The 72,089-nt window shown below is 42.1% G+C and overlaps 1 protein-coding gene across 1 annotated transcript; it reads left to right on the top strand.

The window, feature by feature from the left end:
* The first annotated feature begins 35,485 nt into the window (after positions 1–35,485).
* LOC107042530 lies at positions 35,486–37,896 on the top strand. Its single transcript, XM_015263599.1, has 2 exons — positions 35,486–35,937; positions 37,713–37,896. The coding sequence occupies exons 1-2, from the start codon at positions 35,486–35,488 to the stop codon at positions 37,894–37,896; spliced, it is 636 nt and encodes a 211-aa protein (XP_015119085.1).
* Positions 37,897–72,089: the final 34,193 nt, after the last annotated feature.

The raw sequence follows: 72,089 nt of genomic DNA, 5'->3' as shown, positions 1-72,089 counted from the left end.
TTTATACTCTGAGACAGTTAGGCTCATCTCCGTGAATTAAAGAGTTCATTCGCGTTGTGATTTACCTAGAGTGTAAATATCTTGTTTTGAATAATTAAATATTGTTACAATTATTATCCTGTATTCATTCAATTTCTCCCTATCCGGTAACCTTTGGAAAAATAGTTTCATTCATAATTAACTTCCCGATCTAGGGAAGTTATAGTAATTACCCCGAAAATTAATAATCGATTTTTTATCAAATGTTGACATTTGAAAATGTCCACATTCATTTTCACCCATTTTTAACACGATGTCTGTATGTGTGTGTGTGTGTATATGCGTCGACGCGTGTGTCCTCAGAAATTTGGCTCACGATTTCTCACGAAGGAATGATGCGTTTGTGGTGAAAATGGATGGAATCGAAGCGTTTTGATGTAGCTTAGTGCTGATTAGATTGTAGATGAAATTGGTAAAGTGTTTTTTGAGTTTTTTAAGAAAAACCATTGAAAAAAATTTTATTTGAAAATTTCAATAAATGATTTCTTACGAACAAATGATGCGATCAAGGTCAGTGACGTCGCAATCGCATCAATAACAAAACGGTCACCATAAAACCGGATTTCAATCCGTCTCTCACCCTGATTTACTCAATATAACCCCACCAAACAGCCGACAATCTCCTCATCACACAAACTTTCACAACAAAATAATCACCCCCAATTCCCCAAATTTTCTCGTTTTACAAAAAAAAATAATTCTCAAAAAATTTTAAGAGTAATTTTTCTTTAAAGGGAGTGCAAACATAAGGACATTTTAGCTAAAGTAGAAAAAAGCGATCCATTTTGCCCCAGTAGTTTTCAAGATCCAGTTGGAAAATTCTTCGCGTGATGAAATGAATATATTGTATAGCAAAATCAAAGATTATTCATTTTTTGTAGCGAAGCTACTTATTTATCGTTCGAATTATTTCACTATATTGTATTCGCACCGGCTTAGCAGCCGAATACCTGACTACGTCACCTCGTGACGATTCGTCATATTTCGGGCACCCTCGATCGGATGATCTAATTGCCTATATCGTCGCGAGAGAGGAGATTCGTCATAGCTCTCAAGGTGTAAACATCGACACATTCGCTGTGAATAAATTCCATTCGATTTCTACTGTTATAACGCGTGTTATAATTTCATCAACCCGTCCAACATTCCCGAGTATCCCACAAGTGGTGACCCCGACGTGATCCTTTTAACGTGATCAATAAAATTATCGTTTTAACGTGTTCAGAGTGAAATAGTTGCCGTTAAAATTAAAGTAATTTTCGATCGCGTGGTTTTCGTGGATCATTCGAGAAGCGTTGGATTTTTCGACACGTGCTCGGTAGCGTTATATCGTTCCACGCGCTTGAGTTACGGCGTGTGATATTTTGTGCATCGTGGTGCATCGCTGAGCACCCAGAGACGTTGTGCTGCACCGTGAAAATTATCACGAACAATTTCGCCGTGATTAGTGCACTTTTAGACGATTTTAGTGATTTTTCAGCAAAATGCCTGACGAGCCCGACACAACACAGGCATTGAGACGCCTTGTGGTTCGACCGGTACCATTTTCTGCCGAACCCCCGGAGCTTTGGTTTGCTCAACTCGAAGGGCAATTTCACCTCGCAGGTATCGAAAATGAACTCGACAAATTCCACATGGCTGCCGTCCACCTCGACACGCATGCCGCAGCTGAGGTTCAGGACATCATACTGCATCCACCTGCTCAAACTCCATATAAGGCATTAAGAGAAGCCCTCGTGGAGAGACTCACGGCTTCACAGGAGGCAAGACTACACCAACTCCTGGACAAAGAGGTTCTCGGTGATCGTAAGCCCTCACAATTTTTAAGACATTTAAAATCTCTTGTCGACAATATTCCAGAAAATATTCTGAAAACAAAATGGCTGTCACGCTTGCCAGCAAATACTCAATCAATTTTAGCGACGCAAGCAGATTCCACACTGGACAAAATGGCGACATTGGCCGACAAATTAATGGAAATATCGTCTCCACCAATTATTAACGCCATTTCTCCAGGCGCTGATCCAGCCGTTGCCGCCCTGGAACAGAGGTTTTCGCGTCTCGAACTTTGCATTTCTGAACTAGCGAACGCAATAAAAAACGAACGCTCCCGCTCTCACTCACGTTCCAAGTCTCGTTCAAGGCCTCGTTCAAGGTCATGCAGTCAAAGATACGAAAAATGCTGGTATCATTTCAAATTTGGTGATCAAGCCACTCGATGCAGGCCTCCTTGTTCAATGTCGACGGGAAACGAACCGTCGGATCGTTAGCGGCGGTAAACGATCCAATCTTCCGCTCACACCGCCTATTCGTGTCGGAAATTAATACCAAAGTCAAATATTTAATCGATACCGGCGCGGATTTGTGCGTATATCCACGAACGCTTTTCCCTGGCAAAAATAAGGCAACGGAGTACATGTTTTACGCAGCAAATGGCACACGGATACACACATACGGCTGTACTGTCCTCTCGCTCAATTTCGGCCTCAGTAGGGATTTTTCCTGGCGTTTCACTATTGCGGATGTCGAAAAGCCAATTATCGGTGCAGATTTTCTCGCGCATTTTGGACTTATACCTGATTTAAAGAACAATTGTCTATTAGATTCAGCAACCGGTTTATCGACGCGATGTATAGTGTCATTATCGAATATCGTTTCAACAATTAAAGTTTACCGGCCGACCGAATCGTCTTGGACAGATCTACTTGCCGAATTTCCGTCAATAACTAAACCGGATGGAAATTTTCAATTGACAAAACACACAACGGTCCATCATATCGCAACAACGCCCGGACCTCCTGTATCGAGTAAAGCTCGTCGTCTCGCCCCAGACAAATTAACGATCGCACAACAGGAATTTCAGAAAATGATGAAGCTAGGTATCGCTCGTCGTTCAAAGAGCCCCTGGTCTTCACCGCTACACCTGGTGCCCAAGAAATCTGGCGATTGGCGACCCTGTGGAGATTATCGCGGACTTAACGCTCGTACGATACCGGATCGATATCCAGTTCGCGTACTAGAAGATTTTACCGCCAATCTCGCAGACAAAAAGATATTTTCGACCGTCGATCTCGTTCGTGCTTTCAATGAGATTCCTGTCGCATCGGATGACATCTGCAAAACAGCAATAATTACGCCTTTCGGTTTATTCGAATTTCCATTCATGACGTTGGGACTTCGAAATGCTGCGCAGACATTTCAGCGATTTATCGATGAAGTAACACGAGACCTAGATTTCGTTTTTCCGTATATCGACGACATCTTAGTTGCCTCTAAAGACCCCGAAGAACATAAAAAACACCTTCGTCTCCTATTTCAACGCTTGGCAGAGTATGGAGTTGTCATCAATACCGCCAAATGCCATTTCGGAGAACCAGAAGTCGACTTTCTCGGTTATCGTGTAACGGCGGAAGGAATTCGTCCGCTTCCCGAAAAAGTTGAAGCTATCGTCAACTTTCCTCGACCAGAGAAAATTAAGAAGTTACGTGAATTTCTCGGCATGATTAACTTTCATCGGAAATTTGTTAAAGATGCTGCAACAACACAGGCACCCCTTCACGAATTTCTTCAAGGTTCTAACGTAAAAGGGTCTCATCCAGTTCCAGTTGGACTACAGAAGGAGAAGCCGCCTTCAATGCCTCTAAGAAACAACTGCAAGACGCAACGCTGTTAGTGTACCCAGATACGTCACTACCGTGGGCTGTTTTTACCGACGCATCCGAATTTGCTATCGGCGCCGTTCTTCAACAGCGCAGAGGTACCGTCTCGGAGCCGCTCGCCTTCTTCAGTAAGAAGCTTCAACCTTCCCTGACGAAGCGATGCCCATACGACAGAGAGCTCCACACAATTTATGAAGCAGTTCGTAAGTTCAGGCACATTTTTGAAGGTCGTCACGTGACCATTTATACTGATCGTAAACCGCTGCTGCATGCTTTCAAACAGAATCCTGATAAAGCAAATCCTTGGCAGTTCCATCGCCTTGATTTTATCGGTCAGTTTTCAACAGATATTCAGCATGTCGCAGGTAAAGATAACGTTGTTGCCGACGCCTTATCGAGAATCGAAGCCATATCCACAGCAATCTCGACGGCCGAACTAGCACAGGCACAAGAAGCAGATGCCGAACTCCAATAACGTCTGCAAGACTCGAATGGCGTCCTTCAACTACGACCTATTAACATGCCAGAGAGTCGAACTCCAATTTACTGTGACGTCAACGATCAGCTGATTCGTCCCTATGTACCACTACCGCTACATAGAGTTTTTGACACTCTGCATAGCGTCAGTCATCCAGAGTTGTATTGTACATAGCTAACTCCCTCTTTTTTTTCCGACATAGAAGGGGAGTATTGTAGCGAAGCTACTTATTTATCGTTCGAATTATTTCACTATATTGTATTCGCATCCAGGGGCTAACGCATCAACTCAGCTGGTTGCTCAACGTTTCGTCTGGCCGAGTTTAAAGAAAGACTGTCGTCTTTGGACTCGTGCATGTCTCGCATGCCAGAAGAATAAAATTTGACGACACGTGGCATCGCCTATTCAAGACTTTCCCGGGGGAAGAACAAGACGCTTCGAACACATTCATGTCGACATCATCGGACCATATGTACCGTCCAGAGGTTACAGAGGAACAATGGCCTACCGATAGTAACGATTGCCGACGGACTCAGAAACCACTTCGCTGAGCTCGCTCCAGTTCCCGGCACACGACACGGCCAACGTAAGGTATTCGTATTTAAAGAACTCGCCTCATGTTCGCACGTTTTTGTTCGTTTAGATGCTGCTCATCATGCATTTACGCCACCGTACGAAGGACCACATCGTGTCATATCGCGACACGAGAAGCATTTCGTCGTCTGGATCAATGGTCAAGAAACTGTCGTATCCATTGACCGTCTGAAGCCAGTATTTTCCATTGCCGAAGACGAAGCAGCCGACGCTGACTTACCGGATGACGACAACGATTCAGACGACACTCTATTACCGTCGTCAGAACAATCGACCCCTGGTACGACACCAGATGCCTCACCGCAACCTGGACCGTCTAGACGCAGATCATCATCTTGGGCTCCACCGAGTGACGCAAGATCATCTTTGGACTCAACTCCTCGACCAGTACGAAAACGCGTCAGGTTCAGTCAATAAACTCACTCAATATTCAATTTTTTTTTTAAAATCACGTATACCGTTTTTAGTGCCATTTTAACGCGTATACATTGCCTATATTGTATATATTGTATATATTGTACATAGCTAACTCCCTCTTTTTTTTCCGACATAGAAGGGGAGTATTGTAGCGAAGCTACTTATTTATCGTTCGAATTATTTCACTATATTGTATTCGCAACGGCTTAGCAGCCGAATACCTGACTACGTCACCTCGTGACGATTCGTCATATTTCGGGCACCCTCGATTGGATGATCTAATTGCCTATATCGTCGCGAGAGAGGAGATTCGTCATAGCTCTCAAGGTGTAAACATCGACACATTCGCTGTGAATAAATTCCATTCGATTTCTACTGTTATAACGCGTGTTATAATTTCATCAACCCGTCCAACATTCCTGAGTATCCCACATTTTTTTCTATTAAATATTTTTTTTATATTTTTTCGTACTCTTGGTAAAAAATGCCCTTGTAATGTTCAAAATTTTGTATTAGAAACTTTAAGGCTAGAATAATTTCATGTAAAATCATTAAGAACCGAACCAACAATTGTAAATTAAATTGAGTGCATTTCATGACTTGAATTCGATTAGAAATTCCAAAGACATTGGAATCGAGTTCAAAAGTGATGAAATGGCCCACTCAGCATGCCTCAATTACCCAATACTAAGATTTGCGCACGAAGGAACGAATAAAAACCGATGAAGTGAAACCCCAAAAACCGAACGAACTACTTCCCCATAAAAATCAAAAGAGTGGGAAAAGTCATACGACATTTTTCACCAATTGAAAATGGACTCGTTGGAGCCCATGCGACAAGTGACCCCAAAATTCATATAAAAATGTCAGAAAAATCAAAATAAAACAGTCTCGAAGCACCAACGGAGCAGTAACTATTCTAGTGGGAATAGTTCTTTAATCAGTCCGGTTTTTCAATCTTTCCTTCGATTACGCGGGATAGTATTGGATTAATAGTAAGTTATGAACAATTGAAATTATCCGGGAATCAAATTTCTTTAATCGAGAGTGGTGACTTTTCTTATAAATAAGGAATTCGTTTATTGTGACGCGTTGTGGACAGTCTCAAACAAACCCTTAAACTCTTAAAATTCAACTGTCAAAAATTTAGTAAAATATCAATGAGTAGAAGAAAGTGTTTCCGTGAAAGCATCCATAATAGCCTTTAGCACGACTAATTGATGGTGAAGAAATTATGGATTTACCCAGGGATCTACAAACACATCGATTAATTTATAAAAAACAGACCGAATTGTGAGTAACAAAATTTGTAAACCCAAATTTGAATCCTTCAGATCATTCCAGGGGTAGAAATTTTAACTACATAGATTTCTGCAAAATCACGCTTATTTTTGTAAACCGAACAGTTATTCAAAATATATTTAATTTAGAATTTGATTCCCATTACAACTCAAAATTTCTTGATTAGTAATTAGTCTCAACTCAAGCCCTGTCCCTAAATCAAACCCTTTTTCTTTATATTTTAGAAAAAGATAGAGTATAAAACTTTGTGTCGTCCAATAATTATAAAATCTTGTAATTTGAGCTTTGATTTTAATGACAATTAAAACATGTCCTTTCGACGCTAAAATCTTTCTCCAGATATACCAGCTAAAATTTCATGGCGGAGTCGGTAGGGCACCCCTAAGTTTCCAATACTCTTATGTTTTAAATCTTCTAAAATTTTCGAAACCCATTCTAGTCAATTCAATTCAATTAAATGAAAACTTTAGCTTTGGGAAACCCTTCTTAAAATTCAAATACTAGACTTCTTCTTACAAAATTCGAATGTTCTTTGAAATAATTATAAGCGAAATTTTGCTTTCTTTTCCCAATTTTATTGGAAAAATCATATAGAATCTTAATCCAAATTAACTTAATCCCAAACTTAGAAATTATTAACTAATTAAATTATTTTCACAAAATGGCGAATCCGTTCTTCGTTAATATCAGTTATTCTGGAGACTCGGGTGAAGCTGATCAGACCGTTTCCAGCTACGGAGAATATGTCAAAGCTCGAGACATTGCAAACAGCATTCCCATATTCTCCGGTACAAATGAGCACTGCTCTCTGGACGAATTTAAGTACGCTTTGAGATCATCTCTTGCCTCCATTCCTAAAGCAGACGGAAAGAAAGAAGAATACATTAGACAAATACTCAAACGCCTTTTACCTCCTACAAAATTCGTAGTAGCAAACAAACCTCTCTTTTCTCTAGAAACTATCCTTACTCACCTAATCAAGAGATTTAAAGGTCAATACGACTTAACGTATTATGTGAATAGAATACGCGGGATGTTGAAAATTAAAAATGAACGGCTGGAATCGTTCTTGGAGCGATGGGCAGCACTGGTGCAGTTCGGTCTGGGTATGATTCTTGGGGAAAATGAAGCTGAGAAACAAGTCCTCGAAAAACACCTCCAGACAGAGGCGATTAAACGGTTTAAAGAATACGCCCCTACAAGCGTGAAGGAAAGTATTAGGTGCAAGAACCTAAGTAAAATCTCAGACATCCTTACACAACTGGAGATGGACGAATTCCGGTAATCAGTCAAAGTACCAGCGTTGGAGATTGCTGATAACGAGCACTACAGGTACATCACAGAGTATCCCTCGATTCCAGTACATCCAGGGGGCTCTCTACCGCCTGAACTGTATGGGAAACAAATACCACCTCAGCCGAGATACCAATAGCAACAAAATCAGTCGTACAGCCATATAATCAGTCAAATACTCCGACCCCATCGTCAAGCCAAGGTCATCGAAACTATTCAGGACAGAGGAGAAATCAGGACCCTCCACGAGACCTAGTCACCGCTCTCCTAAGTGAATATCTGCCATCCAACCGGAACAGGCAAGGCAACGAGTACAGACAAACACCACCTTGACCACCGGGGCTACCTCCATCTATACCTGGACACCGAGCGCATCCTGATGACCCTCCTGCGCGCAGCTTCAACTCCGTCATCGCCTACGATCAAACTCCAAACGACGAGGTTGAATCTGACTATGAGGAATCAATGGAAGCTGCGGAAAATCCTACCACAGATCAGATTCTAGCTCTCGCTAACATCTTAGCAGCCAACCAACGTCCTCATCCAGCCCCAACTAAACCTGAACAAAACCCTTCTGATATGGACGAGATCAAAAGTATGCTGCAGCAGACCACAACCTCACTCCAACAGCATGCGATGAGTTTGAATAACCTGCAAGCTCAGAATCGTCCATCGTCAGACACTAAACCTCTCTCTAAGTCTCCCTCAAGGGAACGAGAAGGGAGAAACATCCTGCGGAGTCCTATGGGAACTCAGCAGAACAGAGCCAGCCCATCCACAGATAGAACCATTGCAAAAGAGACTTTCAACGAGATTCTTGCTCTCCAACTGAGTGCGATGATGAGCGGCCAAAACCAGTACTCACTCCACGTAATGTCGAGCATGAATCCCAGGCAGTAAAATCCATACTGTGTAGAGTTACCGGGGGTCCTCAGATCATCTTTCGAGGACCAAATGTCATCTCCCCAGGTGTGAATGCATTAATCGACACCGGAGCCTCCATAAACCTGATATCGTTCCAGTCATTCGTGGAAAATGCCCTCATCGATACCACAGAAACAATCGGAATCGTTGGATTGTCCAATCACGTCCTGAACTTCCTCGGAGTACTTCGCCTCGCAGTGCATCCTGAAGTTCAAATAATCGGGGATGAAATGTTGAATGAGTTGAAAGCTCACATCTTCTTCAACACAAACAACATTAGTTTCAACATCGCCCCGTTGAAACCTATACATTTCTGCCTCCCCAACTGTTCAACGGGAGTAAAAACTTGCTGGATTGCACTTAGCGGGGGCGGCCCAAGGATAAACCTAAAGGTGNTCCTCGGAGTACTTCGCCTCGCAGTGCATCCTGAAGTTCAAATAATCGGGGATGAAATGTTGAATGAGTTGAAAGCTCACATCTTCTTCAACACAAACAACATTAGTTTCAACATCGCCCCGTTGAAACCTATACATTTCTGCCTCCCCAACTGTTCAACGGGAGTAAAAACTTGCTGGATTGCACTTAGCGGGGGCGGCCCAAGGATAAACCTAAAGGTGAAGAACCTCATCGGAAATCGACATCGATTTCTCATCGACGCCGGAGCTGATATCAATCTTATCGAGAGGAGAATCATCAAACCCGACGTAAGAATTGAACCTCCAAAGATACCCTATCTACTCGGAGTAATGGAAAATGCATTGCCAACATGCGGTTTAGTTCATCTAAAAATCTTTAGCTCTCTCGTAACAGTTCACATCGTAGATCATAAACTTCCTGTCGAAGGAAGCGGATTACTTGGCTTAGAATTCCTAATTCAAGAAAAGGTGGACATACGGTACCAGCAACGGAATATTACCACTCTCAATAGGCCTAACCTGCCGGTGACAGGGTTACCAGATTTTGGCGATTTATAGCCACATCCTGTACAATTTTAAATGGGGTGACGTCACGATCTGGTAACACTGGCCGGTGAATTGGTCTAACTACGAGAAATTCCATAGGTCAACCGTCCTCCCTCCAAGAGCAAGAATGGCCATCGAAATCCCAATCAAGAATACCGATATGTCGGTCGGATATTTACCGAAGATCTCTACAAAACCAGGTGTCTATCTAGGCGAGAGTGTGGTCAGCATAAGAGAGGGGAAAACCTGTCTCGTCGCCATCAACACCACCGAAAAACAAGTTCACCTCTATATACCACCCCAGAAGGTAGAGGAAATCGATGAAATCCTAGAAAGAACCGAAATATTAGGAGAACCTCAAGAAATCTTCGCCTGGTCCAATATGGGAATTGCCCCAGAGGAGAATTTAGGGCTGTACCTCGCACATCGCACGTAATAGAGGCTCTACCCAATCGGGAGCTTAAAGCCTCCGAACGCAAAGAGGTGATTGAACTAGTAAAATAGTTCAATAACATATTCCACCTTCCGGGAGACAAGGTTGGTAAAGCTAAAAATTTCCAGTGCAAGATCAGAACCATCGATGATAGACCTGTCCATAAGCGACAATACAATTACCATCCTCAATATCAGGAGGAGATAAATCGACAAATACACAACCTGCTGGAACAAGAAATTATCAGGCACTCAGAATCACCATACAACTCACCCCTCTGGATTGTACCAAAGAAAGCCGATTCTAAGGGAAAGAAGCGATGGAGAATGGTGATCGATTTCTGACATCTAAATCAGTAAACGATTGGAGATTCCTATCCGTTACCCAACATATCGGAAATTCTCTCACAAGTAGGCGGAGCTAAGTACTTCAGTGGGTTCGATCCAGCCAGTGGATTACACCAAATCGCCATGGATGAAACAGACGCTGAAAAAACTGCCTATACTGGTCCCAGCGGACACTACGAGTACATGAGGATCCCTTTTGGATTGCAAAATTCACCCCCAATCTTCCAGCGGATGATGGATCAGACCCTAACCGGCCTGAACGGGACAGAACTGTACGTCTATCTAGATGACGTAGTTGTTTACTCCAGAACACTGGGTGAACACGTCACCCGTCTCAGGAAATTCTTCAACTGCTTGCGGAAAAACGGACTTACTCTTCAGCCTGATAAATGCAAATTTTTCATGGAGGAGGTAGCCTATCTGGGACACATAATCGACGACCAAGGAATTCACCCTGATCCAGCAAAAATAAAGGCATTAACGGAGATGCCCCTTCCTACAAATCAACAGGGAATAAGGAGATTCTTAGGTTTCAGTAACTATTATCGACGATTCGTGAAGGACTACGCAGAAATTGCACAGCCTCTAAATGATCTCCTCAAGAAAAACGTGAGATTTAAATGAAACAAAGAACAAGAACAATCATTCAAAGCCCTCAAGGAAGCCATCACCGAGGACTCTCTGCTATTTCATCCTGACATGAACGAACCATTTATCGTTCATGTTTTCAGTACCCAAAAGGGCATTGAAGCCATCCTTAACCAAAAAGATGAACGAGACGAACACCCGATCCTGTATGCATCGAGAGTGCTTCGAGATGCTGAAACAAGATATACTTCAATCGAATTGGACTGCCTAGCAGCTGTCTACGCCTTAAAGCAGTTCAAACCCTACATCTATGGAGTACCCTTCACCATTATTACCAACAGCCGAGCCCTGAACTGGCTCAGAGATTCCAGCAACCCTACTACGAGGTAACTTAAGTGGAAAAACCTACTTGAATGATTTCACGATTGAGGTGGAAATCAAGAAACAGAAGAGAAATCAGCTAGCAGACGCCTTTGCAGAAAATCCTCTTCATGATGAACATGAGGAAATCGTCATGGTCGCAACCTGTATGCCTGCTCTACCAGTAACAAAGTCCAGTGTGAAGATACCAGGGTCAGTCACCCAGGCGGGAATCTCAATTGCCGACAGGCTTCGGGCTAGAAGAGCAACAGAAACAATGAGTGGCCCCCGGCAACCGACCTCCTACAGATTGAATTGAGATTATAAAACGACACCCAAAATCAGCAAAACCCCCACATCATCAACTCGGGGCACCATAATTGAAAATCAACCAGAGACAGTGGAAGAAACAATCCCCACTCCATCTACCCCTTCGATCGTGGAGATGCCAAAACCAACTCCAACACCTTCAGGATCCAAAGAACCATTACTAAAGGATGAACCAACAGTAATACCTGATGAAATGAAAGACCAAGGAAAAGCAAATCAACTAGAAATTTCCCTTGAAGGAATCCCAACGGACGAAGAGTTGGAGGATGACGCATTCATCACAGATCAAAACTCAACCGATGAGGAAATGCCTCCTATAATCGAAGCTGAAACTCGAATAGAAGAAAAGGACGAAGAATCAAATCCCACACCACATCCACTAGTGGACATGGAGCGAATAAAACGAAAGTTAGAAAAATTCTACGAGTATATGGAGAAAATCTCGGAAATGGATGAGGAAATATTCCAAGAACCCCTAGAGCCACTGCTAGACCACTTCACACTTCACTTGCTACCACTTCACAAAATGAGGAGAACCAGTCTGGGTCCAGAATTTAAAGAAAAACTGAATGAATCCTGTCAAGAATTCGAGAAGAAGATGNAACCGATGGGGAAATGCCTCCTATAATCGAAGCTGAAACTCGAATAGAAGAAAAGGACGAAGAATCAAATCCCACACCACATCCACTAGTGGACATGGAGCGAATAAAACGAAAGTTAGAAAAATTCTACGAGTATATGGAGAAAATCTCGGAAATGGATGAGGAAATATTCCAAGAACCCCTAGAGCCACTGCTAGACCACTTCACACTTCACTTGCTACCACTTCACAAAATGAGGAGAACCAGTCTGGGTCCAGAATTTAAAGAAAAACTGAATGAATCCTGTCAAGAATTCGAGAAGAAGATGGCTGAGTTACAAAATCAGTCCAAACCCCTAATCGACTCAACCGACGAAATCTCCGAAATGACGAGCTCCATCGACCAAAATCCTGAAAAAACAGAGAAGGAAGAAACACCTCAATCCAGACATTCTGTGATATTGCAGCCAAAGGTCACACGAGAATCTTTACTGCCGACACCAAGGGCTATACAGTCACCCATGGCAGGATCTTCTCCGGAGAAGAAAAATTGTTCAAGAGAACTGTTTCCTCGTACTGAAGAAATACATCCATCAAAGCAACCCGGAAAAGCGGAAATTCCCCAAGCAGACGAAGTTGTACACCCGCCACCAGCGCAACTACCGGGGGTGTCTTCGAATCCATACCCCAAATTCCTCACGCCTGACCTTCTTACGAGCGAAGAACATAGTTTCATACAGAATCATCAGGAAATACCTCAGAATAATCTGAATGAGGAAATTATGGACAAGATCATTATACCGCAAAGTGACTACCAGCTTGTGAGCAACATCAAAGAACCCCGAGATGGATTAACATTTACAAGGGGAAACATTGCTCATGGCCTCGCAGCAGATGGAGAAATCAAAAAGCAGAACACCAAACTTTTAAGAGACTTCAATCTGATAGACCTGGAGGAAATACGTAATCTCAACCCAAAACAAGGCCAAGTCATCGTCAGGAAGTGCGGAAAATTCCGAACATTTACCCTCATTGCGAAGCATTGGCACTTCCAAAAAGTAAACAATCGAATACTAAATCTCTGCCTGAAAAATCTCCAAACCGCCATGGAAAAATACAAAATCACTGAAATAAAAATGGCATCTCAGGGCGACGAAATAGACGACGATATCAGAATACGATACTTCCTCGAGAATGAGTTTCCATTCCACCCAGCTAGTGTAACTCTATGCCATGGTGAAATCCGGATGCCTCCAGTAGCCCTAAGACCAGAAATCATTAAGGAATACCATGCAACTCTTTCCGGAGGACACAAAGGGAGTACGAAAACCTTCAACCGAGTAAGAGAAAGGTTCTATTGGCCCGGGATGAAACNTGAGTTTCCATTCCACCCAGCTAGTGTAACTCTATGCCATGGTGAAATCCGGATGCCTCCAGTAGCCCTAAGACCAGAAATCATTAAGGAATACCATGCAACTCTTTCCGGAGGACACAAAGGGAGTACGAAAACCTTCAACCGAGTAAGAGAAAGGTTCTATTGGCCCGGGATGAAACAGGAAATAGAGAGATTTATAAAACTCTGCCGAACCTGCCAACTAGAAAAGATTCAAAGAGTAAAATTCCGACAGCCCATGCTCATCACTGAAACACCTAGTGAATGCTTCGAGAGAATCTCTATTGACACCGTGGGCCTCTTCCCACCTACACGTACGGGACACTGCCCTATCCTGACAATTCAGGATAACTTCTCCAAGCATTGCACTGCTGTACTACTTAAGGACATCAAGGCTCACATAATCGCTCATGCACTCGCAACTAAGTATGTAGCCCTGTACGGATGCCCCAAAATAATCCTCTCAGATAAAGGTACTAGCTTCCTCAGTAAACTGTTCAACCAACTGGGAAAGGTCCTGAGATTCCATCACATAACGACATCCGGATACAGACCTCAGTCAAATGGAGCCCTCGAGTGAAGTCATCACGTACTAGCCGAGTACCTTAAGACTTTTACCGATGAATTCACCGACTGGGACGAGCTACTCCCCTTCGTCATGCTATCATACAACACAACTGTGCACAGCTCAACAAATTTCACACCATTCGAAGTCCTGTAGGGAAAAAGGGCAGTTCTCCCCTCCAATGTCACCGACGAAGATGAGCCAATCTACACTTACACCGATTACATGGTAGATCTAATTACCAAATTCGGAAAAATTCACAATCTTGCCTTCGACCACCTAGAAAAGGCCAAACTATACTCCAAAAGCCTTTACGACCGATAAGCTAGACCATTAGACCTCAAAATAGGGCAATTTGTCTACGTCGAAAAGGAACCCAAAATTGGAAAATTAGACCAGGCCTACACTGGACCCTACGAGATTGTTGACATCACAGAAAAGGGTAATGTGTACCTAGAAAGAAGAAGAATGAGTCAATACCGATTCCAGTGCTGCCAAGCACACCATCCCGACCTTTATAAACTACCAAAAACGAAACCATTGCAGAGACATGGGTACCGATGAATCAGGTCGCACACCAGTTTACGTCGATGGTTCCTGCTCTTTCAACGGCTCAATTGATGCCAAAGCAGGAATAGGAATGTGGTTTGCCGACATTCACCCCCTCAACACCTATAAAACTCTGCATGGCACAAGGGCCACCAACATCACCGCCGAAACTGCAGCTGCCATAGAAGCATGTCATATATGTATTCGCCACGATATTTCAAAAATGAGAATAATCACCGATTCCAAATACCTGATCAGCTGCATGACCGAACACATAAAAAAATGGAAAACAAACGGCTTCCGAAATGCTAAATAAAGAAGGAACACGAACTGAATTATGAGAAAATTAGAAAGGCCACAGACAGAATCAACGTCATAGCCTCGAACACCAATCTACTATCTGATAAACTGACTCAAATAAAATACATCGCTAGCCTAGAAGAAACAGCCAGAGAAATACAACACGCCGCCGAACAATACTAAATTCCAAAAACTAAATCCCATCCTAATAAACACTCAAAAGTTAGACAAGGCCATAGAAGAAATTGGAAAAGTCATCACTGACAGCATCTTTCCAACATCCCAAGAAAAGACAGATCTGACCATCCTAAGCCAAATCAGCGACATGCACACTGGTTGCAACAACGGCTCCTTCCTCATAATTCTCGATATTCCACTACTAAACAGAGATCTAATGGAACTCTACAAAATAATCCCCTGCAAAGTTCCCCAGAGAATCCACGCGAATAGGACAGTCACATCATATGTAGGACCACAAAGCGAATACATTGCTACCTCAAAATTCAGCAACAAATACAGCCAAATGAACCAGAAATACCTGCAAACCTGCATTCCACTAGAAAGCTGCCTAGCTTGCCCCGAAAACCTCCCCGTGAAGAAATCAAGTGGAAAACAGAGCTGCGAATACCGCCTACTAACGAATACCAACCCCCAAATCGACTCCACCATCTACCAGAACTACAATATCAGAGTCACCAAAAATCAAGACACCCAATGGACCAAGCTGACCAACACAGGCGGATGGCTCTATGCTACCACTCAACCAGAGCTACTAGAAATAACTTGCATAAATCAGCAAGTTACCAGCCAAACAATAAACGGTGCAGGAATCATCCACCTAAATCCTAATTGCAGAGCAGAAACCACTACAACAGTCATTGAAGATGTAGGACTGATCAAGACGCAGCTTCCCATGATATTGGGGCTACCTAAAACAATGAATATCTCAGAAATGGCACCAACATTGAACGAAAGACCAAAACCAATACATCCATTAAGCCAAATATAGCAACATATCTTACCATCCCCGGATGAAAATAGGGAATTCGATGAATCACTCCAACACACCTTAGACGAAGCCGAGAAAATAGGTCTCCATCATCAAGAGAAATACCATCACCGAATCTTCACCAAATGGCATCAACAAATGGCATCATTACAACCATCATCTCCCTATTCATGATCGCAGCCAGCGTCTGCACATACAGGCAAGGCCTGTCGATCCTAGGCATTTTGTCCTGCCTCTCCCGCTGCCAGAAATCCAAGAAGAAACAAGGAAAAATCCAACGAAGAGTCGAAATCGGAGCCCCAGAAATCCAAAGGATAGGTGAAATATCAACAACATCAATAAGTATGGCCGAAATTCCCAGCTATCCAGCACCAACCCCAGCGCCAAAGGAAAAAGCAGACACCAGGCCCAAACACATGAACACGATCCCTAAACAGGACACACCATCCACCAGCTGTAGTCATCAATTACATCTAAAAGAAAAAAAAGGTCAGATAAGCTAAAACAATAATGACATGCGTATATGTATGTATTGTCTGTTTTATTCAAACAACGTATACATGAATATATATAAATCATAAACATAACGTCAATCAATCAAACAGAGAAACCTGACGACCAACTGTCAGAATAACCCTCAAAATTCTTGAGGAGACATTCTCAAAAAAAAACCAGGTCCTCTCTCCTACCAACTTCCAAGAGAAAACCTTTATAAATTAGGAGCTGCCTCCATAATCTCCTCATCTAAAAAAAAAATTCAATAATATTAAGATCAATAGTAAAAATTTACAACATACATATATACATATATAAATACATATAACCATCATAATCATTCAAAACCACCTAAGCTAGTTAGAAAATAGAAGGGCCCCAAAAAGGCGAGAAAATCTAAAGTTGCCGCCAGGAAAAGGTCAACGGAGGTATCCTCCCCGCAATCCTCAGATACGGTAGCCAAAAGCGCCTGAAACCTGGGACCCTCCAATACATCCCTCACTTCCGTGCTCCTCTTCTCCCACCACAGAAAAGACTGAAGAAGATCGCCCTCCAGCTCAACATCCTTGAACACTACAACAAAGGGACGAACCCCGGCACCCCTCGGTAAATCAGGTACCTCCACCATCTCCCTCTCACCTTCCACCTCGATTACCTCCTTAGCCAAACCTGGAGCCATCTTAAAAAAAAAACAAAAACAAAAAAAATATTGTCAATAAATAATTGAAAAAAAACAATTAATCAGTAACAACAAATACCACTCGCGCCCCCAAGAAAGAAAAATCGCTCCCGGAGAGAAGGGGAAAGAGCCCATGCACGTGAGTGTGAGGAACCACATATAGCTCATCCTCCACTTCTCTTGGTGCGAATGTCGCACAAAGAGTAATGGAGAAGAATACACATCCTATGCATAAGAGCGTGGAGGGTTTCAATCGGCCGTTCCTCTTTATGCGACATTCGCACGAGCACTAGCCCCTCACCACACTCCCCTCACAAACCGCCACATAAAATAATAACTTCAAATTGAAATTACCCAGAAATTACGAAAATAATAAAATAAGTAAAATAAATAAATAGTCAAGCTAACATATAACCAAAAAAAGACACGAGTGTTTCCATACAAATGCAGCGAACCCAACAAAATTAAATCACTGCATATGTAGCTACAAATCAAAAATAAAAACAGAAAATAGACAATAAAATATCCACAAACACTTGCCGTAACAACGTAAATTTCCGTCACAATAAATAAAATCACTCACAACTACTTCACAATCACCAAGCGAGTGAAAGTGACAGGTGAATAGGAAACACAGGGTAATCCGAACTCACAAAAATGTCGCCGTCAGCATCCAGCCGCTCATGGCCACCGCTCGGTGCACGATTATAAAGCTAAAATAACTCAATACATTACACATAAAAATTAATACTCCAACTCCTCAAAATTGCGTCCAAATGCAATTGGAAACAATTTTGAGCGGGGGCTGTAATGTCCAAAATTTTGTATTAGAAACTTTAAGGTTAGAATAATTTTATGTAAAATCATTAAGAACCAAACCAACAATTGTAAATTAAATTGAGTGCATTTCATCACTTGAACTGGATTAAAAATTCCAAAGACATTGGAATCGAGTTCAAAAGTGATGAAATGGCCCACTCAGCATGCCCCAATTACCCGATACTAAGATTTGCACGCGAAGGAACGATTAAAAACCGATGAAGTAAAACCCCACAAACCGAACGAACTACTCCCCCATAAAAATCAAGAGTGGGGAAAGTCATACTGTAGCGCTCAGCTACACCTCCGCACGCACCTGTGGAATGCCACACAGTGTGCCCGACGACACGTGAAGTCAGTCTACAGATATATCTGTTTTAGGGCAGTCAGTCCGCAAACATAAATCGCAACCTATCATTTGTAATACGCTTCGGTGAATAAACCATCTTTATATCTATTCGCTGGTGTAGTGTTCTCTGTCAAATCACGAAACCTACATTGGTGACCCCGACGTGATCTATTAATCAACGCGTAGAACAACAAGTGTCGCAAGCGTAACCCAATAAACAGTGTCGGGAATAAATCAGATCGAGTGGCATAATTCTCGTCAGTTTCGCATCCCGCGACTCAGTTGTTATTACCCACAGTGCTAATTGTTCACTATTTTTTTCCCCCGAGACGTTACTCGGAAAATACCTACAAATAAAAAAAAAACGCATAAATTAACTTTCGCACGTGGTCAGTGCAAACTCAATGGCGGCTTGAGCGACACCTCGCTGTGTCGGCGTGATGTCGCGAAAATCGATATTCGGGCGTCTTCCCCAAACCAGCGCGCGCTCCCCGCTCCAGCGCCCAGTGACAGTGCCGTAAATTTTCCAACCCACCTGCTGGCGCATTGCGGGGCACCCGCCCTGCTTGCCTTCTTCAGCAAAAAGCTGACGCTTTCAGAGAAGAAGCACGCCACGTTCGACAGGGAACTCACGGCCATCTACGAGGCAGTGCTCCACTTCAGGAACATCTTCGAGGGGAGACACGTCATCGTCTACACAGACCACAAGCCCCTGATTCACGCTTTCAAACAAAAGCCAGAAAAAGTGTCTCCTTGGCAATTCAGGAGGCTAGACTTCATTGGGCAATTCACCACTGATATACGCCACGTCACAGGAATGGACAACGTGGTGGCGGACGCGCTGTCTCGCGTCGAGGCGGTCACCCGCGCAATCGACAATCAACAACTCGCACAGGCACAAAAAGAAGACCCAGAACTCCAGCAGCTCCTGCAATAACCCAACAGCCTCAAGCTTCAACTCCTCAGGATCCCAGGGTCAGACGTGAGATTATTTTGTGACGTAGCTCCATCTGGCTCGATTCGCCCATTCGTCCCGAGAGAACTCAGAAACCAGGTGCTGTCAGCACTATACTCGCTAGCACATCCGGGAGGAAAAGCGCTGAGAAAATTGGTGGCCGAACGCTATGTGTGGCCTGCACTAAACAAAGATTGTTTGGCATGGAGTCGGCACTGCATTCCCTGCCAGAAAAACGAAATCACCAGACATACATCGTCGCCAATCTCCAACTTCACGCTGCCAACTCAACGTTTCGAGCACATCCACATCGACCTGGTCTCGCTGCCACTCTCGAGAGGCTTCAAGGACTGCCTCACAATAGTGGATCGATTCACCAGGTACCCGGAAGCAATTCCCTTGCCAGACGTCACCACCGAAACCGTTATCCGTGCTCTCATGCTCCATTGGGTGGCCCGTTCCGGCGTACCGCTGAGGATCACCTCTGACAGGGGAGGCCAATTCATCGCTGATGTATACCGTCGCCTCACAGAGCTACTGGGAATACAGAAAAAGCTCACGACACCAATTCATCCCTAGGCAAACGGTCTCGTTGAGAGGCTCAATCGCCAGCTAAAAGCGGCACTCCGCTGCCATGGTGAATCATGGGTGGACGCTCTGCCACTAGTACTACTCGGACTACGCACCGCATGGAAGCCAGACATCCAGAGCACTCCAGTAGAACTCACCTACGGAGAAAATATACGGCTCCCAGGGGAGTTCTTCGCACTTTCCGATGCACGTGGAGCGCCACAGATCCTCCAGGACCTATGCAGACACTTCGCAACAGTAACACCAATCCCAATGTCACGCCACGGTTCCAGAGCAACGTTCGTACACAAGGCACTTACAGACTGCAACCACATCTTCATCCGAGTAGACACAAATGCAGCTCCTCACGCAGCTCCTTATTCAGGACCCTATAAGGTCATCAGCAGGCACGACAAACACTTCATGATCATGTGCAACGCCCGAGGGAGAGGGAACAGGCTAACCGAGATGCCAATATCGATAGACCGCCTTAAACCAGCATTCATCTTGCCTGAGGACCTACAGGATGCGCTGGAACAGGCCCCCGAGAACTGTCCAAGACGACAAGTCCGTCCAGAGCCTGAAAACCCGACTCCAAGCACCAGCCGAGGTGCCACAGACGTGCTCAGCAACAGCAGAAGAGTAACCTTCTACGAGAGGGTCCAAGAACACACGTTCCAACCGCAGCAACGACCCCGAAACCCCAGAGTCACCGTCAGGACCTTGGTCCTTCTCTAGCTAACTCTGCTTATTTGTTTCAGACACGCCTAAAAACTTCAAAACTTCGTTTTACCCAAGCAGGGGAGGCATGTAGCGCTCAGCCACACCTGCGCACGCACCTGTGGAATGCCACACAGTGTGCCCGACGACACGTGAAGTCAGTCGGCAGATATATCTGTTTCAGGGCATTCAGTCCGCAAACATAAATCGCAACCTATCATTTGTAATACGCTTCGGTGAATCTTATATCATCTTTATATCTATTCGCTGGTGTAGTGTTCGCTGTCAAACCACGAAACCTACAATACTACATTTTCCACCAATTAAAAATGAACTCGTTGGAGCCCATGTGACAAGTGACCCCAAAATTCATATAAAAATGTCGGAAACATCAAAATAAAACAGTCTTGAAGCAGCAACGGAGCAGTAACAATTCTGGTGGAAATAGTTCATTTAATCGGTCCGGTTTTTCAATCCTTATTTCGATTAGGCGGGATAGTACTGAGTTAATAGTAAGTAATGAACAATTGAAATTATCCGGGAATAAAATTTCGTTAATAGAGAGTGGTGACTTTTCTTACAAATAAGGAATTCGTTTATTGTGACGCGTTGTAGACAGTCTGAAACAAACCCTTAAACTCTTAAAATTCAACTGTCAAAAATTTTATAAAATATCAACGAGTAGAAGAAAGTGTTTCCGTGAAAGTATCCATAATAGCCTTTAGCACGACTAATTGCTGGTGAAGAAATTATGGATTTACCCAGGGATCTACAAACACATCGATTAATTTATAAAAAACAGACCGAATTATGAGTAACAAAATTTGTAAACCCAAATTCGAATCCTTCAGATCATTCCAGGGGTAGGAATTTTAACTACATAGATTTCTGTAAAATCACGCTTATGTTTTTGTAAACCGAATAGTTATTCAAAATATCTTTAATTTCAAATTTGATTCCCATTACAGCTCCAAATTTCTTGATTAGTAATTAGTCTCAACTCAAGCCCTATCCCTAAATCAAACCCTTTTCCTTTATATGTTAGAAAAAGGTAAGAGTATAAAACTTTGCGTCGTCCAATATTTATAAAATCTAATCATCTTAGCTTTGATTTTAATGTGACAATTAAAACATGTCCTTTCGACGCTAAAATCTTTCTCCGGACATAACACCCTACTCAAATTGAGGAATCAATAGATAATAATAACAAAAGCAATTCAAAACAAACTATAAATGTTGATGACTGTAGAATGATCGGTGATGAGAATATCAGTCAAAATTTTCATGAATGTATAACAGTTAGTGACCAAAATGTTAACAGCAAACATCCTGGATCAGGCTTATCGATAGAAAATTTACCGAGAGATGATTATAACTATGCTATACCAGTACAAGAATGTAATGAGTTTATAGGACATGCCACACATTTACAAGATAAACATATTAATCTATTCCACGAAATAATGAATAGAAGTTTAAGCCAACGTGGAATCTATAATTTGGCACAAGATACTGGTTACATACTAGCTTTCCTGTCTATAATATTTACTATTTCATCCTCTCAGTGTCCATACTGTTATGTCAAATCATGGGTAATTTGACAGCAACTTTACGTCTCAATTTATCTATTCAGACCCCAAATAGTCAACTCAACATTAGAAGCGAACTCTAATTTAATATAAAAAAAAAGATAAAAAAATAATTTTTATTCATTTTATGAAAAAATAATCCTCACGATAGAATTAAAATCAAACCAATGGAAATTAGCTCACGTCCTCCAATTTAATCAAACTCTTGAAAAACGGGAAATAGTTTTGAGTGAACACAAGGTATTTGTTTATAAAGAAAATAGAAGACTGTTTTAATTAACCTGACTCTAATGAGTCTATATTTTAAAGAAGAGGAAAGATTTATTTACAAAGCAGAGTTTCATCGACTTACGTGAGAATTCTGCATTCAAAGTGCACACGTTGTGAAGAAGATAATAAAAATACTAATTAAAATGACTGCCGCACTGATTTTAAATGAATAATAAAACAAGCCACGAAAGACTTGAAACGACACTTACAAAACTTCAAAAATTGAATAAAAAATCACGACGGGCTTGAAAAATAATTTGGGCTTTGATTTTGCCTTAGGTTTTATGATTGAAACCGAACTATACTGATTCAAACTGAAAAACTGAGTACTAGAACTGGAGTGAACTGGAACTAAAAACTGAGTACAAGACTACGATGCAAGTAGTTTTGTTTCTAATCTTGAGGGTGTGCTTGAGGGTGTAGGCGGACTTTTCTACCCTCATCGACGAATGGAATTATTTCAAGAAATTCTATTTTTCCTTCCACATTCTCATTTCATTTGAAATGATAATTTTACTAAATTTCATTAATTCGTAAAAAGAAAATTTATCTTAAAAAAAATTATAATTCGATGAAATAATAAATTGATCATTTAGAAAACGCATAAAAAATATTTAAAGAATATTTTTGGAGTACAGCTGCGAACAATTAATAAATTAATTAATTTTGATATCAATCGAAATAATTTATCGGAAATTGAAATGTGAGTATCGTCTCACAATCGTATAATATTTTAAAGTAAAAGATATTTTTCAGTTCGCATTAGGATCCTGTCTGGATTTAACAGATTCAAATATTTTCAATTGAACAGTAATTCATTTAATTGAAGGATTCATTCATCCCAAAATTCAAGAAGTCAATTAAAAAAATTTAAGGTGTTTGCATTATAATTCAATTTCGTTCAGCGAATATTATTCTGATAATCCGAAATTCTCTGAATTGAGAATTTTTTAATAATCTACTCTTCAATTCGATTTGATTAATTATCATCGTTATGAAAAAGTATTTTCTAAAAAGAATTATTCAGAAATTAGAAATATTATACACGTGTCCCTTGACCATTGGAATTTCATGTTCATCTCCCTTATCCGCCGTGTGGATGCATAGGGCGTAGGCGTATGAGAAAAATTGGGGGGTCTGTAAGAGACCTTCGACACCTCGTCGGCGACATGCCGTCGCCTGCAAGTTGTAAAATATTTGAAATATCGCCAGAGACAAATACTTGAGAAGTAGTTGGCGGCTGATAATTTGAAACTTTGTTTTTTCCTCTTCTGAGTTTTCCCTGAAATTTACTTAAAAATCGTGTACTCGAGATAATTTATTTTGTGCAGCTGCACTCTCGAGTCGTAGGAAAATAACTGATCGAGTTGGCGAGAAAAGGGTTTAAACGAAGGAAAACATCTGGTTATGTCCAGTTGTAATTAAAATGATGGAAATATAGTAATTATTGACAATATTTCATTCAATCAAAAAGAAAAATGAATCTAATGAATTTTTCGACGGACGTCGAAAATTAAAGGAAATATGAATTAGTACATTTTTCGACGGACGTCACAATACATATATACACATGTATTTTCAGACTTTTTGGATCATACTGGCCCGATACAAGAGAAAAAATTAGAAGCTTAAATTTGAACGATCATAAAGCCTCAATTCGGAAGCAATACAATGAAATTAAACATGTGAAAAATGACTGCTCCAACTGGGATTCGATCCAAAGTCCAATTGATCCGTAGTCTAATGCGCTGACGACTAAATGAACCGACCGTATGAAACCTCTTACGGGGGTATATTTTTTCGGGGTAAATGAATGCTACGTGGTGTTTACCAACCCTTCCCTGTACCCATCAATTCAATTATCAGTACTTAATTGAATAATAACTCTGCTGAATTGATGGATTAAAAATTGATTGATTTATTTATAAAAATGAGAATATGACATCCGTCGGAAATTTGTTTATTTTAATATTTTTCGTTAAATTTAATAGATGATTATTTTGAACGGAAAAATCGTTGAAACTTAGAATTTTCTCTCATGTCGGGTTTATTATTTCAAAAGGCCCAAGGGCCAGCCGCAAATCCTAAATTTCAGAAAAACATTTTTGAAACTAAATTTTCTTCGAAAATCCGGTCGTAAAGTAATAGACGTGGGTCAGGCTCTTGTCGCGCTAAATGCTCTTCAAGCGCACGCCCCAAACTACCTTTCTCTTTTCTATTGTTCGACTAGCATCTTAGTGACGCATCAGGTCGCCAAATGCGTTTAGAATAATTGAGAATTTTCCGTTATCTTAGCGTGGGGTTTGTTTTCTCTTTAGGTTGAGACCCTAATAAAATCGAAATTTGAGTTTCCGTCCCTCTAAAATTTTATGAGGGGTGTGCTCCAGTTTCTTCTCTTAATAGAAAGTAATAAATCTTCTTGACAATTTTTCGAATGTTAAAAAATATTGTTTTAAATTAACAATTTTCGTTCAATCCGATTGGAAATTTCCCGATAATTATTTTGATGTAACTCATTGATTTTGAATTATCTTCACTCAAGGGAATACATCTCTATTAATTCAAGTAAAATTATACTCAATTATACTCAATCTTCATTCAATTATTCTTTCAACTCATTTCCATTTCACCTAATTATTTCACATGATTATTTCTGAAGTTCATTTGTCATTGTGTTTCTTTCGAAAATATGTTGAATTCTTTCCCTTAAAATTTATTTAATTTTTCTCCAAAATCATTTCTCTTTTCGTATTTCAAACCCAAATAATTCATTTTTTTTTACTAAAAGAGAACGACGTAATAGATTTCCAATTATTAGTATAAATAATTTTGAATACATTTAGTTAACAATTAAGAAGTTAGTTAATATCCTTTTTTAATAATAATAGGAATATTTCTGTTTGTATTTTCAATAATGAGTTTAAATATTAGTTAAAATCTTTAATTGATAAATTAACTCGAGTTTGTAGAGAGAGAAAATGGGACCTTCCGAAACAATTCTCTCGATGACATCTCGATGTGGAAGGGTCGGAGTTAGCCCTGAAATATTGAGACTGAAGTACGGGGTGTGAAAATTCGGGCCCAAGGTCATTGACCATTGGTCCCCGAATTTTCCCTCCTTGTATCTGAGGACACACCCTCAGGCTGAGGTAACAAAACCGCTTGCTCGTCGTTTTGCTCTTCAGTTCCACCGTATCTCTTCAGTTGTTAAAAATTTCCAAGTCTTTCATAACTTAATCTTTTGCAAATCTTTCGTGACTTGATTATTTTCTTTTAAAAGTTTTTCGTGACGTTCATGCTTTCTAGGAAATTTTTGAGTTGACCCTTTCGGTCATTTTGCCATTGATCATGTCAACTTGTCTTCAGATCCTGACGTAACAAGAATAATAATTATGCGATCTAATTATCAGCTATAATAATAACACAAGACCTTCAAAATTATCGAATATTTCCCGAATGTTTTGTTCCATAGCAACAAGAGGGCTCAGTTTTGCAGTAAAATTCCTCACGCTCGGGATTTTGATCCCGATCGTTGATATGCAGGAAAACTTGAGGGAAATATCCGATGAATTCTGAAGGTCGACGGGTATTCGGAAGACACTTTCTTCAATTCTGATTTTGGCCGATCACGGTGCAATGTTCGGGGTTACGGGACACATTTCACCAAAATGTGAGGAATATCTGTCAAATTCTTAAAAAAACAATTGACAAGCTAAAGGGAAATTATCAATCTGATAATTTCCCTGCAGCCGGGGAAATTAGCAGTGTGAAATGGGTCACGTGACCCCGAATACTGCACTCGGATTGGTCAAAATCAGAATTGAGGAAATTGTCACCAACTATTTTTGGACGAACTATCCTATGCCCCAGTAGCCGATGCTGTTCAGTCAACCAAGCTTCGGCTTAGAATTGGCATGCTAAGTCTTGGTTCTCACGGCCAAAAATATCGACCTTAGATTTGCATGCCGAGTCTCGGCGACCCATTTGCGGCTGAATATTGACTGCATATTAAATGATTATTCCCCCCATTCAAATCTCGATCAATAGGAGCATGGGATTGGACATCACGTGGTGCGTATGATATCGATAATTTTCGGTTATACCACGGATGTTGCTAAGCAATACACAAAAGTTTTTCGTAGAATTTTAACCCAAGGCAATTAAAGAAACATAAAAAAAGGGACATTTGTGAAAATGCATGAGAAAAAAAGGCGATTTGGAAGTGATTCACTTGAAACTATCAATGAAAACAACAAACAGACTGTCCCATCAAATAATGTAAAGAGTAAAAAATCGATTTGCAATCAATTTTCTCGATTTTGTGAGGAAAGAAAATCTGTGCTGACTGCAACAACTCCAGACGAAGCTCTCGCTGATGTGCTAAAAGATTGGGCTTTCAATATCCAGAAGAGCGACGGAGGTGATTATAAGGAGGGGGTAAAACCCATCTGGAATCAAACTGCTAAGTTACTACAAGATAAATTTTTCACTTAATTCAAAAAGATAATCGATCCATTCTCATCTCCCACATTTCAACAAGCTCGAAAAGCTCGAAACGCCAAGAGACGTCTTCTTCAAACTAATCTTAAAAAGCATCTGAAAAGTGCAATAGCCCTGGAGAGGAACGACATTGATGCGATGGTGAACTGTTATGATAAAGAAACGCCAGAGGAACTACAGAAATTTTTTTTTATTTTTGTATCAGTGGAGTTAGCTTGGTGAGGAGGGGAAGGAGCATCTGCCATGATACACATGCCGGATTGAATATAACCCCATCTTCACCAAAACTACCCAGAGAGGGGATAAGAAGTGTGCGAGCAGCAAATGGCTCATTTCAAATGATGAAAATCCCCAGAACTGCCCGGTACGACTGCTGAGAAAACTCAAGTCAAGGAAAGGCTGCTGCCTTTCCTTGTGAAAAGCAATGTTAAGACGGATAGGTTGTTCCCAACTGTCAATCCCCATTGGCAAAGCCCAGACAGCATTGGTTGGTACAAGGATGCTCCTGTTGAGAAAAATTTGCTAGGCACATAGATGAATGAGACTGCCAAGAAAAGCTGGGTTGGACACTACGGGTAATAAAATCACCAACCACTCGGGTCGAGCAACTGCAGTATCCGATTTGGCTAAAGCTGGTGTTGGGGAACCGCAAATCGTGAAGATCACTGGTTATTCAACTCTATCGAACCACATCTTCAATTGGATGGTGAACACCATGCATATCTTGTGAAACGTATACGTCGAGATGGCCCCTCGAATCAACAGAATATTGCACCTGCACCTGCGAGTTTGAATCTCCCTTTGCCCGACCAGCCTACCTACACTTATATTAATTGTATTTTCAACTGCACAAATTTACATATGCATCAATAATTTTTGCACCAAATTGTATCATGTTAAAACTAACAGAATATTGAATAAAAACTCATTTATTATACCACGAAAATGTCAAATCCCAGCTCCCATTGATCGAGATTGGAACGCGGGGGAATAAACCGCCAAATACCCCTCGTGTTTGAAAATTAATCGAGTATTTCCTTCAAGTTCCCCTGCTTAGCAACATGTGAGTGCAGTTAAACACAAAATCTCTCTCTCTGTTGGGGCTGTTATTTCAATTCAAGTTTCATTCTTGATAATATCTAAACCTCCAATAAGTCAGAATTCAAGATCGATGCTGATAAACAAATGAGTTTATTCCGGAAAAATCATTAAATTGATACAATAATCAGATTAATGAATGTGTTATATAAATATAATGTTTTATATGAAAAGATATTAGATTGTGAAAGATCGATTCAATCTACCATTTAGGATTTCGATGGATAATCCTTCACAATGGTTTTTGAAAACACGTGGTTATTGAAAAGGTGGCGATTGGGGAAACCCATCACCAGGGACCGGACAAGGGCTCAACTAAAATTGGAAGGGGACCCATAGCTGAAACAAAAGTCAGTGGGAAGTTGGGTTATAATCAAATTGTCATATGGTTCAATTGTCAAATGGAACTGGAGCCTTCGTTCCACCTCAGGATTCCGGGATTCTGATCCAATTTGGGAAGATGATCCTCACAGTAGTAATTTCCTGTTTTCACTTATCCTTGTCAACTCACAATTGACGGAGCTTCTCTATTATAATATTATCGAGGCACGGGGTTACTCTCGGGGCAGTTGAGTGACGAGTGAGCCTTCTTCCTCGACTTTCTTCTCTTCTCTTCTTCGTAATATCTTCGCATTTCTCCGTATTCGTTCGTTTCCGCGGATCGTGACGGTTCGTGATTAATCGTCACCTGACTTAGATCTCTGCGGGGCGGCTCGAGGGTGTCAGACAGGAGCGTATGCTTATGGGCTGCTGATGACCATTGTTTTCAAAGGGCGTTCATGCGTATTTCTCCAGGGGGTACGGGCTCTCGTTGGGCGAATCCATGGGCCGGTGATATTGACTTCCTTCGGGTAGTCTCGTCGCTGGTTCCAGGGGAAAGGGCAAAGGGGAGCGAGGGAAAATCTTCGGGGAAATCAGGTAAACAACGGTGGCGGGAATTTATACTTTTATGGGGCAGAGTGTATTGGGCAAAAAACTGTAAAAAATAATAATAAATAGAATTCTGCCTCATCACAAAGGATATGGACGAGAAGAATGGAGTTAGTGAGTGTTTAATTATTGGCTGATAGCCTAAATTGGTGGAGATGAAAGGCATGGTTGGCAAGTGGACAGCCAACCACGGAGCGCATTATTTTGACGGTGTACACTGAGTATAAATTCCTTTAAAAGTGATTTCAATTTCAATTGAATTTGAATTGAATTAATTTATAACCCGAATTTGGAAATTAATAAAATAGATTGAAATTGGAAAAGCTACAATAGCGATAAATGTTATCATTTTATTTCGATGTAAAAAATTGTGAAAAAAATATAAAAAAATGTAGGTAAGCATTCCCTTCGTCTTGGAGAACAATATTTGCCTGAGAATTTTTTTAGTCTAATCGATAACAATGGCGATAAAGCCATATAATAGGATATAGACTGGCTTTTGACAAATTTACCTGTGAATGTCAATGTGAAAAAGCGAATGAGGACAATTTACTAAAATACCGCAATAATATTCATAATATGAGAAGTAATCTTCTCATTTCTAATGTTTGCGAAAAAATTTTCACTGAAATTATCTGCTTGAAATGTTTGAAATTCGGAAGGTTAGAAAAGCAATAATTTTGATCATTGAATTTGTATATAAAAAAATTGTGAGACAAATATAAAAAATATAGGTAAACATTGCTTTAGTCTCGAGGAACAATATTTATCTGAAAATTTTTCCCGTCAAATCCATAATGATGGTGATAAGGCCCCATAATAGGATATAAACCTGCTTTTAAAAAATTCACCTGTTAATTGTAGTGTGAAAAAGCGAATGAGCACAATTTACGAAAATACAGCAATAATAGTCCCATGTTGAGAAATAATCTTCCCATTTCTAATGCTTCCGAAAATTTTTTCAATGAAATTAACTGCTTGAATGGTTTGAATTCAGAAAGGCAGAAAGACTCAGACAGACACAGACAGACACAGGCAGACAAAGACAGATACAGACAGACACAGACAGCCACAGACAGACACAGACTGATACAGAAAAACACAGACAGACACACGCAAATACATACACAGACACAGACACATACAGACACACACAGGCAGACACACGGATTCTTTCGGCGAGGAACGCCTTTACCCTCCGACAGCTTTCGCCGGTTGGAAGGTCCTGCAATGTGGCGCATCCCCAGGTGGTGGATGGAGAAATGCTCGATATTCTGAACTGCCGTTCAGAATATAGGGTATCGACTAAATAAAATACGTCGGCGCGAACCAACACCTTCCGAGAAACCCAACTCTAAAAGAGGTGTGCAGCGTGGGCTCCCTAAAACACCCTCGAGTCAGGCTCCCGATAACAGCTAGTACAAAAATGATGAGTGATGACAAAATTGGAAGTTCCCATGCGGGTAGCCTCAACAAGGAGAATCCCGCCATCAATTCCGATGCCGGCTCCATGGATTATGGGAGGAGCTAATCATCACATTCAATAAAGGTGGACTCCTTTGCCTCGGATGCTACAAGGAGAGATGAGTCGCAGACTAAACAGGAGACGGAATGCTGCAATGCATTGGCACGACTTGAAAAACTCATCGCAGAACTTCATGAGTATGTCCAGCCCAGGATAAATGTCCACAAGGAGATCAAATGCAAGGTGGCAACTATCGGCAGCGCATTCAAATGCCTCAAAAGTTTGGAGCGGCACGCATCAAAGCACGACCCTCCTTCACCAAACCCGTGCAAACTCCACCAGCACCACCCACGTTGCCTTTACGAACGGACTCCGAAACTTCGGCAAAGGACTCGGATTTGGAGGATCCGAATACCATGCAGTCGGCCTGAGATGTCCGCAAGGCTGTGCGGAGAAAGCGCTCGAAAGGCTCACCTGCGGAAGAAGCTCAAACTTTGAAGAAGCTGAAGCAACAGGATCTGACCAGCAAGGCAGCCCCGTAGATGGTGGCAACTCCAGATCCACCTGTTAAGCCTGAATGGACGCAGGTGAAGAACAAGAAAGAGAAAAAGAGGCAGGCCGGGCAGTTCCACCCACAGCTGCCTCCCAAAAAGATGAAAAAAAGAAGAAACAGGAGAGGGCTACTCGGAAACCAGTGATGCGACCTGATGCGCTAATTATACACCCCAAGGATAAGGAGAGGTACTCCGATATACTTCGTCGGGCGAAGAAGGATGTTCCCTCCGAGGACGCTGTCGATTGTGTCAATAAGATCCGCCGTACAGCAACCGGGGATATGCTGATCATCCGTAGCAGAAAGACGACTGACGGAGAACCTAAGCTGCATACGGCCATCGTCAATCTCCTTGAAGATGAGGCTGAGGTGCTCAGTAAGGGGCCACAAGAAGATCTCGAGATCAAAGATCTCGACGAAACTACATCGAAGGAGGAGATCATCGAAGCCCTAAAAGTAGCAGCTGGGGAGGAAAACGAGATCCAAACGGATGCGATCAAGTCCCTTCGTAAAACTTATGGAGGTACCCAGACTGCCTCAGTGAGATTCACAACTACGACAGCGAAGAAGATCCTGGGGGAGCACGGGAAGATTAAAATAGGCTAGGTCAATTGCCGAGTGAGAAGAGTGGAGAGGCCATTAAAGTGCTTCAAGTGCTGGCACTATGGCCATCTCGCCACCAAATGCAAGAGTGGGGTCGATCGGTCCAAGATCTGCATCAAATGCGCTGAGCCGGGCCACGCCGTTGCTGCCTGCAAAAAGGAACCCAATTGTGCCCTGTGCACTGAGAAAGGGAACACGAAGAACTGCGCTCATATTGCTGGCAGTACCAGGTGCCCAGTTTATTAGGAGGCTACAGAAATTAAACAACAAATGACGATGAAGGTGCTACAGCTCAACCTCAACCATTGCGAGGCCGCACACGACCTGCTCATGCAAACGGTGCGAGAGCTGAAGCCTGACCTGGTTATGATCTCGGAGCCATACCGACATCTTGGCACCCAATCCTGGAGTACTGACGCCAGCAAGAAGGCTGCAGCCTGGGCGTGTAGAAATCAGCCATTCCAAAGTATCACCGCGAGGGTATACATAATGGGTTTTTGAAGGCTAGGGTCGACGGAATTTACTTCTACAGCTGTTATGCCCCACCGAGCCTCCCCTTGGACGAATTCACTTCCTGGACGAATTGACCGAGGATGTGAAGCGGCACTTTCCCGTGGCAATAGCTGGGGATTTCAACGCCTGGGCAGTTGACTGGGGAAGTAGGGAGACGAATCCCAGAGGGCAAGCCATACTGGAAGCCATGATAGCGTTGGACGTGGTTTTGCTGAATAGCGGCGACGAACCGACTTTCATGAGAGGAGATGCGACATCGATTGAGGACCTTACATTTGTGAGCAGCACTCTTGCAAAAGAGAAATGCTCATGGAGAGTAACAAACATTGAGACTGCAAGTGACCACTGCGCGATTCTGTGGCAGGCAAATGTTGGCCAGAGAACCGCCTTAACACCAAAGGAGACCAACGGCATTGGCTGGAGGGTGAGCACTTTTGATCCTAGCTCCTATTCAGCAGCGTTGGACGATCGCCCGATAAGTGGTAGCAATGCCACTGAAAAGGCACAAAATGTCATAAGAAGGCTGACGGAAGCCTGCGATGTAACCATAACCAGAAAGCGGGCCACAAACCGGCACCCACCGGTGTACTGGTGGAATGAAACTATCGCCACCCTACGCAAAGAGTATAATGCAGCTCAGAGACGATCGCAGCGTGGCCACAAGCAGCCGAATTCCGAGGAGTTGCAGACAAGATATACGGAAGCACGCCGAAACCTCAGCAAGGCCATCAAGCGCAGTAAAAAGCAATCTTGGAGGGAACTCCTTACTGAGGTGGAAGCGATACGTGGGGTAGACCATACAAGGTGGTGATGTCGAGACTGAATAGTTGGCCAATGCCGTCACCAACGTGTCCTGTGCTGATGGAAAAAATCGTCACGGTGTTGCTCCCGCAACAGCCAGAACTTCATCGCACAGAAGAAAAATGGAAAGAGATGATTATTCCACCAATCACTAAGCAAGAACTGATGGAAGCCTGCAATAGCCTTGAAGACAACTATCCACGCGATGCCAGAGATATTTTTGGACGTATACAACGAGTGCCTAAGGGAGGGCTCCTTCCCTGCCATGTGGAAGCAGCAGAGCCTTGTACTACTCCCGAAAAGGAAAAAACCACCGGACGATCCGTCATCATACCGTCCGTTCTGCATGCTCGATACCGCTGGCAAAATCCTCGAGCGTATTGGCCACCAACGTATAGAAACAGCAGTCGAACCCTTCTTGGCGGACAAACAATATGGATTCCGGAAAGGACTGTCCACTCTGGATGCGATCAGCCTGGTCGTCCACATCGCCAAGAACGCGATCTCAGGAAAGAGATGGCTAAATGGCACGAAGAAGTATTGCTAGTAGCGACACTAGACATCAAGAATGCTCTCAACTCGGCCAGGTGGGACCGTATCATGGAGGCTCTTTAGCATTTCAATGTACCGGGATACTTGCGGAGAATGGTAGACAGTTACTTCACTGGAAAAGTCCTCAAGTACGACACGGAGAGTGGTCCTGAGGAGTATAGAGTAACCGGAGAAGTACCTCAAGGCTCAGTATTAAGTCCCGTATTGTGGAATATCATGTATGACGGGCTGCTGAAACTGGGATTGTCGCGGGAAACTAAACTCGTGGCATTTGCAGATGACGTGGCTGTAGACATTGTGAGCAAATTTATGGAGCAGATCAATTACACTTTTGACATGACCTTTGAAACGATCCGCTGTTGGATGGACACAGTCGGCCTGAAGCTGGCGGAACACAAGACAGAGGCGGTGTTGATCACCAGCAGAAAGGAAATAGAGACGATATCGCTGCAGGTCGGGTCCTGTGAAATTACCTCCCAGCCGTATATACGATACCTGGGGGTGATGATCGATGCTCGACTTAATTTTAAGCAGCAAACCGAGCACGTGGGTGCCAAGGCGTCTGCAGTCGGATCTACTGTATCGCGCCTCATGCCTAATATCGGTCCTAAGCAAAAAAGACGAGCGCTGCTTTCATCTGTCATCACGTCAGTACTCACCAATGGCATTTCCATCTGGGCTGATGTGCTGCACATGGCAGAATCACGGCGAAAGGTAGCATCATTGTATCGACTGAGTGCTCGGCAAGTAGCGTGTGCATACCGCACGGTGTCCGAGGATGCAGTATGCGTCATTTCCGGTATGTTACCTATTGAGGTATTGGCCGAAGAGCGAAGGTCTCTGTATCGACGCAAAAAGTCGGAAACATAAAGCGCAGCAGAGCTCAGCGCAGACGAGAAGCGTAGAAGTTTACAACGATGGCAGCGAAAGTGGAACGCCTCTATCAAGGGCAGATGGACCCATCGCCTGATCCCACAGTTGGCCGTCTGGGTAAGTCGAAAAAAAGGAGAGGTCAATTATTACCTGGCACAAATGTTTCCAGGAGACGGGTGTTTCCGAGCGTATCTTCACAAATACAAACACGAAGATTTCCCGGAATTCCTAATTTGCACAGGAGTCGCCGAAGATGCAGAGCATGTATTCTTTACATGCCCCCGCTTCAGTGAGGTCCGAAGTACGTGGGAGTCCGACCTGAGAAAAGAGGTCAAACCTGAGAGCCTGGTGGACGCAATGCTGTCATCAAAGGCAGCCTGGGACACGACGTGTAACTTTGCGGCCGAGGTCATGAAGAAGCTCAGAAATGAGGAACAAAAGCGCAATGCTGCAGTATAGGTGAGAAATGTTATTGGAACTTCCAAATCACGCAGAACATTTTAGCGGGATGAGGGACGTGCATCAGATGAAAAAACGTGGAAGAGCTAACAGCTGAGACCTCCGTCGCGAAGTAATACTTTACAGTGATGCCGCGAGGGGATGAAAGGTTAGTGGAAATATGTCTGACTGGAGTTTAGTCAGTATTGTTAGTTTTTGTCCGAGTCCGACACTCATTTGACGGAGGGATCCTGCTGTCCCCTACCTCAAGTGGTCGTGCGTAAATGCATTCTCCCAACAGACAAAAAAAAAAAAGACACAGACAGACACAGGCAGACACCGATAGACACAGGCACACACAGAACCTGGTCGTTAACACCGCTAAGGACGCAATCAAAAAATGGCTAAATGATACAAAGAAATACTGCTTGGTGGTTCGTACGTCGGTGGATGGACAGAGTGGGGCTGACACAGGCAGAAAACAAAACGGAAGCCGTGCTGATTACTAGTCGGAAAAAAGTTGAGACAATCACGCTGAAAATTGAGGATTATGAACTCACTTCCCAACCGTTCATTAGGTACTTGAGAGTGATGATTGATACCCGCTTGAACTTCAAGCAGCAGGTGGAACACGTGGCAACCAAGGCCTCAGGGGTTCGAACACTCTTATCCCGCCTCATGCCAAACATTGGAGGTCCCAAACAAAAAAGAAGAGCGCTGCTGTCTACGGTGGTGACGTCAGTGATGACTTATGGGATTCCCATCTGGACCGATGCGCTCCAGTTCCAGGAATCTCGGCGTAAGATCGCTAACGTCTATCGGCAGAGCGCCCTGAGAGTTGCTAGCGCGTACCGCACAGTGTCGGAAGATGCAGTTCGTGTGATCGCCGGAATGCTGCCCATCGAAGTATTGGCTGAAGAGCGGAGGTGTCTTTACCGGCGGACAAGACACCCTACATTGAGCCCAAACGATCTCAGGGAAGAGGAGAGACGGAACAGCACTCGCCGATGGCAGGTGTTGTGGGATATCTCAGCGAAAGGAAGGTGGACTCACCGTCTAATACTACAGTTAGATATTTAGCTGAACCGTCCGGACGGAGAGGTCCACTACTATCTGACGCAGATGCTCTCAGGATACGGATGCTTCCGGAATTATCTTTATAAATTCAAACTTGAAGAGACCCCGAAGTGCCCGACCTGCAGTGGAGAAGGAGAAGATGCTGAGCACGTGTTTTTTAGATGCAAACGCTTCTAATGGCTTCGCAGTAGTTGGGAGACTGCAGTTTTGAAAGAACTTCGACGCGAGGAGCAGGCCAGGAGGAAGTAATGAGAACATCCGAGAAGAAGGAAGCATTGTCTTCAACCACCTGATGGGAGAGCTACGGCTAAGACCACCCCTGCGAAGTAATGTCTAACGGCGGTTCCGTGGGGGGAAGTAGAATTACAGTGTCGTGGTCTGTTTTTTAGTCCGTATGGGTTGCAAATTTGCCGAGCTGAAAGCAGGTCCCACTTACCGGGAGTGAGACCTGGGCTCGTGGTCGTTACCGTCAAGACCTGACCGTCTCGGGCATAACGTGCGTAAAGAGCATTTTCCAGACCATGACGGAAAAAAAAAATAAATAAAAAGACAGACAGACACAGAACCTGGTCGTTAACATCGCTAAGGACGCGATCTCAGGGAAAAAATGGCTAAATGCTACAAAGAAGTACTGCTTGGTCGTCACGCTAGATATCAAGAATGCTTTCAACTCGGCCAAGTGGGACCGTATTATTGAGGCATTGGTGAAATTCAATGTACCGAGATACTTGCAGAGAATGGTCGGCAGCTATTTCATTAGAAGGGTCCTTAAATACGATGCGGAGTATGGCTCCAAAGAGTACACAGTCACCGGAGGTGTACCGCAAGGTTCCGGATTGGGTCCTCTATTGTGGAACATCATGTATGACGGGCTAGTGAAACTGAAATTGCCGCGGGATACTAAACTGGTGGCATTTGCGGATGACGTGGCGGTAGTTATTGTGGGCAAATACCTGGAGGGAATCGAACTCAATTTTAACACGACCTTCGAGACGATTCGCCGCTGAATGGATAAAGTAGGCCTGAAATTGGCGGAACACAAGACGGAGGCTGTGCTGATCACCAGCAGAAAAAAAACCGAGACAATGAAGCTGCAGGTCGGGTCCTGGGAAATCACCTCTCAGCTGTTCATCCGATACCTGGGGGTGATGATGGATGCCCGACTCAATTTCAAGCAGCAAGCAGAGCACGTGGTTGCCAAGGCGTCTGGAGTTAGATCCACTTTATCATATCTCATGCCAAACATTGGAAGCCCCAAGCAAAGAAGACGAACGCTGCTGTCTTCAGTGGTTACGTCAGTGCTCACATATGGTATTTCCATTTGAGCTAACGTACTCGAGCTGCAGGCAGCACGCCGTAGGATCGCACAAGTCTATCGGCTGAGTGCTCTGCGAGTTGTGAGCGCTTACCGGACAGTATCGGTGGACGCAGTGTGTGTCATCGCCGGGATGCTCCCCATAGAAATATTGGCCGAAGAATGACCATCATTGTACCAGCAGAGGAAATCGAGAGCACTGAGCACAGTAGAACTCAATGCAGAAGAGAAGCAGACGAGTCTGCAGCAATGGCAGCTCAAGTGGGACACCTTTAATAAATTAATTATTATTAATTATTCTCTCACGCAAATGCTCTCCGGACATGAGTGCTTCCGAGCGTATCTTCATAAATTCAAACATGAGGATTCCCCGGAGTGCTTGGTCTATATAGGAGTTAACGACGATGCGGATCATGTATTTTTCAGATGCCCCCGTTTCAGTGAGAGCCAGAGTAATTGGGAAGTAGTCCTTCAAAGGGAAGTCCTGCCTGAGAATCTGATGGAAGCTATGATGTCATCACAGGCAGCCTGGCAAGCAACGAGCAACTTTGCAGCCGCAGTTATGAAGGAGCTCAGAAGTGAGGAACGCAAGCGAAAGGCTGCAGCATAGGTGAGAAATCTGCTAGAACCTCCTACCCACACCCAACACCCTAGCTGGATAGGAGGATGTACTTCAGATGCAAAAAATGTGGAAGAGCTAATAGCTGAGACCCCCCTCGCGAAGTAATACTTAGCGATGGTGCCGCGAGGGACAAGGCAAGCATAATTAGAGGTACAAAGAGGGAAACAGGGTTTTTACTGCGTAAAAATCCCAGATTTGGTTTTAACATCTCTTTACCAGAATCTTTTGAAGATTTTCCCAAACCTCTATGAGAAAAAAAAACAGACAGAAACATACAGACACTGCTACGCTCCGCCAAGCCTTTCCATTAATGAGTCCACGGACTTCCTAGATAGACTGACTGAGGATGCGAAGCAGCATTTTTCCGTGGCAATAGCCGGGGACTTCAACGCCTGGACAGTCGACTGGGGAAGTAAGGAGGCGAACACCAGAGGACAAGCTGTACTGGAAGCCATGTCATCCTTGGACGTAGTTCTACTGAACACGAGTGATGAACCGACTTTCTTGAGGGGAGAGAAGAGCCCAATTGTGGACCTTACCTTCGTGAGCAGCAACCTTGCAAAGAGGAACTGCTCATGGAGAGTAACTGATATCTACACTGCAAGCGATCACCGTGCGATACTCTGGGAGACATGTACTCACCAGAGAGCCTCCTTAATGCCTGAAAAGACCAATTGCATTGGCTGGAGAGTGAGCAGTTTCGATCCCAGCTCTTATTCGATAGCACTAGATGACCGCCCGATCCGTGGCAGCAATGCTAGTGAAAAAGCAAATACCATCATGAAGAGACCGACAGAAGCGTGCGATGCCACCATGTTCAGGAAGCGTACCACAAACCTGCATCTACCGGTGTATGGGTGGCCGTCCTACGGAAACAGTGTAACACAGTCAGAAGATTATCCCAGCGTGGCCGTAAGAAGCCAAACTTTGAGGAGTTGGAAATGCAATATAAAGAGGCACGCCGGAAGCTCAGTAAAGCGATCAAAAGCAATAAGAAGCTATCCTGGAGTGAGCTCCTTAATGACGTGAAAGCTGATCCATAGGGAAGACCGTATAAGGTGCTGATGATGAGACTCAAGAGTCAACCAATTCCAACGCCTACGTGCCCCGTGCTAATGGAGAGAATCGTCACGGTGTTGTTCCCGCAACAACGAGAGCTTCACTGCACTGGCGAACCGGAGAAAGAGATAATGGTCCCATCAATCACCAAAGAAGCATTGATGGAAGCCTGCAACAGAGTGGGTAACACCAAGGCGCCTGGCCTCGATGGGATTCCCAATATCGCGTTAAAATCAGCTATTCATGCGATTCCAGATCTGTTCTTGGACGTCTACAACGAGTGCTTAAGGGAGAACACCTTCCCGGCCATGTGAAAGCAGCAGAGCCTTGTGCTTCTCTCCAAGGGAAAGGAGCCACCAGACGAACCCTCATCATATCGTTCGCTCTGCATGGTAGACGCGGCAGGAAAAATCTTTGAGCCCATTATGCACCAAAGGATAGAAGAAGCAATAGAGCCACTACTGGCCGGTAACCAATATGGCTTCCGGCGAGGTCGCTCCACTCTAGATGCCATTGACCTATTAGTCAACCCCGCCAGGGAGGCAATTTCAGGCACACGGTGGGAAGGAGGTACGAAGAAGTACTGTCTAGTGGCGAAACTGGACATAAAGAACGCCTTCAACTCAGCTGAGTGGGATTGCATTATGGAGGCATTGTCGAGGATGACAGTACCAGGATACTTACGGAGGATGGTAACTAGCTACTTCACCGACAGAGTCCTCAAGTACGACACGGAGACTGGTCCTAAAGAGTGCGGAGTCACTGGAGGAGTTCCTCAGGGTTCGGTGTTTGGACCCCTATTGTAGAATATCATGTACGATGGGTTGCTGAAACTAGCACTGCCAGGAAGGGCGAGACGCGTGGCATTTGCAGACGACGTAGCTGCAGTCAATGTGGCGAAATACTTGGAGGAGATCAACTTCATATTCGACATGACCTTCGAGAAGATCCGTCGATGGATGGAAGCAGTTGGCCTGAAGCTAGCAGAACAGAGGAAGAAGAACGTACTCATCACCAGCATAAAGCAGGTAGAGATGATCACCCTGCGAGTTGGGGATCATGAATTCACGTTCCGACCGTACTTGCGGTACCAGGGGGTGATGATTGATAACCGACTCAATTGTAAGCAACAAGCCGAGCACATAGGAATCACGGCATCTAGAGTCAGAACCATCCTATTCCGGCTCATGCCCAATATGGGAGGCCCGAAGCAGAAAAGAAGAAATCTACTGTCGTCAGTGGTCACGTCATTCTTCACATATGGGATTGCTATCTGGGCTGACGCACTACAGAGGCAGGAATCACGGCGGAAAGTGCCACCCGTCTACCGGCTGAGTACCCTTAGAGTTACCAGCGCGTATCCCACAGTGTCTGAGGATACAGTGTGTGTCATCGCCAGGATGCTGCCCATTGAAGTGTTAGCCGAAGACCGAAGATCCCTTTACCGGCGGAAAGGATCACTGAGCTCAGCAGATTTGAGAACGGAGGAGAGGCGTAACAGCATTCATCAATGGTAGTTGCTGTGGGACGTCTCAACCAAAGGATGGTGGACTCATCACCTAATTCCACAGGTGGACGCTTGTGTAGATAGAAATCTTCGGACAGGTCAACTACTACCTGACACAGATGCTTACAGGACATGGGTGCTTCCGGGAATATCTCCATAAATTCAAACGTGAGAATTCCCCGGAGTGCTCGACCTGCATAGGAGTGGATGACGATGGGGAGCACGTTTTTTCACATGCCCACCCTTCAGCGAGATCCGGAGTACCTGGGAGTCTTCACTGGGAGGCGTGTTACCTGAGAATTTGATGGATGCTTCGCTGTCATCAGAGGCGGTCTGGGACGCAACGAGTAGCTTCGTGGCCAGCATCATGGAGGAGCTTAGAAAGAAGGAACGCAAGCGTAGTGCTGCAGAATAGCTGAGGAATTCATTGGAATTTCCTACCCACATACAACATTTCAGTGGAGCAGGAGGACGTACATTGAATGAAGTCATCGTGGAAGAGCAAACAGCTGAGACCTCCCTCGCGAAGTAGTACTTAACGGTGTTGCCGCGAGGGACACTAGGGTCGACGAATTCCCGGAGTCAAGTGGTTTAGCGGGTGAGGGCCCCACACAGGGTGTGGCAGTAACCGCCATGTTGCTGTCCACTATCGCGCGGTTAGGTACATTTGCCCCAAGACTTCGGAAGGGAGAAAAAAAACAGACAGACGCAGACAGGCACCAACGGACACAGACCCCTCCTAGGAACTGCAGGACCTTGTCGACGTTGGAGGGGCTTAAGGGATACATCCCAATCTAAGAAGCAGTTCAAGCCGAGGCCTGTTCTCTTCAGGTCATCTTCAGAGAGAAGCCCAACTTCAAAAGAGGCATGCAGGGTGGGCTCCCTATAATAGTCTACAAAGTGAATAGGGTGGGCACTCTTCAACAGCCTAGGTTATAATGAACAGTGATGAGAAAACGTAAAGTTCCCATGCGAGTATTCCTGGCAAAGTAAATCCCGCCGTCAGTTCCAATCGGTTGCAAGCCCCGGTGGCTGATGCCGGCTTCATAGATTGTGGGAGGAGCCAATCATCATAAAGTATCTCAAAGGTGGACTCCTTGGCCTCAGATGCTACAAGAAGAGACGAGTCGCAGACTCAACAGGAGATAGAATGTTGTCGCGCATTGGCACGACTTGACAAACTCCTCACAGAGTTACATGAGTTCGTCCAGCCCAGGTTGAATGTTTACAAGGAGATCAAATCCAAGGTGGCATACATCGGCAGTGCATTCAGACGACGCAAGAGCTTGGAGGAGGCATGTAACAAAGCTCAATCCAGTATCGCTGAGTCCGTGCAGACTCCTTCAGCACCATCCATGCTGCGTGTATATCCGGACTCCGAAACAACGACAAAGGACTCAGAGATGGAAGATCCAGTAACTCGAGATATCTGAAAAGTATTACGAAGAAAGAGCTCGATATGTTCACCTGTAACAGAATCTCAAAGCATGAAGAAGCTGAAGCAACAGGAACTGACCAACGAGGCTGCCCCGCAGGGGAGACCAACTGGTGATGGGTCAGATTGAAAGCTGGTCGATGTCAAGAAGGAACGGAAATAAGAAGAGAAACAGCTTCTGCAGCCACCTTCCAGGAAGAAGCAGAAGCAAAAGACACATTGGAAGTCAGAGCCAAGACCTGACGCTCTGATTGTCCGACCCAAGGACAAGGAGAAATACTCGGAGATCCTACGTGGAGTATAGAAATTTGTTTCTTCAAAGCAAGCTCGAGATTGTGTCGATGAGATCCGTAGAACAGCGACTGGGGATATGTTGATCATTTTGAGCCTGAAGACGACCGACGGAGCCCCCCAGCTGCGTACAGCCATCGCCAGTCTCCTTGGAGATGAAGCTCCGGTACTGAGTAAGGAGCCACAAGAGATCCTGGAGATGAAGGATCTCGATGAGACAACGACGAAGGAAGATGTCCTTGAAGCCCTACGAGCAGCAGCCGGAGAATGGTCAAAATATCAGTCAAAATGCGGAGGAAGGTCCTAGGAGAACATGGTAAGATCAAGATAGGATGGGTGAATTACCATACAAAGAGAGTGGTGAGGCCAGTCAAGTACTTCAAGTACTGGCAATATGGTCATCTTAGCACAAAATGTAGAAGCACAGTCGATCAATCAGAACTCTGTGTCAAGTGTGTAGGGGTTGGTCACAAGATGAAAGATGGTCAGAAAGAGCGGCAGTGTGCCCTGTGCACCGAGAACAACCCAGAGAACTGTGCCCCCATTGCTGGTAGCAGCAGATGCTCCGCATACAAGGAGGCACTTTAGGCGCTGACCAAAACACGAAGATGAGAGTACTACAGCTCAATCTCTATCACTATGAGGCTGCACAAAACCTACTTACACAGTCGGTGCGCGAGCTGCAGCCTGATCTTGTCATGATCTCGGAGCAATACAAGCATCTCAATGCTCTGCCATGGAGACGGACACCACCGCTAAGGCTGTCATTTGGTCCTGCGTTAAGTACCCCTCCCAAAGTATAGCCAACATTGTAGTAAGCGGCTTCGTGAGGAATAAGCTGAATGGAATTCACTTCTACAGCTACTATGCTCTACCTAGCCTGTCCATCGATGAGTTCGCAGACTTCCTGGACCGACTGACCGAGGACGCGAAGCAGCAGCTCCCCATCGCAATCGCTGGGATCTTCAACGCCTGGGCAGTCGACTGGGGCAGCAAGGAGACCAACACGAGGGGTCAAACACTACTGGAGGCCATGTCTTTTTTGGACGTGGTACGGCTGAATAGTGGCGAAGAACCAACTTTCGAGACAGGAGGGGCTAGTTCAATCGTGGACCTCACCTTTGTAAGCAGCAGCCTTACTCGGGAAAGCTGCAACTGGGAGGTGTTAGATCTTTTCACCGTCAGCGACCATCACGCGATCCTCTGGGAAGTATCCACTGTTCGGAAGACTGTACCAGCACTAGCGTGCCCCAAAAAATCGAAAATATCTAGTTTTGCTTCGCCTATGTATCGAATCGATGGTGGATTGTCTCAAAAGAGCGTATGAATTTTTCCTAATTTTTAGAGGAATTTCTTCCGGCAGCAATGATAATCTAAAATTCCTGAAAAATTTCTGACCTACTGGCAGTTTGCAGCTAATGAGTCTGTGAAAAGTCAAATGGCTTTATGGCGGTCTCTCGCCAGGTAGTAAGGATGTTCGGTCGGTACACCTCTCTTCCAGGTAATGTCTGTGAAGTCTGTCTGCGCCGATTTACTTAATGGAAAATTTGTCATATTTTTATTCATCGCATATGAAAATAATTGGATTGTTTAGAGCTGTGAATTCGTATAACATTTATCTTCACGGAGGTAAAATTTAGTTATGGTACCTCAAGACTTGCAAAAATATCCGATAATTATAGGATTATTTTTTACATTCTAACTTTGGTTATGAGGAATATTTATGTACAATATCTCTGAAATCTGGAGAATAGTCGGTAAACCACTGTACAATTATGAATTTGATAAATATAAAATATCCGGATTTATCTTTTGGCTATATACAGGGTGTCCCATAGTATGTGACAAAAGTAAATTGCGTTGTATACCGTAAGGTGACAGCGCAGTCTAAAGTCTGATATATGGTTGAAATGGAGACTCTCCGCAAATTTCATCCATACTTCAGTCGCTCGCGAATTAGAATACTAAAATGGAAAACCTAACCATTGAACAAAAAACATTCCGCATCAAATCATATTACCGAAGAGGAGATTCAACTACTGCAGCAATAAGAGCATTTCATTCTAAGTATGGCACACACACTGGAGTTTCTGGTTCGATTCTCAGACGGTAAATAGAGTGAATGAACTAGATAACCAAAATTTTTTTTTCTTTTTTTTTTGAAGATTTACGCATTTTTCGACCAATTCATATGTATTTTCAGGTTAATTGAGAAATTTGATCAATAAGGTACACTAGACGATAGGAGGCATGAGAATCCTGGCCTTTCACCTACTGTAACCACAGATGAGGTCATCCGCACAACTGAAGAACATTTCAAAAAATATCCAAATGATACTCTTTTGAAGGCTTCCCAAACCTTGAAAGTCTCGAGAACTTCACTTCACCGTAACTTAAAAGTGTTTTTAAACTTCCATCCCTACACAATTTCTGTACATCAATTTTTAACTGAAGGAGCGATAGTTCGTCGCGTGGAATTTTGCCAAGAACTTTACAATCTTTTTGAATCCAAGGGGATGAAGAGACAGAATATCATCTTCTCTGACGAGGCACATTTCTACTTAGGTGGCTTGGTAAATAAACAAAATTTTCGCTTTTGGAGGACTGAGTCACCTCACGTCGTTGAAACCAAGTCCTCACACCCGAAAAAAGTTACTGCATGGACGGCAGTTACCATAAAGGGTGTTTTCCTTGAATTCCTCGAGAGTAGGACAATTAATGCTGACATTTACTGTGAGTTCTTGAAAAAGAACTTCTTTCCTTGGGCACGAAAAAATCAATTAGTCAAGAATTTCTACTTCATGCAAGATGGTACCGCCCCACACAGGACTACTGGAGTATTTGAAACACTTTTTTCCGCTTACGGCACTCGTGTGTTAGGTTTAGGTTACTCTAAGTATGACCATGGGGGCATGGAATGGCCGCTTTACAGTCCTGACTTAAATCCCTGCGATTTTTACCTGTGGGGTTTTCTCAAAGACAAGTGCTATGAAAAGCATCCGACGACTGTGGAAGAGTTGCAAGACGCAATTAGGGATGCTGTACGAGCTATTGATGTAAACATAATACAGCGCATCTATACCAGCTTCGAGCGTAGGATAGAGTTCTGTAGTACAAGTGATGGCGGACACTTGGAAGGGATTGTATTATAATTTGCCGAATGTTCTGTTACAGCTCCAAACAATTATTTGAAACTGTTGAAACAATTAGCACAAAATGCTACTTGTTCCAGTCATGTTGCATCGAAAGTTTGGAGAGCTGTATTTGATAAGTTCGTGACACACCTTTGGTACTTATCAGAAGAATTGATCGCTCTCGCGTTCTTTGATGATCACGTGAGTGCAGAGTGTAAGCGAAAGATGTGCCCAGCCATGAAATCGCGGTCTAGAAACGATAAGAAACGGGAGCAGAGGAAAACTGGAATCAAAGATTTGGCATTGATTTCAGGGTTAACTTTAGATTCTTTCGTTACTCAGAACACTGTTAGATTTTTCGAANACGGCAGTTACCATAAAGGGTGTTTTCCTTGAATTCCTCGAGAGTAGGACAATTAATGCTGACATTTACTGTGAGTTCTTGAAAAAGAACTTCTTCCCTTGGGCACGAAAAAATTAATTAGTCAAGAATTTCTACTTCATGCAAGATGGTACCGCCCCACACAGGACTACTGGAGTATTTGAAACACTTTTTTCCGCTTACGGCACTCGTGTGTTAGGTTTAGGTTACTCTAAGTATGACCATGGGGGCATGGAATGGCCGCTTTACAGTCCTGACTTAAATCCCTGCGATTTTTACCTGTGGGGTTTTCTCAAAGACAAGTGCTATGAAAAGCATCCGACGACTGTGGAAGAGTTGCAAGACGCAATTAGGGATGCTGTACGAGCTATTGATGTAAACATAATACAGCGCATCTATACCAGCTTCGAGCGTAGGATAGAGTTCTGTAGTACAAGTGATGGCGGACACTTGGAAGGGATTGTATTATAATTTGCCGAATGTTCTGTTACAGCTCCAAACAATTATTTGAAACTGTTGAAACAATTAGCACAAAATGCTACTTGTTCCAGTCATGTTGCATCGAAAGTTTGGAGAGCTGTATTTGATAAGTTCGTGACACACCTTTGGTACTTATCAGAAGAATTGATCGCTCTCGCGTTCTTTGATGATCACGTGAGTGCAGAGTGTAAGCGAAAGATGTGCCCAGCCATGAAATCGCGGTCTAGAAACGATAAGAAACGGGAGCAGAGGAAAACTGGAATCAAAGATTTGGCATTGATTTCAGGGTTAACTTTAGATTCTTTCGTTACTCAGAACACTGTTAGATTTTTCGAAATTTTAAAAATCGATTATATTTTTTTGGAAAGCGATCCGATAGCATGGGAGAAAATAGGCGTTTTTGCTACAGCTTTCAAAATTGTCAAATCCCTCCATGTGACAAATGATATTGCTGAAAGGAGTGTTGCACTTGTGAGTGAATATAACAATCTGCTCACAAAAGATGAAATCAGCAAACAAAATTTACTGAAAGTTGTCAATAAATGTCGAGAAGTATCTTCAGGCTGCACGAGAAAAGACTTGGAGTTTTCATTGGAGAACTATTTGAAAAATCCATCACTTTAATCAGTTTATATTAGAACTAGCGAACGGGCGCTTCGCTATATTAATTTATTTTATTGTTTTCTTTCCAATTTTTCCTTGCGGTTAGATTGAATTAAATTTATTGGATTCTATTCCTATCGTAGTATACAAATTGTGGGAACAGTTTTACTCATTTTCAAATGAAGAGATACTTATGTTAAATAATAAGGAGAGTATTGATACTTTTTTTGGGATGATGATCTATATACTTTTTACAATTACATCATTGTTCAAAAATTTCTTTATGTACTACATTTTTCACATAACTATGTCCGTCTTTTTCTTTTTTTTTTACGTCCTTCAGTCATGCATATTTTCAATTTTTCACTTGCCCTCACTTTCGACAATGCCACGTATAATTGACCATGACTGAATACGTTTGTTTTAAGATAAACACCTACTCTTTCTAATGTCTGTCCGTTGACATTGTTCAATGTACCCATAAAATTTTGGAATTGATCATATTTTTTTTCCTTAAATCAAGACGTACCAATTTTCATTTAAATGTCAACCGATATGAAAATTTTTCATCTCTTTAATCTCATTTCAATCAAACGGAATAAGGAAAATTCAAAGTAAGATGATCAGCAAGAAAATATAAATATCAATTGCGCAATGTCTCCGAAAAATTTTCTAATTGAGTTTTTTTCCTACAATAAAGTAGAAAGATTAATATTTTTCGGTTTCATAATCTGATTTCGTTGAGAGGAAATGACAAAAATGCAGGGAGAGATGATCAGCAAGAAAATAAAAAAAAGCAATTTGTTAATTTTCTGAAAAATTTCAAAACTGATTTTTTTTTAGATGAAAAAATATCATTATGTTTTCTTTCTATGATCTAATTTCAATGCAAGAAAGTGAACAAAACAGAGATACGTGATCAGCAAGAAAATGAAAATTTCGATTTTTCAATGTCTCCGTAAAGTTTTCAAATTGATATATTTTTTCAAAAAATGGAAGAATACCTATCAATTATATTTCTATCCTCACATTTTGATAGAATATATTTCGTAGAGAAAATTAGGCCTACAAAAAATATTTCTATTTTGAAATCTGTTCAAGTTTCGAATTCATTGGGAGTTTAGAAGGTTTTCTAAAACTCCTAAACCCCTCGGCCTCTAAGCCTCTTCTCTTCTTGCGTTCCGGACGTTTGGTTTAATACGAATATCTTTAAAACTATTCATTGTAGCGGGATAAAGTCAAGTTCAAATTGCAGCTGGACTCATTTCCCAGCGATTTCCTCCTCCGTGGATAAATTTGGAATGAAATTCAGGCATATTATTGATAATTCCAGGGGTCACTCAGTTTTCATAAAAAATAAATTGGTGATAAGTGAAGTCGATAGGAAATCGATTTACTTTTAGTCGGTAGGAAACGGTTCACTTTTTATTTAACACTAATTCTATGTTGCTGTAAGACATAGTTGCGGAAATATTTTCTGCCTTCGTGTTTAATTTCTAATGGAATCTCACGGACACTCCAATGGGAAAACTTCGCTTTAAATCAAGATATTTTCTCCATTCAAGCTCTGCTAAATTCATTAATGAATGTGGAATATGGATTTGTGATTTGTAAATTAATATCACGTAAAAATACAGAATTTCTATATGAAAAATAAAAGGTCATTTTACGATTGATTAAGGGTCACAAAAGGTTCAGTCCCATCTGAGGAAAAGCGGGCCGGCTGACTGACCCTTCTTCATTCCAGGTATATGGCCTTCATAATGATACTAGTTAAGCCGAGCACCTGTCATCGTACGAAAATTGGACAATTTTCTTTTGCATTTTTCATCGACTCAGAATTATCCAAAATGTTTCTATTTTCTGGAAACGATGATCAGATAGTTGAATAATTGTATAACGGAATTCGAAAGAAATTAGACAATGATAAATAGTATTCAGAAGCTCTTGAAAACTTCTTGTTGAATGTGGCGCCCTACGCCAGTCTCCTTGTTACCAACAGTGTGGCTGACTGTGTCGCCACGGCGCCGTTGCGCCTCTATGAGATATACTCGTACTNTACGAATATCTTTAAAACTATTCATTGTAGCGGGATAAAGTCAAGTTCAAATTGCAGCTGGACTCATTTCCCAGCGATTTCCTCCTCCGTGGATAAATTTGGAATGAAATTCAGGCATATTATTGATAATTCCAGGGGTCACTCAGTTTTCATAAAAAATAAATTGGTGATAAGTGAAGTCGATAGGAAATCGATTTACTTTTAGTCGGTAGGAAACGGTTCACTTTTTATTTAACACTAATTCTATGTTGCTGTAAGACATAGTTGCGGAAATATTTTCTGCCTTCGTGTTTAATTTCTAATGGAATCTCACGGACACTCCAATGGGAAAACTTCGCTTTAAATCAAGATATTTTCTCCATTCAAGCTCTGCTAAATTCATTAATGAATGTGGAATATGGATTTGTGATTTGTAAATTAATATCACGTAAAAATACAGAATTTCTATATGAAAAATAAAAGGTCATTTTACGATTGATTAAGGGTCACAAAAGGTTCAGTCCCATCTGAGGAAAAGCGGGCCGGCTGACTGACCCTTCTTCATTCCAGGTATATGGCCTTCATAATGATACTAGTTAAGCCGAGCACCTGTCATCGTACGAAAATTGGACAATTTTCTTTTGCATTTTTCATCGACTCAGAATTATCCAAAATGTTTCTATTTTCTGGAAACGATGATCAGATAGTTGAATAATTGTATAACGGAATTCGAAAGAAATTAGACAATGATAAATAGTATTCAGAAGCTCTTGAAAACTTCTTGTTGAATGTGGCGCCCTACGCCAGTCTCCTTGTTACCAACAGTGTGGCTGACTGTGTCGCCACGGCGCCGTTGCGCCTCTATGAGATATACTCGTACTATGTACCACTTGTGCCTCGACCGTTGTCGCATTACGTTGCTGAATAAACTTAATTACATTTATACGATAATAAAACTGCGTTTAATCATTCTTTCAGTCCTAAATAACCCTTCAGGTTATGGGCCCAGCACGCTTCCACTGCGCATGATTAAATTTATCATAAATTAAAGGATTGAAAGCAATAAATCGAAAATTCCCGAAAGGACGCTATCGGGCGGTCGGGCACGTGTTCAGGTGGATCACACGCGATACAAAGGGATATCCAGAAAGGAAAAATCGAGGCGAGCTGGGTGAGTGACGACAGACGGGAAGAAAAATGAAAAGTACTCAGAGAAAATGTAAGTACTGAAAAATGCATTAATTAAGTGAAGTGAATTGGTGAGAACGAAAAATAGAAGTGATCAAAATGGCGGCCGTAAATTAATTGTCCACGATGCCGACCTGAAATCGAGATTTTTAGACTGAAAAGCATTAATAAAGTAATCCAATTAAATTCACAAAAAATCACTGAAAAGCAAGAAATATCTTTTGTCATAAATAAAATCATATTTAGAGAAAAACAAAAGAAGAAAGCCAAGTGACGCCGTGACAATAGTTTCTTGGCAGTGGAGGCAAGCACGGGTTTCAACAGGCTTCAACAAGTAGACGCAACGGGTGGGTTACGCGCGCAATCGGGGCGCGTCTGAGAGAGAGGGACGACTGCAGTCCCACACACATTGCTCGAGCAAGGCGAGAACAATAAAAAATAGAAAGAAANCGAAATTGAATTGCTTAACAAGGGAATGAGTTTCAAAAGAGATTACAAAATGGACAGTAAAAGGAACTATAAACATTTCTATGATTATTTCTCGTCAGAAATTAAAACGAATAAACTGTTACACATCATTGATGATAGCATTCTGGTTACTGTGGACGAGGAAATTCTTGCAGAANACAATTGCTATCTTCAGACGAAGATATTTATAAATAAATAATTAGAGCTGATAAAGAACTTCTATATAAAGTGTGGAAACTTCTAATTAGACAACATCAAATCGAAGGAAACCATGAGGGAGAAGCGGTCTCCCTAGCAATAATCGACGATAAACTATATGTTTTTCCAGACGAAGGAACCGGATATGTAACAGGTGAGACATCAGGCATATGTGTAAATAGGCGAGCATACTATACACATGAGAAACGTGCAATATTAAGAAGTCAAATTACTTGAGAAAGATTTAAATAAATATTTTGCAATCATAAAAAGACTCGAATGGGTTTGGAGGAGATCTTATGTTTAGATTTTCTGAAGAGCACATTCATTTCTGAGTTCGGTCTGTTTATGTTTAACAAGTCGAGATTGGGATTTTGGAGCTGAATATAAAAAAAAATCTAATCAACTACAAATAATCCTAAATTTTCGGTCTCTTACTTTAAATTAGATAAAAGAGATTTCTCAGAGGATCAATGGAGATGTCTAACTCTGTTAGAAGCTGCATTGTTGGCTGAACAAAAGCCAATGTATCTACCTGGTTACGGTCCGAAGAGTCAAGTCTCAACAACAGCTGTGATCGAGAACGGGTTAAGAAAGATGAACAAAGATTTGGTAAATACAGAGGCGAGGGCCACAGGCGAGTCCAAGTCAAGCGAATTGACTGGAGGCGAGACGAAAGGCGGCGAGATAAGTGCAGGCGAGAAAACCACAGGTAATATTAATGTTGACGAAACTGACCAAATCAAACTGAAACCCCAGATTACAGCAAATAATAAAGTAAATATTAAATTGAAATTGGTAAATTCTAATCTAGACGATGAATCAGTTGAGCCTAACGGCAACAAGACTGTCAAAACAGTCTCTGTAGACACACAGTTGGCTGAGTCGAAGAGGATGGTGGAAAAGCTATGTAACTCAAATATAACATCAAAAAAAGCACTGTATGAAGGTCTAACAGAGAATAGAAACCAGGTGAGACTGGATGCTGAGGCGAGAGCACAAGACAAAAGGGAAGTACAGGAGCTGTTGAGTGCCTTGGACAAAAAGCACAATGACAAAATTGGAGACGTGATAAGAGCCTTCGATAATTATCGGAATACTGTCGAATCATCAATGTACCTGCAACAACAAACAAAGAGAAAACAATAGATGGAGGAGTGATGTCAGATGAGCATACAAATCTAGAAAGTCAAATTAGTTCAATAGTCAATAAACAGATCAATGAAATTAATCAGACAAAGTCAAGTCAAGAAAACAATCTAAATCCTTTGAGTCAATTAGCTGGCGCGGTAACCAATAAGTTCGAAATTGAATTGCTTAACAAGGGAATGAGTTTCAAAAGAGATTACAAAATGGACAGTAAAAGGAACTATAAACATTTCTATGATTATTTCTCGTCAGAAATTAAAACGAATAAACTGTTACACATCATTGATGATAGCATTCTGGTTACTGTGGACGAGGAAATTCTTGCAGAACAGAAGCACAAAGTTAGAGAAATTCTGATCAATCATTTGGACAGAAGTTATCACCGTAAAGTTGTCAAATTACAAGATCCAAAAGAAATATTGAAGAAACTGAANCTCAACAACAGCTGTGATCGAGAACGGGTTAAGAAAGATGAACAAAGATTTGGTAAATACAGAGGCGAGGGCCACAGGCGAGTCCAAGTCAAGCGAATTGACTGGAGGCGAGACGAAAGGCGGCGAGATAAGTGCAGGCGAGAAAACCACAGGTAATATTAATGTTGACGAAACTGACCAAATCAAACTGAAACCCCAGATTACAGCAAATAATAAAGTAAATATTAAATTGAAATTGGTAAATTCTAATCTAGACGATGAATCAGTTGAGCCTAACGGCAACAAGACTGTCAAAACAGTCTCTGTAGACACACAGTTGGCTGAGTCGAAGAGGATGGTGGAAAAGCTATGTAACTCAAATATAACATCAAAAAAAGCACTGTATGAAGGTCTAACAGAGAATAGAAACCAGGTGAGACTGGATGCTGAGGCGAGAGCACAAGACAAAAGGGAAGTACAGGAGCTGTTGAGTGCCTTGGACAAAAAGCACAATGACAAAATTGGAGACGTGATAAGAGCCTTCGATAATTATCGGAATACTGTCGAATCATCAATGTACCTGCAACAACAAACAAAGAGAAAACAATAGATGGAGGAGTGATGTCAGATGAGCATACAAATCTAGAAAGTCAAATTAGTTCAATAGTCAATAAACAGATCAATGAAATTAATCAGACAAAGTCAAGTCAAGAAAACAATCTAAATCCTTTGAGTCAATTAGCTGGCGCGGTAACCAATAAGTTCGAAATTGAATTGCTTAACAAGGGAATGAGTTTCAAAAGAGATTACAAAATGGACAGTAAAAGGAACTATAAACATTTCTATGATTATTTCTCGTCAGAAATTAAAACGAATAAACTGTTACACATCATTGATGATAGCATTCTGGTTACTGTGGACGAGGAAATTCTTGCAGAACAGAAGCACAAAGTTAGAGAAATTCTGATCAATCATTTGGACAGAAGTTATCACCGTAAAGTTGTCAAATTACAAGATCCAAAAGAAATATTGAAGAAACTGAAAGAATTGAAAAAGGCTGAGTTTAATGTAACATCACACTCGGTGAGACAAGATCTTTATAATATGAGATACAATCCTGCTAAAATGACAGGTCGCGAGTTTAACGATATGTTTGATGAGAAAATTGCCACTTATGAAAATGCCCTTGACACCATTCCTCTGAGTGAAAGCGACAAGAAAGATGCATAATAAAAGCTATTCCCGACATTAAAATCATTGAAAAAGTAACAAGGAAAGCTACAGGTGTGGGCTTGACTTTTGGCGAGTTGAAAATTGCGATATTAGAAGAAGAAGCTACTATGAAAAGTGAGCTCTCAGATTCTGATATTAAAACTGCTAATTTTGCACAGCACAAGGGGCCAAGGTGTTTTGCTTGTCAGATATATGGACACAAAGAACCAGACTGTCCCAATAAAGGGAAAGGATACTTGTGCTACAGGTGCAACCAGTATGGGAATCACAAGGCGAGAGATTGCCCAAACGTACCCCACAATGACGATGCACCAAGTGGCTCAGGATACCTAAACAGACTCCAAGGTACAATTCCAATTCAAAAAATAATTATCGAAATAATTATCAAGATCAATATAGAAGTAACANCGAAGAGGATGGTGGAAAAGCTATGTAACTCAAATATAACATCAAAAAAAGCACTGTATGAAGGTCTAACAGAGAATAGAAACCAGGTGAGACTGGATGCTGAGGCGAGAGCACAAGACAAAAGGGAAGTACAGGAGCTGTTGAGTGCCTTGGACAAAAAGCACAATGACAAAATTGGAGACGTGATAAGAGCCTTCGATAATTATCGGAATACTGTCGAATCATCAATGTACCTGCAACAACAAACAAAGAGAAAACAATAGATGGAGGAGTGATGTCAGATGAGCATACAAATCTAGAAAGTCAAATTAGTTCAATAGTCAATAAACAGATCAATGAAATTAATCAGACAAAGTCAAGTCAAGAAAACAATCTAAATCCTTTGAGTCAATTAGCTGGCGCGGTAACCAATAAGTTCGAAATTGAATTGCTTAACAAGGGAATGAGTTTCAAAAGAGATTACAAAATGGACAGTAAAAGGAACTATAAACATTTCTATGATTATTTCTCGTCAGAAATTAAAACGAATAAACTGTTACACATCATTGATGATAGCATTCTGGTTACTGTGGACGAGGAAATTCTTGCAGAACAGAAGCACAAAGTTAGAGAAATTCTGATCAATCATTTGGACAGAAGTTATCACCGTAAAGTTGTCAAATTACAAGATCCAAAAGAAATATTGAAGAAACTGAAAGAATTGAAAAAGGCTGAGTTTAATGTAACATCACACTCGGTGAGACAAGATCTTTATAATATGAGATACAATCCTGCTAAAATGACAGGTCGCGAGTTTAACGATATGTTTGATGAGAAAATTGCCACTTATGAAAATGCCCTTGACACCATTCCTCTGAGTGAAAGCGACAAGAAAGATGCATAATAAAAGCTATTCCCGACATTAAAATCATTGAAAAAGTAACAAGGAAAGCTACAGGTGTGGGCTTGACTTTTGGCGAGTTGAAAATTGCGATATTAGAAGAAGAAGCTACTATGAAAAGTGAGCTCTCAGATTCTGATATTAAAACTGCTAATTTTGCACAGCACAAGGGGCCAAGGTGTTTTGCTTGTCAGATATATGGACACAAAGAACCAGACTGTCCCAATAAAGGGAAAGGATACTTGTGCTACAGGTGCAACCAGTATGGGAATCACAAGGCGAGAGATTGCCCAAACGTACCCCACAATGACGATGCACCAAGTGGCTCAGGATACCTAAACAGACTCCAAGGTACAATTCCAATTCAAAAAATAATTATCGAAATNAGGCGGCGAGATAAGTGCAGGCGAGAAAACCACAGGTAATATTAATGTTGACGAAACTGACCAAATCAAACTGAAACCCCAGATTACAGCAAATAATAAAGTAAATATTAAATTGAAATTGGTAAATTCTAATCTAGACGATGAATCAGTTGAGCCTAACGGCAACAAGACTGTCAAAACAGTCTCTGTAGACACACAGTTGGCTGAGTCGAAGAGGATGGTGGAAAAGCTATGTAACTCAAATATAACATCAAAAAAANAACGTAAGGAAAAAGGAAAATTGTGATCAATCAAGTGCTGAAATATTTTATGCAGATAGTCACCCCACAAATGGAAATAAGTTTCTGACAGACTTTCTGGTAGATTCAGGCGCGACCGAGCATTTAACAAATTCTAGGATTATATTTAAAACATTCAATGAATTAGATTGTGGAGTAATTAGGTGTGCGAAGAAACATGAGTCAGCGGACTTAAAAACGGAAGGAGCAGGAAAAATAGAAATTGAACTGGAAAGTGGTAAATTACTAGAAATTGACAAAGTTATTTTTGCAGAAGCTCTTAAAGCAAATCTACTATCATTAAGAAAATTTGCCGAAATGGGATTAGCAATCTACTTAGATGACAAGAAAATTGATATATTTGATCCATTGTCGAATGAACTTTTCATCTCGGGAATTTACAGAAAACCTTACTGGATAATCGATTTAGAAAGAGTAAAGTCAAACTCTATCAGTGAGAATTCTTTCAAGCAAATAAACAGGCGAGTAGTAGCAAATGTTGCTGATGTCACTGGGGGTGAGAATGAGCAAATTTACAGAATGAAACAGGTGAGAAAATAGACGAAATTGATAAGAGTAATGAGGAAGAAAATAAAATTGAAGAAAAGGCAATGGAAGAAAAGCATAATGAAAAAGGGAGTGAAAACTTAATAAAAGGGAAAATAATTACTAAAGAACAGATTCCCTATGAACAATCAAATTTTGATTACACCATTTGGGACAGGAAATTCCAAGATGTTGATGAATTACCATGGGATGATTCGTTAGAAGATTTTCCAAAACTTTCAATTGATAAAGATAGCTATTTGAAAAATCAGGATGTCATGTTGTGGCATTGTAGATTTGGACATGCCTCAACGAGTTACTTCAAGGCATTACAAAAGAAATTTCCAGATAATGAAGAATTAAATGCAGTAAAATTTGATGATGAATTCATTAGAGATTGTGAGGTGTGTTTAACGTCTAAATTCAATAAATTATCATTCCCATCGGTGCCCAGGCGAGCAACAGCACCATTCCAAATAGTTCACTCAGATGTGATGGGGCCTATTACTCCAATTACTCATCCTAAGGGATACAAATTTATTTCTGTGTTCATCGATGACTTCTCAAGATTCGCTATGGCTTATCCAATGAAGGCGAAAAGTGAAACAGGACGTTGTCTTGAGATGTTCATTGGAAGTGCGCATAATTTACTGGGTTATGACGCGAAAGTGTGTTATCTTGGATCAGATCAGGGAACAGAGTATACAAGCGGGCATACAGTTGAAATTCTTAAGGGTCTAGGGGCGGAATTACAGTTAGCTTCCCCTGATACACATGAACACAATGGTGTCGTTGAGGGATTTAATCAAACTATCCAGAAAAAGGTGAGATGCTATATGTTTGACTCAAGACTGCCAAAGGGCATGTGGGATCTGGGCTTAACTGCTGCAGTTTACGCTTACCATAGGACTCCATATAAATCAAACAATATGATAACTCCTTTAGAAAGATTCGCACCTGATCACAGCTTTGATGTTAATCAAATCAAAAGATTCGGTAGTTTAAGTTATGTAAAGATTGCTAGAAATGCTGGCCCAAAGTTTGGACTTCGAGGTGTGGGTGTGGTCTTGGTTGGATATACTCCAACAGGGTATCAACTCTTAAAGCCAAAGCTAGGAAAATATTATGAAAATAGACATGTCAAATTCAGTGGAAAATTAGTGTATGGGGATCAATACAAGGGAAACGGCATCAAAGATTTCCCAGACTATGGAGAAATGGAGAATAAAGATGAATGGTTTGTTGAGGATTCTTCAAAACCGGAGGGAGAGATAAAACGCAAAAGAGGTAGACAAAGGAAAGAAGTTTCAGAACAAAACATTACCAAGAAAGTGAAGACAGTTGATATAAGAGATAAAACAATAAATAATAATAGCTTTTCAGAGTTGGAAATTGATGAGAACGTGAAAGGAAATGTGTAACGTGACATTTTCGCATGGGGGTTAAAAATACCTATTACCTTCGCTCTTCTTCCCCTTGATCTAGTTAAACCCAAAAATGCAAAAATCTACGGGTACCAGGTAATTTTTAGCCGGAATTACCAAACCGGAGGAATCTACAAAATTAATTGTAACTAATTCAAAAACCTCAAAAATTTACTCAAAAAAGGAGAAAACTAGATTTCTGGGGAATGGTAATGGTCCTTGGTTCGCTCAGTGTGCTAGGTTGTGGAGAGAGGGGTGGATTTCAGGTGGAGACGGGTATAGGGTGGTCAAAAGTACAAAAAAAAGAAGAAGTCGACATTGTCCTTACGTGTTTCACTATTAAAATTTGTAAAAATTATTTATTTACATGATTTTCTCTTCGCATTGATCTCACCCAAAAAAAAGGATTCGTAACAAGAACTGATTAAATGATAAATAATGATGAAAATAATACTTTAAAGTTTACCATATAGTCCGAAAATAATACTTCGATTAACTCGGCCACAGGTGAGGTCATCAAATCCCTCACACAGTAATATAAAAAAAAATTATCGATTAATCCCGAAATACTCGAGAATGTCAAGAAATGAAGGGAAAGGTATGCGAATCCCCGTGAGAGTGAGAGCGAGAAAATGAACCCACCCGTATACGCATAACGTACGGCGGGAGGAAACGAAAATTAACTAAAACTAAACTGGCCGTAGCGGAAAATCGGTAGAGTCAATTTTCAAACAACCAAAGCCAACTAGCTCGGGAAGGTCTCGCGAAGCCCATGAAATCAAAATTGTAATTTTGGGATCAGTGGAAACCACTCCGGATTAATTTACATCCGGACGGAAATTTAAACGACGGAACACTTACGGGAAGCGAGAGCCACCACTCGTTGGCGCATCAGCGGGGTGCCGTGAGGGGAAAAACTCTACGCAATCTTTACATAGGATGAAATAGAGATCCTCCTCGCCGTAGGAGCGAGGGAGAAGGAAATAGCCCAAGTCGAAAATCGTCCGATTTCCACTGGGAAAAGACGCAGGAATTCCACTACCGACCAAACACACTCACTGAACCCGAAGATCATCTCAAAAGATGACCGAGATGATCCGAAAGGCGCGAGAACTCAGTAACGACCCGATTTGGGTGGAATAGCCGATCCAAAAATCGGAGGGACACGCGGATAAAAATCCGGGATAAGGGATAATGCCCAAAAAAAATGCCAAATCAGAACGACGAAATCCGACGAAAGGGGTGATCAACCACTGTACGTAGCTGAGGGCCACGCGAGGGATACCGCCATAGAGGAGAAACGACGCCATCCGGAAATGGCTCGAAATTAGGAGAAAAATTCCAGAAAACTCACTGTTTTTCCATGTTTAATGGTCCTCTTCCCTTTTCGGACCATCCTTAATCTTTACAGCTTCTCCGAAAGGCACAATAATCCGAATTGCACAATTGCGTTTTGTGGGCACACAGAAGTTCACACGCGACTACTGATTGATGACGGTCAACGTGGAACTGATTTCGGAGGTCAGTGCTGCGACACACCGGGCCCGCGAGACTTCCGACCAACCGAGCTGTGCTCTGATTGGTGGAGATGTTTTCTCCTCAGAGGTGTAAGCCTCGAGGGAGCCACCGAATTAATTCGGGGAAATCAAAGGCGTGACTATCAAAAAATCTAAATTAATATTTTCTAAGATTTTAATTCAACAAAGCGCAACAAATAATTTAAACGAACTGAACTGAACTGATGGGCATTCGGATAATTACTAAGGGCTTTTGGCGCCTCCCACGGATCGGTTCTCCGGAATTCACGGGGTTAAAAGACCGATATTCCTAACTACTAATTCTCCTAATTTTCCACAACTCTAAGCAACCTGGCAATTCACGGGATACAAGGGTTGCACTTGTTCCCTGTGACCTGCCACCGAAAAACTAAAACGTAACCAATTAACCACCGTGAAATCCATTATAATTTGGAGCGCCTGCATTTCAGCCGGACCTAATCGATTTCCCGTAAGATTAACAATAGGGTGAACCCGATATAGAAACCAGATGACTCGATATGTTGGTCCTTCCTCGCGATCACTTTACGGGCCCTCAAAAACGCGTAATTAACAGATCTTGCAAAAAAAATTATACTCTATACCCAATCCCAAAATTCCAAAACTCTAAAAATTCACCACGCCATAGCGGGAACTCTAAACCCAAAATTCTCCACCGGAGTGGGAAATACTCGACTCAAAATTCTCCATCGAAATGGGAAGCTCTAGACTCAACTCCATTCAAAATGGGTCGACTTCAACTGAAAAACTCCCTTAAAAATCCAAAAATCTCCACCAGAGTGGGAAATAGAAATCTCTCTCTCCCATCCTAATTATTTATCCACGGATTGGCTTTTCCTGTCGTGAGGGAAGTTGTTTCCAGGTCTCGGTGGTGTTTCTAACGGACACATCCCCACATGTTCGTTACAAATGTTTTCTTCACTAGTGTTATCAGTAATATAGGCGAGATAGATTTAGCACAAAAGTAAGATGAAGTGTATCATACACTTTTATCAAGCATAAATGAAGATCCCTCAAATTATCGAGAAGCTATAAATAGTAAAAATAAAGACTCTTGGTTAAATGCGGTTGATGAAGAATTGAACTCGTAGGAAAGAAATCAAGTATGGAAAATTGTTAAAAGACCTCTAAGTATGATGAATGGGAAAAGATTAAATGTCATTGATTCAAAATGGGTTTTTAAGTGTAAAAATGAGGCAAATGAAAAAATAAGATTCAACGCGAGACTAGTAATCAGAGGTTTCAAGGATAAGAACATTTATGAATTAAGGGAAACCTATGCTCGAGTAGTTCGTTTACCTTTGGTGAGAATAGTTGTATCAATTATAAACGAATACAATCTAGAGGTGTGTCAACTAGATGTTAAAACTGCTTTCCTCAATGGTGTGATAGATGAGGAAATTTACATGGAAATTCCAGAAGGAACTAATCATACTGACAAAGATAGGCAAGAAAATGTGTGCAAATTGGAGAAAGCACTTTATGGTCTTCGTATCAGTCCCAAACGGTGAAATGTAAAATTCACCGAAGTAGCTTTGAGTATGGGTCTGCAGAACTCGGATTTAGAACTTTGTTTATTCACTTGGCGAGATGAAGACAAGTTCCTGCTTCTGCTACTTTATGTAGATGATATGTTGTTGGCGAGTAATGATAACGGTAAATTGGCTGCAGTAAAGAGTAATCTATGTAGCGAATTTGAAATGACAGTCCTGGGAGGACCCAAGGAATTCCTGAGCATGACTATTAGGCGAGACAGAGAAAATCAGANTTTGTTTATTCACTTGGCGAGATGAAGACAAGTTCCTGCTTCTGCTACTTTATGTAGATGATATGTTGTTGGCGAGTAATGATAACGGTAAATTGGCTGCAGTAAAGAGTAATCTATGTAGCGAATTTGAAATGACAGTCCTGGGAGGACCCAAGGAATTCCTGAGCATGACTATTAGGCGAGACAGAGAAAATCAGATTATTAAATTAAACCAGGAAAATTATATTCAAAAGATATTAAGTAGGTTTGGCTTTGATAAAGCACATCCACAACGTACACCAATGAATACTTCTCAAGTAGCTAATAATGAGAGAAAATTAAGAGAAACAGAATATGATAATGGGACTTTGGAAAGGACAGAAACAAAAGCAAACATTCCTTACAGAGAGGCTGTAGGTAGTCTTTTGTATTTGGCTGGTGCTACGAGACCAGATATTGCATATGCAGTCAATGTGATAAGCAAACATCAAGTAAATCCTAAAGAAAGTGATTGGGAAATGGTAAAAAGAATTTTTCGGTATCTGAGAGGTACTACGGGCTTGGGTCTGAGATATTCAGGTGAGACTAATGACGTTAAGGGTTATTCAGATGCGAGTTTCTTTGATTGTAAAGATTCAATCACAACTTATGGATTTGTGATTAGACCGTTTGGTGATTCGATCATTTGGCGAACTCACAAACAAACTACAGTAGCACTTTCTACATGTGAAGCTGAGCATGTAGCAATAAGCGAGGCGAGTCGAGAAATGATGTCACTGCACATCTCTTTGAAACTAATACTGGTTGATCCCCCTGTTCCAATGATCTTAAGGTGTGATAATAAATCTGCTATTGTTAGTGCAGAAACAAATGGAGGAATGAAATTGAGACACATTGTAGAGAACAAATTACATTATGTAAAGCAATGTGTTAAAAAGAATTATATAAAAATCATTTGCATTGGCTCAAGGGATCAGCTAGCTGATGTTTTCACCAAACCACTGGCATTTGAATCACACAAGCGTTTGATGGACCTAATAATGAACGTAAATATTTAAATTACTTTCTTTTTGTTTGTCTAGGAAATAACCAATTTGGCGAGACCTTCTTGGAGAGATGAAATTGGCGAGATGGAAAACTGATGAGATTAAACTGACGAAATTACCTGGCGAGAATACTGAGGCGAGATGAAGTTACCTAATAAGAAACCTTGTAATGACCGAGAATATATTACCAGGAGAGAAGAAGACTGGAGAGGACTCAAGGATACTGTCTATGGCGGGAGGGAGTGTTGAATATGGCACCCTACGTCAGTCTCCTTGTTACCGACAGTGTGGCTGACTGTCGCCACGGCGCCGTTGCGCCTCTATGAGATATACTCGTACTATGTATCACTTGTGCCTCGACCGTCGTCGCGTTACGTTGTTGAATAAATTTAATTACAATTATACGATAATAAAACTGCGTTTAATCATTCTTTCAATCCTGAATAACCCTTCACTTCTATTTTACGTAAAAATCTGGGTTACTAGTTGAATAACAAATGGACTGAAAACAGCGAATCAAGAGTTATTCCATTGTTTTACTCCTTGGCAACAGGTCTTGCGCAACTATTGACAACAATATGAATAATTTGCTAATTAAATTGTGGATATCATCTTCAGCCACTTTTTCATAGTCTTCACCCCATAAGAATTTTCAAAATTCATTGCTGCCTATAGAAATTGTTCTAAAAATCTGAATAAATTCTCACTATCTATCCATATGATCCGCGATCACTTTTGACTATAGGCAACGCAAAATGCGGAATAAAATGGTTTTAGGGCAGGCTAACCAGCACCCAGCTAGACCAACGCGATTGGATGGAAGTCGAAGGTCTTCGACTCCAACTTATTTCGAGAAACATTCAACGATCGCCTGATCCGAGGAAGCAATGCCACAGAGAAAGTGCCAGAAGTTATGCGTAGCGTCACCGAAGCCTGCGATGCAACTATGCCCCGGAAGCGTAGGGCAAGCAAGTACCCATCGGTGTACTGGTGGAATAACGACATCGCCACCCTTCGAAACGCTTGCATTCGAGCGAGAAGGCTGCGAAGAACTGAAGACCAAGTATAAGGAAGCACGCCTGACACTCAATAAGGCGATCAAGGGAAGCAAGAGAAATTGCTGGAATGAGCTCGTTGACAAAGTCGAAGCGGACCCGTGGGGGCGACCCTACGGTATGCTCATGAAGCGGCTGAAAAGCCAACCGATGCCATCGCCTACGTGCCCTGAAATCTTGAAGACAATTGTCGCGGTTCTGTTCTCGCAACAACCGGAGCTTGACTTCTTCACCGAAAAGTGCGATATAGAAGCGATCCCACCAGTGACACTTGAGCAGCTGCTGGAAACCTGTGGCAAATTTGGAAACGCCAAGGCACCAGAAATGGATGGAATCCCGAACATCCCCCTGAAGGTAGCAATCAACGTAGTGCCAGGAGCCTTCCTGAGTATCTTCAATGCGTGTCTTCAGGAGGGGATTTTCCCAACCAAATGGAAGTAGCAGAGACTAGTGCTCCTTCCCAAAGGGAAAAAGCCGCCGGACAAACCCTCATCCTATCGTATACTCTGCATGCTGGACACAGCCGGAAACATTCTGGAGCGCATACTCCACCAGAGGATTGAGGAGGTGGTCGAACCACAATTGGCTGACAACCGATATGGTTTCTGTAGGGGTCGTTCCACGCTTGACGCCATCAACCTAGTCGTCTCCATTGCACGGGACGCAATCTCTGGCGCAAGGTGGAAATGGGGCGCGAAGCAGTACTGTCTGGTAGTAACGTTGGACATCAAAAATGCCTTAAACTCCGCCAGATGGGACTGTATCAGGGAGGCCCTCTCAAATCTGAATGTGCGAGGATAGCTGCAGAGGATGGAGCAAAGCCACTTCACCGACAGAGTCCAGAAATACGATACAGACATCGGCCCAAAAGAGTACAGAGTCACTGGTGGTATTCCCCAAGGCTCAGTGCTTGATTCTCTCTTGTGGAACATTATATACGATGGTCTTCTGAAGTTACCGTTACCCAAGGAAGCTACACTCGTCGCGGTTGTGAACGATATAGCTCTGGTAATCGTGGCAAAACGCCCGGGAGAGATCAATTATATTTTTGATACTGCATATGACAGGATTCCTCGATGGATGGACTCAGTGAGACTGACGTTGGCAGAGCATAAGACGGAAGCTGTGCTGATCACGAGCCGACAGAAGATTGGAACCATCACGCTGCATGTCGGGAATCATGAAATCACGTCCTAACCATCGCTACGGTACCTGGGAGTGACCATTGATACCCGGCTTAGCTTCAAGCAGCAAGTAGAGTACGTCGGCGCTGAGGCATCTGGAGTTGGGACCGTCCTTCCACGGCTCATGCCGAATATCAGAGGGCCAAAGGAAAAGAGAAGAGCGCTTCTGTCATCAGTTGTCACGTCGGTCCTCACATATGGAGAAGTAAACTGCTATCTCACACAGATGATCTCGCGACACGGGTGCTTCCGGCAATATTTGATAAGTTTAAATATGAGCAATCCCTGGAGTGCCTGGCTTGCTTCAAAGATGCGGAGCATGTATTCTTCGTGTGCCCGTGCTCTAACGTGCCTCACAGCACTCTTGAGACCGCCCTCGGAAGGAGGATTCAGCCTGAGAATCTGGTGGAAGCAATGCTTTCATCGTCGGCAGCCTGGGAGGCAACCAGCACCTTTGTAGCGGAAGCCCTGAAGGACCTACGCAAGGCTGAACGAGAGAGAAACCGAGACAAGAGGAAGAAGAAAAGCAATCGAGAGGAAGGAACCGTTGAATTCGATGAACAGGCTCGTGGTCGACACTATCCAGACCAGACCGAGTCGGGCATTACACTCTGGGAATTTCCTCACCCGAGCGAGTGCGTAAATGCACTTTGCTCCCTTGACAAAATTAAAATAAATGAAAAAAAATAAATAAAAAAAACACAGATCCTCTCAGTGAGAGCTTTCGCAGGTCGGAATGTTCTGTAACATGGCGCATATCCAGGTGACGGTTTGTACGTCGGTGCAAACCAACATTTCCCGGCCGAGCCGCGGCTTGTCCTTTTCAGGACATCTTGGTGGAGAAGACCACGACGACGCGTCCCCATTTGGTAGGGGATTAAGGGAAGCTAATCCTCACGTGATTCAAAGGTTGACTCCTTGGCCTCACATGCTACAAGGAGCAATGATCCTCAGGGCAATGAAACAAATGGAGGTGGGCTATCGGTCCAACAACCGAAGAAATGGCTCCATGGATGGACGCGTCTCCAGGAGCTGGTTCCAGAGCTTTATGCGTACATGCATCGCAAACCGAATGTCCACAAGATGATAAAGTCTAGGATGCTTTCGATCATTGATATCATTTAGAGGTTTAAGAAATTGGAGGAAGTACGAGCGTCAAAATCGGATGTTACCACTAAGCCGGCACATGTGCTCATACCATTACCGCTGCGTTCTTGATCAAACTCGGAGTCAACGGTGAATGAAACGGAGATGGAGAGGACAACGGAGTTAGTCGACACAGACCGAAATTTTCGCAAATCAAAGCACAGAAAGCGAAGCTGGAAGGCCTCCCCCGGAACGGCAGGTCAGGCACCAAAGTAGCCGAAGGATGAAGAAGCGGCTCATAAGATGATATTACCGAAGCAACCTGCCAAGCCACCGGAGTGGGTAACGGTGAAGAACAAGAAAAAGGAAGAGCAACGAGAAAAGCCGCCTTCCGAGCCGCCGGCTCCAAAAGAAGGCTACCAAGAAGCAGGATTGGAAACTGTTTAGGGTTATGGGCAGATGATTAATTACACAGTGGATGTGATTAACGTTTGTGTGTAATTCATGACACGTTGTAATACAGTAGTCTGTTTACATAGTAAGGATTGGGTTATGAGAGACAGGTGAGTATCCATGATAAAGATAATAAGGAAAGCTGGGTTATCGGCTATAACAGGTATCAGACTTATCGACGGTGAATGACCTCTTTGGATTGTTATGATGATTACCTAAGCCCAACACTTCCCCTGAAATCAAACAATCTAATTATTAATGTCTTTGATACTCATTACTTTGATTGCTTTTCGTTCTCTCTCGTAATTCGTTCTCATGAGTAGTTTAGTCATGATGTCCGCTAATTGTCCATGACTTGACACGTACTCGAGAGCGAATTGATTCATGTCCCATCGTTCACGTATGACCTCGTACTTCACGTCGATGTGCTTCGTCTCAAAGTGGTGTGCTGGATTTTGAATCAATCGTATGGCGGTTTAACTATCCATGCAGAGTGTTGGTTTCTCTCTGCTCTCGTGTTTGTCCAACTCTTTCCACATTCTATCAGCCCACACCAGTTGTGTGGCTGCTTGATTGGCTGCTACGAATTCTGATTCTGTTGTTGATGTAGCTATTACCTTCTGCTTTCTGGACTTCCAGGCGACAGTTGCACTCCCCAAGGTTGTCAGATAGCCGGATGTGGATCTCCTGCTTTCCTTGGCTCCACCAAAGTCGGCATCACTGTAGACCTTGAGTTTCAATTCATTTTCAGCTTCGTAGAGTAAACCGTAGTCTCTGGTCCCTTTAATATACTTTAAAACCCTTTTGACGTTATCCCAGTGTATCTTCTTTGGGTTTTGAAGGTGCTGACTCAGTGTATTAATGACGTATGCGATGTTCGGTCTTGTACCGATTGCTAAATACATCAGACTGCCAACTGCTTCAGCGTATGGAGCCTCTGAGTCGTTTGCCTTCTGCTCATCCGTCAGTATTTCAACGATACTCTTGTCTGATGGCACCGAGACAGGGTTAGCATCTGCCATATTGAATTTTGATAGGATCTTTCCCACGTAGCTTTCTTGATGTATGAAGATTGATTTGTCCTTCATTCGTTCTATCTGCAATCCCAAATAGATGGAGACTTTTCCTAATTTGATTTCAAAACTTTTCCTCAGTGAACTCAACAATTTATCAATCAGCTCCATGTTCGATGCTGCGAGTCCATCATCAATGTGAATGGCCAGTATGATCATTTCTCCAGCTGAGTTTTGTATGAAGACACATGAATCTGCTTCGGTGGCCTTCAATTTGAATTTCTTTAGAATGAAGGTGAATTTCTGGTTCCAGCAGCGTGAGGCTTGTTTTAGGCCATAAAGACTTCTCTTTAGCTTGCACACTTGATTTGTATCATTTCCAAAACCCTCAGGCTGTTTCATATAGATGGTTTCCTTCAGTTCACCATATAAAAATGCAGTTTTTACGTCGAATTGTCTCAATTCCATTTTCTTTGCTGCTGCTGTTGCTAGGATCATTCTTATTGAGTCTAGGTTTGCCACTGGGCAGAATTTTTCCTCGTAATCTATCATTTTTCTCTGGCTGAAGCCTCTAGCATTGATATATATCGTGTCATTGTGAGCCCTCTCTTCAGCCTCGACGTCAGATCCATCATCATCAGGTCCTTGTTGCTCTTCTTCTTGTTCATCGTACTCCTCAGGATGTTCTTCGTGCTCTTCAGGGTCTTCCTCATGCTCTTCACGATTTTCCTCATGCTCTTCACGATTTTCCTCATGCACTTCAGGGTCTTCTTCATGCTCTTCATGCTCTTCAGACTCGTCCTCTTGCTGCTCAGGCTCTTCCCCTTCATATTCTTCAGCATTCGCATCCTTATCATGATCATTTTCATTCATTAATCTCAAGTAAATTGGAGATTCTTCATGCTCATGTGAAGAATTTGTTGTTGAAGTCGATTCATCCTTGAAAATGAGATTCCTTTCAGCTTCGATAGTCTTAGAGGTTGGGAAGTAGATACGATAGCCTTTCATTTCCTCTTCGTATCCTACTAGAATGCCTTTCCTCGCTTTCATGTCCCATTTCTTCCTCTTTTCCTTCGGAATATGTGTCATCACTTCCGTTCCGAAGACTCTCAATCTATCCACGTTGGGCTTTTTCCCTTTCCACAGTTCATAGGGTGTTTTTGATGGCTGTGAACTCATTCCAACCCTGTTGAGTGTATAGGATGCTGCATTTGCAGCTTCTGCCCATAGATATCTGGGTAACTCTTTTTCAGTGAGGATCGTCCTTGCAGCTTCAACTATGGTTCTATTTTCCCTCTCTACAGATCCATTTTGCTCTGGATTGTATCTGACAGTTTTCTGGTGGGTAATTCCTCTTTCTGTTAGGATAGTTTCTACATTTCTGTTTATAAATTCTGTGCCATTGTCTGTCCTTAGACACTTGATATCTTTTCCATTCTTATTTTTGAAATCGGCGAGAAAAATTTTTAGATACTTGCTCACCTCTTCTTTTGACTTGAGAAAATATACTGTCCTGTAGTGGGAGAAGTCATCCTTCAAAACCATCATGTATGAAGCACCTCCAAGGGACGTTGTTATCATCTTGCCGCACATATCACAGTGAACGATTTCTCCTATTTCTTTCGTCGCAGTCTCGCTTCGTGGGAAAGGAAGCCTGTGCATTTTACCCATTATGCAAGCATCGCAGAAAAAATTCTCATCTTTGTCATAATCAATATTATTTAGTTTTAGGATTCTTTTTACTTGCCTTATATTTTGATGGGCCATTCGTTGATGCCGGAGCTTAAGTGTGCCTTTCACTGCGACGTTTGCCTGCATGTGAGTTGTTGGATTCCTTCCTCTGTTACCTTATTCTTTTCCCGAGGCCTTGAAGTTCATCCTGTACAGCTTGTTTTGTCTGACTCCTTCTGCTACGACTTGATTTTCCTTCAGAATTAGACATCCTTTATCGTCAGCCACATTTACTAAACCCTTGTCTGTTGCTGCTCCCAGAGAAAATAGGTTCATCTTCAAATCAGGTGCCAGGAGAACATCTGTAAGGATCCTTTCATGCCAATGTCCTCCAATGAGTGCTTCAATTTTGATTTTTCCTTTTCCTACAGCTGGAATGCACTTTCCATCACCAATTTTTATTTGTTTGGGTTCATTAAATTTTTGGAAGTCGTGAAACCAGTGCTCATTACTAGACATGTGATCAGATGCCCCTGAGTCTAGGAACCAATCATTTGTGGCGTTTAAAGTCGATGCCATCGACGCCACTAGTTGTCCTATCAGGGCCATTGACGATCCTTGCTTCTTTGATTTTGATTTTTCATCCCTTTTTCCTTGATTCGAGTTACTTCTTTCCTCTGATTTGACGAGATCTAGACAGGCACTTCTCCAGTGGTTTCCTTTTCTGCAGTTGAGGCAAAGTCCTGGCACCTTCTTGCCCTTTTGACTTTTCTTCTTAGTTGCCCCGTTGTCCTGCGAATTTTTCTTTGCAAATAGGGCACTGGTTCCTGGTGACTCTTGAAGACGGACTCTCGTCTCCTCGACAACGAGCCTGGATATTAAATTTGCTCTTGTCCTTTCTTCTGGCCCGGTTGAGTCCCAAGCGCTCACGAAATGTCTGTACTCATTTGGTAACGTCATTAGAACTTTTGCGATGAACATTGAATCCGAAATGGGTTCACCCAATGCCTGTAACTTGTGATGGATGCCTTGCAACTTTGCAATGTGGGTGATTATATCATCGTTCTGGTCCTTCGCGGAACTGTACCACTCTTGTTGGAGTAATAAAATGTTCGTCTCAGATTTCAGATCATGAATGGAGTGGAGGTGATCCCACATTTGTTTCGCTGTCGTTAAATTCATGATGTGAACAATTACCTCTTGGCTGACTGTTGTTGCAATGATCTTTTGGGTTTTACCATCAGCTTTCATCCATGCCTTCACTTCAGTTGCATGGTTCGTTCGAGCTGTTGCATCTGCATCTTGTGCGAGTAATGGCATTACCATGGTTCCATCTACCACTCCAAGTACTTCACTTGCGTTGAGTAATACTTTTGTTTGGAACTTCCATGGTGCCCAGTTCTCTTTTCCCTTCAATTTTATCAACTTCGTCTCCTCGTGGTCCATGTCGAGTGATTGTTTGATTGCACGTGGGCTTAATAACCTCAACTCCGATCACAGCTCCAAAAATTGATCTTTTTCGTTTTAGATCAATAATTTTCCCATAAATAATATTTTGTCTAATTTCTTCTTTCAATTTTACGCACCTGGGTCCATAACCTGTTGAGGGTTATGGGCAGATGATTAATTACACAGTGGATGTGATTAACATTTGTGTGTAATTCATAACACGTTGTAATACAGTAGTCTGTTTACATAGTAAGGATGAGGTTATGAGAGACAGGTGAGTATCCATGATAAATATAATAAGGAAAGCTGGGTTATCGGCTATAACAGGTATCAGTCTTATCGACGGTGAATGACCGCTTTGGATTGTTATGATGATTAGCTAAGCCCAACAGAAACCAACGTCCAAACCAAATGCGTTGATTGTCCGCCCGAAGATTAAAGAAAAGTCGAAGGACGTCGATATTGATCAGATTCGTGACTGCGTAGACAAACTGTGCAGGACCACAACAGGGGACATGGTCATTGTCCTAAGCAAGAAGGCAACCCACGATGATACTTGAGTCCAGCTGCTTAGAATGAAGTTGTTTGACTGTCTTGGCCATTGTCAGTGATGATATATAGCTGTGTTAGTTATGAAAACCGTGAGAACGCCTATTAACATTTGTGGTTAGCAACGACTTTGAAGCTATGGAATAAGGCAGAGTACGGCAGGAGCTCAAGTTGGACGGATGTCCACTACTGGCCAAAAATCTATAGTAGACACGCGTAAAGACCGAACCCATTTGATAATTGATGTGTTCGGTTATTTAAATGAGAAATACCTGTGAAAATCCTTCTCCTAGTCGCATCTCGTTAGATCTTCAGCGAACTCCCCGTGAGCTCTGACCGTAGCTAGTTGAGTATAGTTTTCAAGTCGAAAGGTGATTTAATTAAGGGAGAACGAAAACTGCCCACGTAACAATGTGTATTATCATGTTCGGAATTATTTTCAAAATTGATTTCATTCAGAATTTTATTCTCTCAATAATTATGACTTATTCGTTGCCCGCCGGATATTGAGTTGCTACCGATGCAGCCCAAATTACCGGGCTAATGCGCCACATGCAGCCCTGAAATCTCTAAAATTGTAAACGCAACGCAATTGTATTGTCTTTTCGGCCACTAAATTCATTCTTTTAAAACTTTTCTTTAGTCACGCCTAACCACCGAAATAGCACGGATCAAATAGAGTGAACTCCTCCGGCTCTACCCTCGCGATCGTAACTTCGGAGTAAGTTACAAACCCTTCCCGACGTTCCGTGAGATAACCAAAGTAATCTGAACAACACCAAATACGCGCACCTACGTAAAGGGTTGACTCTAAGGACAAACTGTCGGTGTACTGCAAATTCTTTACTGCGTTTTCGTGAAATAAGTGCAATGACCAAATCATTAAAATTATAATTGAATTTTTAAATTGTGAATATAAAAATTGAATGGAATAGGCTCAATTCCCAAAAAATAATAATTTCTAGTGCAATAAGTAATTCAAATTTATCTGAAATTGAGTGAAATCAATATGAAACCGAAAATACTGCCTACACACTTCATAAAATCCTACCGAAAAGTATTTTGGGGTCAACTAATTTTGGTTCGTATAAAATTCACAAAAATAATCTATTTATTCTTGCCTTTTCTCGCCGTTATCACAATTATTAAATCAGATTAAAATCTATTAATCATTTCCTTTGTTTCGATCGATTTCTCTCCCTTCTTCGATTTCTGTTCTTTTCCGTTCGAGGATCTTCAAAAGCAATAAATTGGTATTCTCTACACTTCTCATCTTATTATTTTTCTTCCCTACCATTATTTACTTTAAAGTATTAAAAACATCTCTATGGGCAGCTGAACGATAGATGCCGATGCGCCTAGCGCTTTAAAAAGTAAGGATCCACAATGAAAATAAATATTATTTTATTCCGATAGCGGAGAATTGAATCTAACCTATTCAATATTTAATTGAACTTGTTACCTAAAATTTTGTTGCTATATTTTCTTGATTCAGTGAAATATCCGTGCGATTATTTTATGCATTTTATTAAAACAATCAATTATTTGTATCAGTAGATTTCACGAATCATAATGAATAATGAAGCAAAAACTAAATCGTTCCTACAAATATTCAATGAACCTGAAGAGTATTCATCAATTTTATTCTTCGTATCGAATGGAACGTTATTTTATAGATTTTAAGTTTTTGGGGAAGTATATCTTTTTATCTCGTCCTTATATAAAAGTCAAATCCTTTTGTAACTTCTATTTGCGCTATTTGGATGAAGAATTTTGTTGTCATTTTTACACAGTAATGAATGGTTCTTTTTAATGTTTGCCAAACTTTGGATAAGTATAAATATCATTTCGTCACTTGTGGACAGAGTTGGG

Source organism: Diachasma alloeum, unplaced genomic scaffold (assembly GCF_001412515.2).
Source record: "Diachasma alloeum isolate Michigan unplaced genomic scaffold, Dall2.0 Dall_scaffold_00490, whole genome shotgun sequence".
In the NCBI taxonomy this organism is placed as follows: Eukaryota; Metazoa; Arthropoda; class Insecta; order Hymenoptera; family Braconidae; genus Diachasma; species Diachasma alloeum.
Note: the sequence above shows the minus strand (reverse complement) of the source record. Positions and strands in the feature narration are given on the sequence as shown.

What these genes read in the sequence shown, in the direction of transcription:
- LOC107042530 (XM_015263599.1), top strand. Translation starts at nt 35,486, where the DNA reads ATGATTGATACCCGCTTGAACTTCAAGCAGCAGGTGGAACACGTGGCA. An exon ending in GATATCTCAGCGAAAGGAAG is followed by an intron (nt 35,938 to 37,712) that starts GTGGACTCACCG and finishes TGTATTTTTCAG; the next exon opens with ATGCCCCCGTTTCAGTGAGA.